This window comes from Metopolophium dirhodum, chromosome 1, assembly GCF_019925205.1.
Source record: "Metopolophium dirhodum isolate CAU chromosome 1, ASM1992520v1, whole genome shotgun sequence".
Lineage (NCBI taxonomy): Eukaryota > Metazoa > Arthropoda > Insecta > Hemiptera > Aphididae > Metopolophium > Metopolophium dirhodum.
This window is the reverse complement of record NC_083560.1, coordinates 88,305,539-88,377,627: the sequence shown is the minus strand read 5'-3', so window position 1 is coordinate 88,377,627 and position 72,089 is coordinate 88,305,539. Positions and strand designations below refer to the sequence as shown.

The window sequence follows — 72,089 nt, the reverse complement described above, 5'->3', positions numbered from 1 at the left end:
ATATTATATAATAAGATACACATTTAGATATATTACCTATTTACATGTATTTTCTTCTAATTTGTAATTTTTTAGTGAACACGTCATATCCGATGTTCGTTTTACTGAATATTAAATATGTCATTCGTATTTCACGCAAATAATTTCTGTCTCAAAAATACCACCTCCACAATTCGAGCTAGATCATGATTTTAGAACTTTATTTTGGAAACACCAACAGACTCGTATCAAATAATTCGCTAAAAAATTTATGTTAACAGAACGCATCGAAAAGTTAGGCTTGGGACCGATCAAAGAAATACTGAAAAGCATTGGCGGATGGCCGGTGCTGGAAGCCGAGAAATGGAACGAATCAAAGTTCACGTGGATGGACAGTATGTACAAGTTAATTGTGTCAAACAAGGTGGAGGGAGTGGCTTACATCTTCGAATTATCGGTCGAACCAGATTATAAACAATTTATTGAAAATAAAGAAAACATAGAAAATATTCTGTATGTGAGTTATTTATTTTACATAATACAATATCATTCTATTCAACATAAAACAAAAACAATTAAGTTTGTTAAGTGATTCAAATCAAACTGATTTCATTTGACCAAATTGTATTTTTGCATATCATGTTTGAAGGGATAAGGAAAATTTTGCTATTAATGATCATATAATTGGCATATTTTATACACTCTTAAGTATTAATATAATATAAACTATTTCCCCTTCACAATATTAACGTTAATTATTATGTGGATCTAGAATTAATTTCAAGTCAGTAAAATAGTAAAAATGGGAAACTAGGTAGTTATACCACATGGTTTACATACCAACATAGTATTATGATATAATATATTATTTACTAAAAATAGGGTAATATTCTACTGGCCACATCGAACTCCGTTTTTCAATATTTTAATCTCAAACTTTATAATATGTCTTCAAAAATAATAGAATTTTAAATGTTTTTTTATAAATAAATTATACCATTCTTTGAAATAAAATTATAAAAAGTTCGATGCGGCCTTAGGAAGTCTTCTTCTTTCAAGTAAAAAATAGTTATCAAATTCCGGCAATTCTACAAAGCCTGAGAATTAATCCCCTGAAGTCATTTTTTCGATAAAACACACGCTATAAACACCTCTTAATAGGTATCGGGTAGTAGATCAGTGAAAAAAGTATTACAAATAATGTAACAACTAGAATATACAATTTAATTTTGAAATTTTATAGAACTGCCAAAAATATGAAAAACTGGCACTAGGCCTTGTAATGAAATAAATTGGATAGTTTTGAAACTGGGCAGAATTGTGTGTTATTGTCTCCCGATGACAAAAAAATTGTAATTCTCAATAATTATCATTAAAAATGGTTGTATCTATACAAAAATACAGGTGATCAAATTTGTTATGATATTTTTCTTATTTTGTATTACTTGAATATTTAACTAAGTTAATTCAACCACGCTTCTAAATATTGAGCTAGACTATGGATTTTTAATATTTTTCAAATATCGTTGTAACAATATATTAGGAGCTTTGTATTAAATGTTCAAGCTTTTTAATCCAACAAATAAAATTTTATTGACATTCACGGAAAAAAAACTAAAAAAATTTGAAACTGAAAATGTCTGTAAACAGTTAAAAACAAATCAACATTTTTTGAAAATGTTATCGAGTATAGTAAATGCTAATATAAAACAACCAGAAAAAATGTCATGTTTCTATGGTCATTTGTTTTAGAGTCACTCCAAAAACCAAATTCGATTTTGTCGAAACCATTTGGAATTTTAATTCTGTTTTTTCCCTGCGTTTTTAAAAACCATTTGGAATTTTATCCTCTCCAAGCACCAACTAGATTCGCATTTCCATCTAACAAGATACTGTTGAAAAAAAGTCGAAGTAGTTTTACCGTCCCAATCGGTGATGACAGCCACAAACATTTAAATTAAAAAAAATTTAGATAAGTACATCATTGTAAAATTAATACATTCATCGCTCTGCTCAGAATCTAAAAATAGGATATCAAAATACCTACATAATTATTATAATAGTTACTAAATTCATTTAAAATAGTATAATATTTTGAAAATATAGTTTATTGCGTTGTAATGAATATGTTTAGAAATCGGGCTAAGGCTTATCTAACTTTTAGGTTCCGAGTGGAGTGAGGAAGCTAGTGGTTTTACAATGGTGTTTATTTATTTATTATTTTTATTTTTATTCTGCATACAAAATTTATACCAGAAGGAGTGCTTCAATTTCAACATATAGTACGTATCATTTAGCAAATTGGATCTTTTTTTTATAATTATATTATTTTATCCTACACAAAACTACATGTTTAAATAATATATTATTTGTACTATCTGTAATCAAAAGGATGTTTGTTAGCATGTCTGTCTATGTGTTAATTTAGACTCAAAAATGACTGTACCTACATCAATAATAGTTTTACCAATAGACTCCTTGAGACTAAGAGGGTGCTTACAGACAATTTATTTAAGCACTATATTACGTAGCTGAAGGGTAGCTTAAAGAAGGAACATATATATACTATATTATTTATAAGGTTTACATTGGTTCATATTATATTATTATTATAATTAGTAGAAATATTACATTTTCAATTTTTTTGATTGCCACTAGTTATAAATTACCAATAGTTATACATATACCTAAAAAATATTTATCGTTATAATTTTTTTTCATTCGCTAAATGATATCTGAATGTCCGTTCTTTCTGAATTTTGTTTTTGCTTTCCCCATGGGTTTGAAACTATTATGTAATAAATTGGAGCATTTTTATCATCCCAAAAGTTCATAAAGGAGAGAAAAATACACATCATTGCAAAATCACTACGCTCTTTCGCTAAGCTTAGAATCTTAAAAGTGAAGGGCTCTATTATTTGATCCATATAATATATAATTTTTTAATGTATGAATTTTTAACTAAAACCAAATTATAGTAAATAGATATAATATTTATAGTTATAATTAGGGAACGGATTTAAATGCTCTAAAAAACAAGAAAAATGCCTTAAAAAAATCCGATTTAATGCCTTAAAAAAATGCCCTTAAAAACTTAAAAAAAATTATAAAATATATATATATAAATTATGAAAAATCAGATAAAAAATATTTAAATACAATAAAACTAAAAATCAAATCTAATTAAAATCAATTATCTTCTTGTCCATCTTCTTCTTCATTCTTCTTCCCTAAAAAATTAAAAAATTAATAGGTATACAATTTAGATAGGTATATTCGTTATACTTTTACTTTTTGTTTCATAGCACTGTATAATTAGGTGCTGCTTAATATTCTCGAACAGAAATCTTCGACGGTTATCGGCCAGTGTTGTTTTGTATCTCGAGAAACTTCGTTCCACGTCAACTGACGTCATAGGTGCAAACTTCAAATGAGCCATGTCATCAGCAGTTAGTTCTTCAGGTATTGTATTATTTCGAGATGTTGCTTTTCCTTCCAAAATATTTGAAATATGTTTCATTGTTTTGAATCCCGAATTTTTTTCAATTACAACTTCTAGATTTTTTTTAATGGATTTTCCCGATACTACTGTTGTCTGTTCCGATTTCATTTTGTACTTGAGCAATAATATTAATTGCGTCAGCCAACGATAATCCAGATGTTTCCAATGTAGTAATGTATTTTGCTAAATTTCCATAATTTGCTTTGATAAATGTCAAGTTTAGTTCCAAATTATTATCATTTAACAGTTTTTGTGCATTCTCAATTGCTACAGCATCTTCTTTATCAAACCCCATCACAACAGATTTAATAAATTTATAATTTTCACAGTAGTATATGGCTGCCGATAACCATGTACCCCACCTAGTTAGTATTGGTTGAGGGGGCATTGGTATCCCTGGCGCCATTTCTTTGAATTTTAATACTCGAGATGGGCATTTCAAAAAAATCTTTTTTACGTTCGAAATAAAAGCATCAATTTCGGGAAATTGTTTACGTATTTCTTCAGCTACTCTGTGTAGGGAATGTGCCAAATATGTAACGTGTTCAATTTTTGAGTAAAACGCTTTAATATTTTTTCCTGCCTTCACCATATAAGGTGCTGCATCACTGAGAAATAGTAGTACATTATCGTGTTTAATACCCTCTGGCCACAACAAGCTCATAGATTTATCAAATAATTTAGCTATTGTACTATTATTTGCTTTTTCTAAAACTTCGCAATTAAATAAAAAAAGTTTTACCGGGACATCCAATTTCTAAAGTGCCGATTATGACATTGGCGACATATCGGCCATCTACGTCTGTAGTCTCATCTATACTCACCCACAATTTTTTATTCTCCAAGTAAGTTCTAATAGAATTAATTGTATGATTGTAAGTATTGCCTACATAGTTCTTTCGAATTGTGGATTCGTCTGGAATATGTTGGCCAGTATACTTTGAAAGGAAATTGCGGAAATTTTCATTTTTCAGTTTAAAAAGAGGAATGTTAGCAGATACCATTGCAGTACGAAGATCTGTAGTAAATGCATTATTTTTTGGAATGGTATTAAATAATGTCTGAACAACTGCACTTTTTCTATTTATTTGAATTTCTAGTGCACGTAAATGTTTATCTCTACTCACATGTTGTGTCACAGTAAATTTTTTTTTGGCTGCCACTCTGACCTCACAAATCTTACAAAATAGAACGCTTCCATCGGTAGAAAAAATTTCTTCCCCATATTGTTGAACGTAGGACCGCAAACGAGAAACATCTGAAGGTTTGGCTTTAGGCATTTTCAAAAACTTCGTGGAATAAACAAAACTAAACTAAATACATCTGCGAAAATCACTCGAAAACCTTTTACGACGAGGCTATACGCGATACTAAACGATAAAGTAACGACTCAACTCAACTACAGTGCAATACAAAATTACAATTTAGATAAATAGCTTATCTTATTTTTACCTTAATGCGGGTAATAATCTGTTGTAACTTGTGTGATGTATGTATTTTGTGTCTACACGTGTCAACAATAATTTCGTAATTTCGTAACATAATAAATATTTAGGTATTTTTATTATTTTAGAATGAATGCTGAAAAAATGACTTAAAAACCATAAAAATGCACTAAAAATGTCAAAAAATGCAAAATAAAAGTTACATTTTTTAATTCCTTGATGTATGAAATGAACTTTGTGCTTGGAAAGCAATGTTTTCGGACATTCAGAAAAAAATGCAATTTGCATTTAAATCCGTTCCCTAGTTATAATCAATATCTCAATGTTTTCAATTCACAATGTAGCAATACAATTTTAGCAAAACAACTCGGTTGAGCGTACATACCTATTATTTGCCTTGAGTTAAACATAAATTATGTTTGACATGTAGAGTTAACCATATGGAGATTCTATTATCAGAATTAGTTACCAAATAATCAGTAAAGTTTACTATTGCCCAAATCAACCGACATTTCAGCTGGACCATGCGTCATTGGGACATCCACGGGAGTACCTGATTCAGGGCAGAGACCATGATTCCGTGGACAAATACTACAGGTACATGGTGGACATCGCGGTGTTATTTGGAGCTGACCGGCAGAGGGCCACCGATGAGCTGAGGGAGTCATTGGACTTAGAGATAAAATTGGCCAAGATATCGATGTCGGCGGAAGAGCAAAAGGACCCCAATGAGTTGAACAATCCGATGAAAATGGCCAATCTACAACAAAAGTTCCCGAGCATACAATGGCAAGAGTTCCTTAACAAAATGTTGAATCAATTCATACGACAGAACGACACTATACATGTGCATTCACCAAAATACTTTTCGGGCTTGGAAGCACTACTCATCAAAACGCCTAAAATGTATAAATTATTAAACAAATACAAAACTTTAATAAATTAAAAAACGAATTGTATAATTTTCTACAAAATGTTAATCTTTTTTATTTTATAATAAAATCAGTAATAGCCAATCTATTTAAACATGATATAAATTAATTTTCAATTATATAATTTTTGTAATTACGTATGTTAAATCATTTGTTAAATTCGTATAAAATGTTTATTGAAATTATTTATATTCTTCAAAACGCTGTAGAACTTAATATGATTTTGCCGGCAGCGTACAAGCGAATTACGTGATTTGGAGATATGTTGCTGATTCCTTAAGTTATCTAACAGAAGAACTGAGAATGAGAAAGTATAAGTTCAAGAAAGAGCTAAAACCAAATTCTATAGTAAATCCCCGACGGAAGGAATGCTTTGATGTCAGTGCTATATTTTTTGATTTAGCCATATTGTCGACATACGTTAGACGGTTTTCCAACGAAAACGTTAAACAGAAAGCTTTAGAAGTGGTAAATGGTATCAAGGAGGTACTGTATAAAACATTATCGTCAAATGAGTGGATGGACGATAGATCAATAAAAAACATTATGACATTATTATTTTTTTATTTCATTTAGGGAAAAAGTGATGGACAAAGCAAAGGCAATGACACATAAAATTGCATACCCTGACGATATATTGGACGACAGCAAGTTGATTGCGTATTATGAAAATGTAATTAATTCCATAAGTCCAAACTATAGGGCATAGGAGATTAGAATATGATACATAATAAAAACATTTAACAATTTTTTTTGTTACCATTTATGAGTATTTAGTTACTATTTACTAACTATAAGTTTTTTTCTTAGTTGGAAGTCAACGACCAAGACTATTTTACATCAGTAATGAATTGGACTAAATTTAGAACTGACTATGAGTTTTCGAAATTAAGGAAACCTATTGATGTAACGGATTGGTTTTATGAAAATGGTTGGGAAGTAGATGAAAATGCGCACTATATACAAATAATAAACCAAATCGGTGAGTAGTATTGGAATAATATATAGTAATACTATAACAAGTAATTAATTATTCAGTGACAAATGTGTTGTGTTATTGGTGAAAATTAAAATTAGTCTTTTAAATAAAAATCAGGCAACCAAATAATGATTTATAATTTGAAATAAGGTAACAAAATATAGAAGTTATCGAACAATTATTTTCTTGGCCCAACCACAATATTTTGGGTGCATCTAACCTCAATACAATGTATTGAAATTAAAAGCAAATTGCTTATATAATTAGATGCGATTTTTTTTTATCACATTGAGTTATAGATACTTTATGAATTATGGAATATATTTGAAAAGAGTTTTTCGAACACTGTGTTTTGAACACTAAACCTAATATAATATTAGTACTTAAATATAGGCACAATAGACATATTTATTATACTATAAATTATTTTAATTTTCCAGTACTGCCTACTGCTATCTTGCAAGGTCCATTCTTCTCTAACGATCGTCCTCAATACATGATTTACGGTGGAATTAGATCTGTAATTGGTCACGAGATCATTCATGGTTTTGATAACGATGGCAGACACTATGATATGAATGGCATCAAGGTAGACTGGTGGGCGGAGGAGACACATAAACGCTTTTTGGAAAAGGAAAAGTATTTCATCAATCAATATGGAAATTACACTGTACATGAAGTCGGTCTGAAGGTGTGTTTGATAAAATAAATTTCTTGATACTACGTTCTTACGCTGTTTAATTTCGAAGTTAAATTATCCTTAGTTAAAAATGTAATTTTCCCGAGTTTCGTATATCTAGATCCCTAAAATTTTAATGATGGTTCTTCCGTTTCACTGAACAATGGAATAGTAATTGCACATAAACTATGAATTATTATTATTATTATTATCTATGAATTTTAATTATGTGTTCTAAAAGGTAAAAAACCCATTAAATTATGTTTTTATCCTGTGTTCGAATGGAATTGTTAAAAATTTCCCTTGTGTATGTATATATCAGCCACATCCACACCCTGAAATAAACAGTCATCAATATGCTTGAAATTAACATATCCTATGCAAAGTATGAAAATTATATATTTTAATAAATTCAAAATTAAAAGACACAAATTACAATAAATGGATGAATGATAATACAAGCAACATTTTATTTAAAAAAAAAACAGTTATTATGATTTTGTTTTAGTACGTACCCACATGATATTATATCATACCGTACGGCATTCATGGTTCATACAAGTAGGTATATTATACAATATGTATGTACCTACTAGCTATGTTACGGCATGTCGTTCTAATAACAGAAGCACTAAATATCTTATTGATAGAATACATTTGCAGTTATACATTTATATTCAAAGTGATATCACTCAATAATCCCATTCAATAATATGTTTATAATATATAAGTTAAAAACGTCCCACACACGACCATCCGTATCTTGTCAACGTGTCACCTCGCATATGACACATTTATATTCCATCGTCGTTGAGGTGTAATTGATATTTCAAAAAGCACCGATCAATTTAATTTAAAAAAGAATGTATAGTCATTTTTCAATAATCAAAAATGTTTGGACAATTCTCATATCCCATCCCCTCCACATAATGATATTCCCTTATTTAAAAAGTCCCACCCAACAACAACGACCTAACCTAACGACTTATTTTTCGAAGGTTTAGCGAAAATATCTCAGATAATGGAGGCTTGAATATAGCATACAAAGCGTACAGAGAGTGGGTCAAAGGACATGGCGTCGAACCGTGACTACCCGGGCTCCAAGAGTACACGCCTCAACAGATATTCTGGTTGAGCAACGCCAATGTGTGGTGCGAAAAAAATCATGTGAAATATGATGAGTATCTGACCAAATACGGTGAACATACGCCCAACCGTTTCCGGATCAACGGCATGTTCTCCAACATGAAAGATTTCAGTGACGATTTCTGGTGTCCTCTAGGCTCCAACACGAACCCGGCCAAGAAGTGCCAGTTGTGGTGGGACCACTATTTGGCCATGCATATAAAATTATTATTATAATAATTTTTACCATTGACTAACCAACAACGCTTTATCTTAATAAAACGTGCACATTTTTTTCTATATATGTGTATATATTTTTTTAACCTCAGTCCAAAGATTAATTTTATAAATAACGAATAAGACAAAAAAAAATATCTTATTATTTTTAGTTATTACCTTTATCAAATTATACTTATACATTTTTATTTAATAAACGTAATAAAACTTTTCTACAGTATTCAAACTTCTTTGGAACTTACAGTTTTATCACCTATGTATGATATAATAATTATTTAAAACACCTTTCAGTCAATTTCTACAACATATTATGTAGTGGGGAATACTCTGAATGCGCCTTTGATTTCATTTCCTACTCCCCAGACTTTGGACTTTTTGCTGTTAATGTGAATAATGTCACCTAATACAATTACTAATACATCAGTACCATACAGTTACAGAATACAAGATAGGCGGTATTTGTGATTCACGATATGGCAGTGGCCCTCCCCCCATTCAACGTTCCAGGCGTTGCTAGAGGGGAAGCCACGTCCATCATCGACGTCACCTTCTCCAAAGGAGTCGAGTTAGATGGGTGGGCCGTCCTGGACGACTTCAATCTAAGCGACCATGCCTACGTAGTCTACTCGATTGACCCCACGCCCGCTGACCCACATCCAGGATGGACCAGCGTGGGCACGTCAAACGACTCTCATCCGGGCTGGGCCCTCAAAAAGCTTGACCTCGACACCTTCTATCAAACCATCGCCTCGACTCCCCTCACCCTGAGGAGGAACATTGTCGGGGCAAACGCCGTGGTCTCGGCTGCTGTGACGCTTGACAGTTATATAACGAGTGCCTGCAATGCCTCCATGCCACTCAGGACCCGCTTCCCTAGAGGCAGGAGGCTCATGTATTGGTGGTCGGACCGCATTGCAGACCTAAGATCAACTGCTCTGTCTCTACGCAGGGTCTACCAGTCCTGCCTCAGAAGGCATGGACGGGAGGGATCTGTGGAGGCCAAGACAAACTTTGCTGTGGCAAGGAAGGACCTTAGAAGGGAGATAAGAAATTCCAAAGAGCAAGGGTGGAGGGACCTCTGCTCACAGATAGATACAAATCCCTGGGGGACAGCTTACAAGCTTATCATGAAGAAATTCGGAGACGGGACCACCAGGCTCACCTCCAAGGGGCGAGAGCAGGTGATCGCTGATCACTTGTTTCCTGCAACTCCAGTCATCAACTGGGGCACAGTACCCTTGCCAGCGGCTAGAAACATCCCTAATTTCGATCCTGACGTCAACGAGCCAGTTTCTGACCCGGCAGCCCCCGAATTCACAGTAGATGAACTGACTAAAGTCACCTTGAAGATGTCTTCAGGAAAGGCGGGAGGTCCTTCAGGTATTCCAAATGAGATACTAAAGAGGATAGCACTTGCACAACTTAGAGCCACTCTGAGCATATACAACAAGTGTCTCACTGAGCTCACTTTCCCCCCCAGCTGGAAGAAGGCCAAACTGGTTCTCTTGCACAAGGGTCCAGGCAAACCGGTCGAAGCCCCCTCTAGCTTTCGCCCTATTTGCCTTCTTGACACTCCGGGCAAGCTACTGGAGAGACTCATCCTCTAGAGGCTGGACTCCCACCTTGACTTCAGCCGGTCAGGACGGGCTCCAAACCACTTCGGCTTTCGGAAAGGCATTTAAACGGAGACTGCGGTGGAGGTAGTCACTGAATTAACAGCACACGCATCTCAGGGAAATTGGAGACAGAAGAAACTTTGCGTCTTGGTCACTCTCGACGTCAAGAATGCGTTCAACTCCTTGCGGTGGCCTGTTATAGATGAAGCACTTAGGGAAAAAGACACTCCAGGGTACCTAGTGCTCATGATCCGGTCATGGCTGTCAGATAGGGAGTTGATCTTAGGCGAGTAAACGACCTCTAAGAACGTGACCTGTGGGGTCCCTCATTGTTCAGTTCTTGGACCGACCCTGTGGAATGTGGCTTATGACTACCTGCTTGACATGGAAGTTCCCGAGGGTGTTCAGCTGGTCGGCTTCGCGGATGATCTTGCTGTCGTTGGAGTCGCCAAAACAAGTGAACTTCTAGAAAACCTGGTAAATCCTGTCATCGAGAAAATCGATCCAGCGATGATTGCTTAGCTGGACAGGAACGCGATCCCTAACCTAACCCGGGGACTCCAGTTAGCTCATCACAATACTGAGGCAGTCATGCTGACAAAGAAGTGGGCTTACAACCCTCCCCAGCTTAGCATAGGCGGCGTTCCTATCCAGCTAAGCAAGCACTTAAGTTACTTAGGGGTAATACTTGACTCACGCCTTTCCTATGTGAAACACGCAGAGACGGTAGCAAGGAAGGCGTCCATGTCAGCGGTAGCCCTATCAATGCTAATGCCGAATATCAGGGGACCCTTCCAGTGTAAGAGGCGACTTCTAGCATCAGTAGTGAAGAGCCAACTGCTTTACGCCACCCCAGTCTGGTCGGAAGCTGCAAGCTCAACGGCCAAGAAGCAAGATCAAAGAAGAGGAAAGGAAGATCACAATTGAGAAATGGCAAAGTAGATGGGAAGTACCCTTAAAGGCCTCATGGACCTGCCGAATCATACCGAGCATCACCAAATGGGTGAATAGGACGACGCCTAGGGTACCCTGGACCTACCACATGACACAGGCTTTATCTGGACACGGGTGTTTTCAGTGGTACCTTCATCGCATGGGAAGGGCCCCAAGCCCTCACTGGATTCACTGCCCATGTGGCTCTGACAACGTGGAGCACACCATCTTCCACTGTGCCAATTGGAAAGGCTGTAGAGCTGAGCTTCATGAACGCTTGGGCCGATCTCCAGTCGCGACAGATATGCCGGGCATCCTGTGTGGTCCGGTCTTTGAAGACCTCCCGATAGACCAACAGGAGAAGGCTACCGCTTTGAACGAAGCGGAAGAGGCTTTTAGACTCTTCTATAAAATGGCGGAAGACATCCTAACGCTAAAGGAGACAGAGGAGAGAGTTCGACAAGCTGCAGAAAATGTAGCTAATGGGTGAAGCTCAGTACGGGAAACGAGAGCGACGGGCTCCGGCCGGCTCGCGAAATGGAGCGTATCAGCACAAGCACTCCAGGATGGCGGGCTACCGCCGGTCCGAGAAGAGGACCCATCCTTGCGTTAGCGATTCATGTTAATAAGGTGGGAGCATAGCATGGGCTCGACCTGGCTATGTTCCTGTGACCGTTTGTTAAAAATAAATAAAAAAAAAACATTGTGAGGCATCATGGGTCGGGGGTACTATAAAAGCTGCGTACATTTTTTATTAAATAAACGATGCTGCATGGGAGTTAAGCAATGTGTAAACAGTTCGGTTCCCATGTAGTGATTATATTCGGAAAAAAAAAGTGGCCCTCCCCCCATAAAATATCGAGAGGACAGTCTTATCATTTTTAATACATTTTTGTCCTCAAACCATATTTAGAATTTCCTAATTACACTCAAATCTCCTACAATTAATTATTATGTATACATCGCTAAATATTTATTCAATTCTCTGGAAATGCTAAAATTAAATATGGAAAAACAAAAATTCAAGATACAAGTTTTAGGACGGATTTTATTTTGATTAAAATGGTATTCAATTTCTCATATAATGTTAAACGATTATTATAAGTTATTTAATGGTTAATGCCCATTGGCTATTGCGTTGTTTCCGTTTTTATAATATCGTAACAAATAGGGATACACGCTAACAACACCTTACCAGATTACGGATACGGGATACGGTACACCTTTTACAGTCCAATACTTCATACCTTAGGGATACGGAAGCCCGGTCAGATGATTGAGTGTCACTTTTTCACTGTTCTGTGGCATAACCCACCAAAATTAAGTGATCGTGAAGGATTATAATGTCAATTAATACCCATTTTTGCTATTGTATTATACATTAAATTACTCAATTCTAAAAGCACAATATTATAGAATAAGATTTATAATTAAATATAAAAAAAATTGAGACATAAATAATTAAAATTATTATTCGCACTTGTATTGTGTTGTATAGGTACTTATAGGCTGTTGTCAAGGTGTAATCTATTGTAGTTTGAAACATAGCAGTTCAAAGCTTCTATTAATGTACACAGTAAATTTGGCTAAACTTAATATTTGGTAAATTAATAAGTTGGCCGGTACTTTTGTATTCTCCTGGCCCAAAACATTCCCCCCTTTTCCACCGCTAAGTTAAACTTTTAATTTGTGTTGAAAGCTATGATAAAAAAATAAAAATATTTTATAATAATACTAAATATTATGATAAATTATTTGACTATAAAGATTAACGACTAATGTTGGGAAGTATACTTTGTGATATTACCTTTTGCTATTAATGTGATTTATTTTCTATTATTAATACAGCGAATCTAAGTTAAATTAATTCTACGAGCTAATTTTCTAATTTTATAATAATTGAGGTAATTTTGTCAGAAAATGAAATGTTATCTTATAACTCACTTAGCTAATTTAAAAAAAAATTACATTTAAAGCTATATTTTATTTCATATTCTTTGAGTACAATACAATTTTTAAATATTTTTGAGCGTCTGTGAACTAGATTTCTCTTCAGTGGCAATGACATTTTTTTTGGAATATCCAAAATACGCGATAATTGCGTTTCAAAGAAACACTCAACAGACGAAGATTACCGATTATCTTGTATAGTATATAATGTGTGTGTTTGATGTCCGTACAACTGTAGTTGACAACAGTCTGTAGTACACCTTATTCGGTATTTAAATAAATATGCTTGCTTCGCAAGTTATTTTCCGGTACAAGGCTTAGAAAGTACCACGAGTTGTAAATTGTAATTTTTCATTTAAAACCTACCCTGTTTATTTCAAGGCTTAAAATATCTTATATCTACATAATATGGTTCATCGCTTTTATAATATACGAAGTATAGATTATAAGTATATAGATTAATTAATAGATTTTAAAAATATTATACATATCTCGTTTCACTCAGAATCTAATATATTTTATTAAATTCAATGCATTTTTTTAATAATTAGATTAAAACCATTGTTAAATAATTAGGTACCTACCTACATTTTATGCAAATACAATTATTCAGATTATTTTATATTTGTATAGGTTATGATAGAAGAGAACGATTCTTATAATGTAGATAATGATTTGGCAACAATAATAATAAGTGATGAATTATAATAATAACCTATTTCATATTATGTTTGTTGATGTTATTTCCAGGGCTTGAAATCGATTTCAAAATCGATTTTAAATATCGATAAAAATCGTTAAAAATTTTTTAAAAAATCAAAAGTAATATCGAAATCATTAATGCTGGTTAATGATTTCCAAAATTTATATTAAAATTGAAAAAAGTTGAAATCGATAATTTATATCAATATCGAAATCATATCATAATAATATCGATTTTAAAGAAATTACAAAAAACATTTAATTTAAAATTAAAAAGTATACAGGCATACAGCCATCAGGTCTATTTATATTTTATATTGTTAATAGGCACACGCATTGATATATTGGGTTATAAGTTATAGCATTGACTATTATATACTTACATAATGACCATATTGCGTATTATGCACAATAGTAATAACTAATTACTAGTAATAATTAATAACTTGTGTCTAATATTTTGTTTTCTTGAAAGTTAAAATAGAATCTTTACAATATAGTGTACCTACATAATATTATAGGATAAAATGAATCAGCGTTCGACAGGCGATAGTTGTTGTTATTGCAAGTTTTATTTCCATACACACATTTAACTTATTATTAAGTAAAATGCTTGGAAAAATAATTTTTCCATTATCGTACATTATTTATTCCGTATATAGATATTTTGTATTATGGAGGTAAGATAATAATATCTTAGTGCGTGGCGCGTATGTTGTTAAGTTTAAACCAATAACCTAAAATACTAAAATAGTTTTAATAATTTAATTTGCTACGCGTCGTCAATCTCAATCATTACATTTTGTCGATTTGACTGTTCAGTTTGCTGAAGCTTGCCGTGTATGCCGCTCATGCCCGGTTATTAGTTATCACGTTGTAAAATTGTCATATTATATAATTTTAAATGGGTAGACCTCAAACTAATCCCGTGAAAAAATTATTTTTTTCTTACAATATTGACAAAAATGAGTCCGTATGTAAGATTGAAGGTAAAATTGAAAAAGCATAACAATCTATTGGGTAATATCTTTAATTTTGGTGGCTCTTAAGTGTTTTGTTATTAAAAAAGTCTAAACACTAGGTAAACGTTAGATCTTGGGCATTATTATTTAAATTTTAAATGGTTGCGACCAGGCCCGTATTAACAAATATTGCCGCCAGGGGCTAACCTTCATTTTACATTTTTGACCATTTCAATATTTTGCCGCCCCTAAACCTAATTTTTATACTGCCGCCAGGGGCAATTGCTCCTCCGAGCCCTCCCTTAAATACGGGCCTGGTTGCGACAGAAATTTAATTGATAAAGTTAATCAATATCAGAATCTAAAATCTAATCTAAATTTCACATTGATTGAAATGTAAAAGTAATAAAGAATAATCAAAAATGTATAGTTAAAGTTCATAAATTGAAAATATTTCAGTGACATTGAAATAATAATAGTATAAATTTGATATTTAAATTTTAAAATGTAATCTAAAATTGAAAAAAAGAAAATTATATTTAAAATCAAAATCATAATATAATGAAATCGATATATTATTTTTAAATCAAAATCAAAAAATACTAAAATTGATATATTATTTTTAAATTGAAATCGAAAAAAACTAAAATCGATAAATTATTTTTAAATTTAAATCAAAAAGAACTAAAATCGATAAGCAAAATTGAAATTAAAATCGAAAAATTTTATTTCGATTTCAAGCCCTGGTTATTTCATTCTGATATAAATTAAAAATGATAAGTAAGGTATTTCAAAGTTTCAACTTTAAATTTAATTTAAACATACATTTAAAAATAAGGTAATAAAGAAATTATAAATGTATAGCATATTGTAACTAAAAAAATCATAATAGTTAACAACAATTTTGAATTTCAAATTCTAGTCGGCAATTTTGAAGAATACATCCCTCTATGATTTTTTTTTTGAGATCGTCCCTTGGCAGGGCACCGTATTGAAGGTGTCTGAACATCCGGTTCATAATTAGCGCACAGCGCTACTACACGGTACATAAGTTGTAGCTGCAAGGCACCAAAACCAGAATAACCACGTCCTTTATCGAATTTAAATATAGAATCGTATTGTGGGCCTATTGGCACATGAAATATTTTTTTGTCGTTATGTGGACGTATACAAAGTTTGCACAACTTTAATGCATTTAAAAATGAAAATAAAAATGAAGGAAAGTTATAGATGGTTATAATGGAGGATGGTAAACAAGTTGCTTGAAACATTGTGTTACATATACATTGATACATTATTTAATATAAAATATAATAAAGAAGTTGAATAATTATACGTACACCCTTTAGACTAATGAAATAAAATGACTAATCAACATTAAATAATACCAGGACACGTAAACACATATGTACATCCATAGTCCATACTAATTAGTATATTATTATATATCTTATTACATAAAAAACTACTAATTTATTACACCATATTTAACACATGTACTGTAATTGCAGGGGTCGTCGTAGCGTCTCACTCTTAAAGGACCATAGTCGAATTATGGGTTATCGACGTTCCCATTCTACCATATTTTTACGTATTATTTTACTATACCCCTAATAGACCATTTTTAATTAATACTTTTCATTTACTGTTTGTCATTTCATATTTGTACTCTTCTACAAGCCTATATGGAATGCCCTAGATAATTATCTCACTTTAAATTAAAAAATTTAGAAATAACATGGTAAAATTTATTATTGACAATTTTGCCACTATTTCGCGGATGGGTGACCAACTACCCGGGTTTTTAGTGACAAATCATTGCCACACTTACACATGCATATCCAAAACCAACCGTTCGCTCCTGTAACACAGTAACAGGCTAATAACCTCAGTTGTCGAAACTTTAAATAAATAAAAATAAATATATAAAGGGTGTCCCGTGAGGAAATGATCTAAGAAGGACCAAGTACTCTGTATTGTCAAAAAGATAATAAGACAAAAATTCGGTTATTAATTTGTAATACTTTTAAAAAAAACCCGCTTTTTTATAATAATAACATCGCATGTATTTCTATGCATGACACAATAAAGGACCTGAACATTTATGGCCTAAAAATGAATATTGTTGGATTTAAACTAAATTTACTGAAGTGAACAAGTGTTAAAATATTACCTATTATTACAATTTATACAGAATTAAAATAATATAATTAAACCCATGCAATTACCTGTTTTTATTAGATATTATTATTGTTGCATAATATATAACTATATATATGATATATAGTTTATTTTTTATTGCAAAACTTGAAGTATACCGTTCATACCACTATACCAGCTAGTATTATATGTACAATACTGCTAAGTGCTATACGAGTTTGATGTGACTTAATCGATATTTCCAATTGAATATCAATAAAATATTCCTCAGAACTGCATTAATTTTAGATTCTGAGCGAAGCGATGAATGTATTGATTTTACAATGATGTGTGTTTTTTTTATTTTTTTTTTGACATTAAATGGAAATTACACAGTACATGAAGATGAAGTTGGTCTCAAAGTGTGTTTGATAAAATAAATTTCTTGAGACTACGTTCTTACGCGGTTTAATTTCGAAGTTAAATTATCATTTGTTAAAAATTTAATTTTCCCGAATTCCTATATCTATAGATTCCAAAAATTCTAATGATGGTGCTTCCCTTTACCGAACAATCAAATAGTAATTGCACATATTTTACCTATGAATTTTAATTATGTGTTAGATTCTGAGCGAAGCGATGTATGTATTGATTTTACAATGATGTATGTTTTTTTTTATTTTTGTGTCTGTCATCACCTTTTTGGACAGTAAAAGTGCTTGGATTTTCTTCAACAGTAACTTTTATGATAGGAAAGGGAATCTAGTTGATATTTGGGGGGTCAAAAGTAAATTCCCAGAAGTTTTCAAAAGCGACGTGAAAAACAAAAGAAAAATTAAGGAAAAACGGGAGTTTTTACACAAAATTTGATTCAAGAAAATCGATTTTGGTTTTTGGTGTAACTCTAAAACAAATGACCGTAGGGACATGAAATTTTGACTGAATGTTTATATTAGCATTTTCTATACACCATACAATTTTGAAAATATTTTGACTCTTTTTGAGCTGTTGACGGACATTGTCAATTTCCTTTTTTTTTAGTTTTTTTTTCTATAAATATCAATAAAATTTTACCTGTTGAGAAAAAAAGCTTGAAAATTTAATAGAAGACTCCTAGGTTATTGTTTCAAAGGCAGATGAAAAAAATTAAAAATCCTTAGTCACAGTTTTTATTTATAAGCATTTAAAGTTCAAATTTTGACAAAATACGGAAAAATCACGAAAATTAGCAAATTATTTTGAGTTGAGAATTCATACAAATTATTTTTTTCTAAATCTAAGGTTTTAAAATGTAATATAAGATTACTCATAAGTTTGTCTACCTTTATCAAAAAAAAAAAAATGTCTACAAGAAACTTAAATTAAATTTTTATGAGCGTCTGAAATTTATATTTTTACAACATTTGATATTCACTTGATTTCTCATGTAACAATTTTCTTATTTTATTGTAATTGAAAAACGAATGACTGTAGATATTTGAAAATTTCACTGAATGTTTATATAAGCATTTTCTATATACCATAACATTTTGAAAATAATTTGACTCTTTTTGAGCTCTTTACGGACATTGTCAGTTTTCAATTTTTTCAGTTTTTTTTTCTATAAATATCAATAAAATTTTATTTGTTGTGTAAAAAAGCGTAAAAATTTAATGCAAGGCGCCTGATATATTATTAAAATAGCAGTTAAAAAATATTAAAAATACATAGGCACAATTTTTTTTTATAAGCATTTAAAGTTCAAATGTTGACAACATTTATCAAATTTATAATTTATTAATTATTTTGTAGTTAAAAATGTATAAAATGTTTAACTTTTATGGCTAAGGATTGAACATTTAAAACAAGGCTCCACGTAAATAGGTTGTATATAAATTACTTTATTCACAATAATATCATCGAATATACTTGGTAATATCATAGGCTGACTGACTGTTTTCGCTCAGAATCGTTTTTCTTATACAATTATATTATATCATTGAATTCAAATTTAACACCATATATTACAGCAAAGCTGGGCAAGTTTACCAATTTTTTTTAACTATTTTAAGTTATCCTAAAATGAAAAATAACTAAGCTAAGTTTAAGTTAGTTTTAAAAAGTTACTGAATTTGAGTAACTAAGTTAAGTTATAAATTTACATGAAAATAATAACTAAGTTAAGCTAAAAGTTAAGTTACTTTTTTTTTTAAATACCTTTGTCTTACTCATAAACGTTTTTTTTTATCTCATCGTAGGAAAATAACTAGTTTTGGTATAAAGTAAAACAAATTAATAACAAATGCACAGACTATATTATTTTATAAATTATACAACTGTTTTAGATTATTGTTATAGCTGTACCTTACATACTGATCAAAATTATATATTTGCAGTATAATTTTAATAATAGTATTTATTTATCAAAAACAATTAAATAGTAGTTGAATCTTGAAGTATGATTTTTTTCCATTTGTTTCCACTAAAATACAATAGAAATATAGAATAGAATATAGTATAATATAGCATAAATTGGACAAGTCTTTTTAAAATTTTGGAAGAAACAGTGATAGATTTTAAAGACAGACGTATTCTCTATAAGATTTATGAAGAACAAGAAACCACTATCAACATTAATACAACAACAGTGACTGCTAGAATCCAAAAAGGGGTGAGACAAGGGTGCCCACTTTCACCTGCATTGTTCAATGTATTTATTGAAAAAGCAATAAATGTCATAAAGCATTGGTTAGAACAAAAAGGAATCGGAGTGAAAATAGGAGGGGTACTAATAACCATGCTTCGCTTTGCTGATGATATAGTCGTTCTCGCATCATCTGAGGAAGACCTACAAGCAGCATTAAATGTAATGAATTTTACGTTTAAAGAATATAGTCTGAAAATAAATTCAGCTAAGACAAAAACCTTAGTATGCTACAAGAAAAACGTACCATCTATAAATATAACATTAGAAAACAAAGAAATTATCCAAGTAGACCGTTTCAAATACTTGGGCAGCATTATAACAGACGACGGGAAATCAATTAAAGAAATCAGAAGCAGGATAGGTCAAGCAAAGAACACATTCCTTAAAAAGAGAAAAATACTAACATCATAAAATATGAACATAACAACGAAGAAACGGCTCATAAAAACATATGTCTGGAGTGTGGCATTATATGGAAGTGAGACCTGGACAATTAATAAGAAAGAAAAAGATATGTTAGAAGTTCTCGAGATGTGGTGTTGGAGGAAAATGCAGAGAATAAGCTGGACTGATAGAAGATCAAATGAAGACATCCTGAGAACAATAGATTAAAAACGAACACTGTTAGACACCATAAAGAGAAGGAGATGGCAGATGATAGGACACACGTTGAGGCATGGAGACGAACTGCATAGTATAATAATCGAAGGTATGATAGAGGGTACAAGATCAAGAGGAAGACCTAGGACGAGATACATTAGTCAAATAATGCAGGATGCAGGAGTCACTTCCTACAGGGAGCTTAAAAATATGGCGAATGATAGAGAAAAATGGAGAAGTCATTTATTGTGAAACATTTGTTAAAAACCAATCTCCGGATTGAAAAACAAAAAAAAAAAAAAAATAGTATAATATAGTACCTATTTAATCATATTCTAAACAAAAAATATAAATTAATCTACTGCTGCTAGTTCTGCTATAAGGCACACTTGTGAAATTAATAGTTATTTTCAGTTTTAAATGTTGTCTAAGTTAAATGTTTCTTTTTTGAATTTGAAGGAAAATGTTTAAAACATCGATATAAAAAAGAAAATATTTACAGTTCACATTATAATATAAAATATAAAAATGTTACTTCAAAAATATTTTTACAGTCCTAATCTCATCAGTTTATTAAAAGTAGCAATCAAACTATTAGAACTAATAGAAGTGTTCAAAGTGACAAAATTACTTAATTAATCCTGGCGGTTCTCAGAAATATCAATGTAAATAATATACAGTTCATAAATCATAATAAGAAGAAATTGTAAATAACTTTTTACAAATAACTTTAATTTTAACAAAATAACTAAGTTAAGTTACAATTATTAATAAAAAGAAATAACTTAGTTACTAACTATTTACTAAGTTATTTTCTACATTCTATTTTTTTTAACTAGTTAAGTTAAAAGTTATCAAAAAAAAGTAACTATTAACTTAAGTTTTAACTTTTTAACTAGTTACTACCCAGCTTTGCATTGCAGCGAACCACTTGTAACCTACTGTACAGCAGAGCGAGACCCACTTGCCTACCTTTTTCATATTAATGCTCATAATGCATTTATAATAATATAATTTAAAGGCTATTCATATTTTTTATTTATTTATATTAGATTCTGAGTGGAGCGAGGAAGCTAGTGGTTTTACAATGGTGTTTATTTATTTATTTTTTATATCTTGTATACAACATTTCTACCTGAAGGAGTGCTTCGATTTCAGCATAATATAGTTCCTTATCTTTTAGCAAATTGGATCAAGATGCTACTTTAAAAACGTCATTTTTCGATTTTCTCAATAGTTATTTAATGTTACGAGAAAAACTACTAATAAATTAAGAAAAACCGCTTAAAATGGGGTTTTAATTTCTAACGCTTTTTTTATCAACGTAGCAACGAATAAAAAATTATAACATTATAATATTAATTTAACTTAAAGGCTATAATAAATAATAAAAATTTAAAAGATCCAGACTGATAAACCATCTCCACTCAGAATCATTTTTTTTATACAATGATATTCTATCATTGAATTTAAGTTTAATACAATCCATTAAACATTGACCCACTTGTAACCTACTGTACAGTAAAGCAACATCCACTTACCCGCTTTTTTTAATTTTATTTTTAAATTACCTTATTAACTTTATGTTATATTAACTTTATCAATAATAGGTTAAATTGTTACACGCCTGAATTCAAATAACGATATCGTCTACAACTGTTAAGTGATTTGTGGAAATTTGTTTCTGGTAACTACATCTTCTATAGTATATATAACTATGTAAGCTATATTATTCTACAGTGTCATTTAACAGTTTTTAACCTACGTGTTTGACGTGACTTTATTAATATTACCAATCGAATATCAATAAAATATTTCATGGAAATGCATTAATTTTGCATATTAATGCTCGCTTTTATGGTATAATGTAAGCCTAATCATATTTTTTATTAATAATTATTCGATTACCTAATCAGTAATTGGTTATATTTTTACACGTCTGAAATTCAATAACGATATCGGTTACTGAAAAGTGATTTGTAGAAATTCGTTTCTGGTAACTACAACTTCTGTAGTATATATTGAGCTATATTTTTCTATTGAGTGTCATTTACTTTCAACATTTTAGGTGTGAACCAGAGGCCGTGCAGTCTCTCGGGCCGTCATTCACGCCACGCCATTCGTCGAACAACGTATATACTATATCAAGGCTTGGCAAGTAAATTCATTTTTTTAGCTTCTTAAAATAAGTTAATATAGACAAATATAAGATAAATTAAAACTAAAACTTAATATTTTTTATTAGAAAAATATGATGATAATTTTACCTAATAGTATTATCTAATATAATTATATTTATTAGTCTATAAAAACGTGTTTAATTTCTCATTAATGGTTAAATTCATAGATATATTATTATATTCTGGGAATATGCAATTGGACTATTATTTTATTTTACTATTTATTACTTATAACTAATTAGTTATATAAACAGTATAGGTAGGTACTGTGTACATAATAATTTATAGGTAACTAAACCTCAATTTTTCGTTTCACATTTTATTATATTTATAAATAAAGTTATTTCTTATTTTGATCACTGTCATAGAGATTCTCCAGGAATAGTGTAAAACTTTTCGACGGTATCAACTCATAAGATACGCTTTATGAACTCTTATAATATGCATTGAAACTTATTGATAGAATGTAAGAATGGTAACTTAGGGCTGAAGATAAAAGTATACCCTGGTTTTTATGCAGTTGACCGATGGTATAGTGATATTATTTATCAAGTAAGTGCAACAAATTAAGGAACGCATTGAGTGAATGACGTGGATTTAAAATTTAAATTCAACCTGACTCTAGATTTTGTGTAGTACTACTACTGCATAGTACAAGAGGGTCAATAAAGGAATAATAGTAATAAAACATATGGTACGAAAATCCAAATATATTATTACGGTCATTGAATATAAAAATTCAATAATTTATGGTAATACGAGGAAAAGCCTCAAACTTTGTAGACAGAGAAATTAAACAGTACATAGTATAATATAATTTACATTATACATAATTGAAAACGACATTAGGCCAATACTATACAATATAATATTATAGTTTCAAAAATCCTCAACAATCACGATATAGGATTATCGGAATAGTTATTATAAAAAATAAAATTTATAGTAATTACTATACTTTAAAGTATAAACGGGTATATTGGAACATACGATAGGCGTCTGACAACGGTCTAAGAACAAAGTATATTATAATTTATAATACACAACCCAGAATATTCATATGACCGTCTTTTGCGGCTGGGGCACGCCTGACTAATGTATGTAGCTATACAGATATATGAAAATTAAAGGGCTACATTTGTCCGTTTCGCTGATATTTTCACGCGTCTTGTCCCACGAGAAGTTTTCACTTAAAAATAATTATACATTATTATGTACTCATTATGCTATTACTATTTTAAATGTTTAACGTCGTTAAGCTAAGTTAAATTGGATAATGTAAATTTATTATATTTAATATGAAATAAAAATAATAAATTCTCAAAATTATTCTCAGGAGTGTATAGATATTTTTCTATTTTGTTATATTAAATAACGTCATTTGAAGTAGGTAGGTAAACGAAAAATTTCATATTATTCTGAAGGCAATTCGTATAAAAATTATCGACATTTTTAACTTTGAGAGGCAACTAGTAACTATGCACCTATTTAAACATGACGTGTTGCATAATTATAACTTATAAATACTTACTACTAGTGATTAGTATTGTATTCGTATACATACACTTCTAATAATTTACTACACGTATACACACACGACACACAAAGACCAGCAGTGGTCGCAAGAAACGAAAGAATTGCATAAACAGAACTCCTTAAAAATGACACCTTTGCAGAGGCTTTTACTCAATTACACCAATAATACCTGATCCTAAATTCAAAAATGTATTGATCAGTCATCACTCAAATTTAAGAAATAAAAATATAAAATTTACAATAAAATTGTAAAAATTGTTTGAATACAATTTAAAAATGCTAAATTTGCTTGTTTACCTTTTTTTTGTAAATAGTTTTATTTTTTCTCAATAAATTGTATAACACTTACGCAAACTTTTTATTCCCTTCAGAACAAATTAATTTCTGAATTTCAAATCATGAATAAAAATATTTAAATACTAAATTGTTTTATTTATTTAACTGTGTAACTAAAAATAATAAAAAATTTGATCAGGCCAAATCGTGTGCAAAAAATAGGTGTTATAATTAATTTCAAAAATACATATGATTTGTGCCAGAAGGATTACATTTTGAAAATTTCACAAAATGTTTATTTCAGTACCTACCTTCTAGATTCTCCCGAAAAACTTTTTTGAATCCAGTCGATGTATTTACCGGATATCGTAATCACGCACTATTGAATAGATTGAACCTATACTTGAATACGACTATAGTCAGACAATAGTCATACTAGTATGCATTTCACACAACACGCATCCCTACGTACTTTTTCGTATTTTATTACCTCAGAATAATAATATTAGTGTTTGCTCCATTTCAGAAGCCCGACAAACCTGGAACGGAGTCAGGCAATCGTCACCGGCAGAATGCTATCTTCGTTCGTGGCCCTAGCTCTGTCAATGATCTACTTGAACCACAGCTGCAACGCGAGTAAGACGAAAAATTTGTAATGCCATAATATCAATCGCCTTCGGTAACGACAAACAAATAAGTAAAGGACAGATAGGTAATAGCAGTTAGGTAATGATTTTACCTACCAATCGATTAATGTCGTGATAACTGGAACACGGTATATTTGCAATATTGTTATGTGTAACAGTGCATAATATGCTTTTTAAATATGTCTGGAAACATACCCCATGTCCCATGGGGTACACCTATGTAGTATTATAGTTCATTATACATTGTATATTAAGTACATATTTAGTAAATAGTAATACGGTTGTTGGTACAAAAATATCGTTACTTTGATCCAATACAATTATAATCAACTTATTCGCTAAATTATATTTATACCTACGTTAATACTATATATATATATATGAATATATATATACAGAGTATAACAGAAAGAACTGACTTTTGGAATAACTTTTGTTCTAATCAATATTTTTAAATTTTTTTGTGTATATATAATTTATAGCCACTTGTGCTACATGTGTAATAACAATTTTAAATTTGATTTGAATTTTAGATTCTGAGCGAAGCGATGAATGTATTGATTTTACAATGATGTGTGTTTTTTTTTATTTTTTTTTTTTTTTTGTGTCTGAGGACACCTTTTAGATGCTTCGATTTTCTTCAACAGTACCTTTTCTGATAGGAAAGTGAATCTAGTTGGTACTTTGGGGGGTCAAAAGTAAAAATTTCCCAATAGTTTTCACAAGCGACAAGATAAAAAAAAGAAAAATTAAGGAAAAACGGGAATTTTTACACAAAATTGAATTTGGTTTTTGGTGTAACTTTAAAATAAATTACCTATACTTGAAATTTTCACTGGTTGTTTATATTTGCATTTTCTATACACTATAACATTTTCAAAATATTTTTATTTATTTTGAACTGTTTAGGAACATTTTCATTTTCCATTTTTTTTTAGTATTTTTTCAAAAGATATCAATAAAATTGTATTTGTTGGCTTAAAAAGCTTGAAAATTTAATAGAAGGCTCCTAATATATTGTTTCAAAGGCAGATGAGAAATAATAAAAATCCTTAGACATAGTTTTTTTTCTAAGCATTCAAAGTTCATAAATTGACAAAATATTGAAAAATCATGAAAATTTGCAAATTATTTTGAGTTGAGAATTCATAAAAATTTTTGTTTTTAAATCTAAGATTTGAAAATGTAATACAAGATTATCCATAAGTTTGTTTACTTTTATCAAAAAAAAAATTTCTACAATAAAGTCAAATTAAATTTTTATGAGCGTTTAAAATTCATATTTTTACAACATTTGATATTCACTCGATTTCTCGTGTAACGATTTTCTTATTTTGTTGTCATTAAAAACGAATGGTTATAAATACTTGACAATTTCACTTAATGTTTATATTAGCATTTTCTATACACGATAACATTTTGAAAATAATTTGACCCTTTTTGAGCTGTTTACGGACATTGTCGGTTTTCAATTTTTTTAGTTTTTTTTTCTATAAATATCAATAAAATTTTATCTGTTGGGCCAAAAATGTAATACAAGGCTCCTGATATATTAATACAATACCAGTTGAAAAATATTAAAAATACATAGGCAAAATTTTTTTTTATAAGCATTTGAAGAACGAATTTTGACAACATTTATCAAATTTATAATTTAATAATTATTTTGTAGTTAAAAATTTATAAAATGTTCAACTTTTATAGCTAAAGATTGTAAATTGAACACAAGGCTCCACGTAAATAGGCTATATATAAATTACTTTATTCACAATAATATCATGAAATATACTTGGTAATATCATAGACTGACTGAACGGTTTTCGCTCAGAATCATTTTTCTCATACAATGATATTATATCATTGAATTCAAATTTAAGACCATCCATTACAGTGATCTACTTGTAACCTACTGTACAGCAGAGCGACATCCACTTACCCTCCTTTTTTTATTTTATTTTTATGTCTGTCATCACCTTTTTGGACAGTAAAAGTGCTTGGATTTTCTTCAACAGTAACTTTTCTGATAGGAAAGGGAATCTAGTTGATATTTGGGGGGTCAAAAGTAAATTCCCAGAAGTTTTCAAAAGCGACGTGAAAAACAAAAGAAAAATTAAGGAAAAACGGGAGTTTTTACACAAAATTTGATTCAAGAAAATCGATTTTGGTTTTTGGTGTAACTCTAAAACAAATGACCGTAGGGACATGAAATTTTGACTGAATGTTTATATTAGCATTTTCTATACACCATAACGTGTTCCAAATATTTTGACTTATTTTGAGCTGTTGACGGACATTGTCAATTTCCTTTTTTTTTAGTTTTTTTTTCTATAAATATCAATAAAATTTTACCTGTTGAGTAAAAAAGCTTGAAAATTTAATAGAAGGCTCCTAGGTTATTGTTTCAAAGGCAGATGAAAAAAATTAAAAATCCTTAGTCACAGTTTTTATTTATAAGCATTTAAAGTTCAAATTTTGACAAAATACGGAAAAATCACGAAAATTAGCAAATTATTTTGAGTTGAGAATTCATAAAAAAAAGATTTGAATATGTAATATAAGATTACTCATAAGTTTGTCTAAAGTTAATCAAAAAAAAATGTCTACAAGAAACTTAAATTAAATTTTTATGAGCGTCTGAAATTTATATTTTTACAACATTTGATATTCACTTGATTTCACATGTAACAGTTTTCTTATTTTATTGTAATTAAAAAACAAATCACTGTAGATACTTGAAAATTTCACTGAATGTTTATATTAGCATTTTCTATACACCATGAAATTTTGAATATATTTTGACTCTTTTTGAGCTGTTTACGGACATTTAATTGTTGGGTAAAAAAGCGTGGAAATTTAATATAAGGGTCCTGATATTCAGTCGTTCTAATAGCAGTTGATAAATATTAAAAATACATAAGCACAATTTTTTTTTATAAACATTTAAAGTTCAAATTTTGACAACATTTATCAAATTTATAATTTATAAATTATTTTGTAGTTAAAAATGTATAAAATGTTTAACTTTTATGGCTAAGGATTGAAAATTTAAAACAAGGCTCCACGTAAATAGGTTATATATAAATTACTTTATTCATAATAATATCATCAAATATACTTATTTCATAGGCTCCTATCATAGGCTGACTGACCGTTTTCGCTCAGAATCGTTTTTCTTATACAATGATATTATATCATTGAATTCAAATTTAACACCATCCATTACAGTGGCCCACTTGTAACCTACTGTACAGCAGAGCGACATCCACTTATCCACCTTTTTTGAATAAATTCAAAATAGCCGATTTGTGTATCCGACTATAAGAACGATTTGGATGGTAAAAACATTTATCTAAGTTTATTTATAAGAATTTTTTTAAATAGCATAATTAATATTATAATTAATTTGGAACGCAATAACTTTTTTAAAAATATTATTTTTGGAAATTTGGTAACATGTGTATATTACTTAAACTATTTACTAATCATATAATTATATCAATTTTCGTAATACGTTCAAGTAGCATAAATTTTTTCTTTTTTGGTCAGTTGTTTTTGTTACATCCTGTATATTATAATTTACAATTGTATGATTGTCTAAGCTAGAATACAACACCTTAAATCCATACAAATATGCTCTACAAAATAGCCATAAATGCCCTTAAAAATGCCTTATATTTTTTTTTATACAATTTAGTATTTTAATTTTGAATTTATAAAATATAAGATATTCTTATTATTTTATTTAAAAAAACTGAAATTTGAAAAATTGACTTGATGATGTTGACACGTGAATTTTTTTTGGCCTTTTGGTGCAATATTATTCATTCTAAATACATACTAAATTTTGACCATTGCGTTGAACAATAATATATTTATAGTATGTTCATACACCAAAGATCTTCTATTATCCGAAAGAATATTTTTATGCGTAGAAAAGCTCCTTTCGACGTCCACGGATGTAATAGGAGCAAATTTCATGCGGCAAATATCATTTAGAGTTAATTCTTCTTATATTTGTTCGAGAAGTATCCTTGCCTTCTATAAATGTTTGTAATAAATTGTTTCCATTGAAGTATAACCACAATTTTTTTCTAAAACGGTTTCTAATTTTTATTTATTGCTTTACCTTGTATACTTGTATTTGTATTATTTAAAATATACATTTTTGCATTGTTTTATATTTAGAATACAAATTGCCTCAGTTAAGGATATCTCTCATGCTTCAAGGCATGTTAGTAAACATTAAACATTAGTATAAAACTTCTAAAATTAGTATCAAACATAGTATACATTAAACTTATAATTGGAAAAAATGCATTTCGATTAAATAAAATCAATTTTATTATTAAGTAATTATTATTATTCTTATTTTTAAATATTTATATCGGCTTCAAAAATTAAGTCATTAGCCAAAACAGTGTACATTTTATTTCACTAAAATAATATGTACATTTTTCATAATAACCGTACATTAGACATGCAATTTGGTAATAAGAATTTAGAATAGTATTAGTTATAATAGTAGATACCTCATACCTATGTAAAATATTTAAATTCGGTTTTACAGATTAGTTTTTTTAAAGTATTTACATTAATAAATTAAAGATTTTTATTGATAAAATATTTCCAAGATTCGTCGGCTGTTGAAAGATTTTTCTCTCTTCGGCTAAGTATGGGCATTCAAGGAGGAGGTGTTTTATAAATATTAAAGATGAGTTATAGAATTCAAACAAACGTCTTCGTTCTTTTTTCATTAATTTATCGTGGGTGATGTTGCGTGACCGATTTTTCTACTTGACCATATTGTTTGTTCTCGTCTTGTACATACTGCAGGAAGAGGGATACGAGTTTGAAACTAAAAATGTCTTGATTTGGTGGAGTATTTATTGTAAACATGAAATGTAGGATCACCATCCAACTACACATTTCAGTTCTCCTTAATGTATAATATAATATAAATTATAATACAGAAATGTTTTCATTGGTTATGTGAAAATATGTAGTCGTATTGTGTTTATACTTTTTAAACTTATTTATTAATATTAATAATATCGAAATAAGAGCCGGTTGGACGTTATAATAATATACCTTTCTTAATAGTGAGCATGTTTATCGCAATTAGTAATTATAGTTTATATTTTAAAAAAACAACAATTTATTTAATGGTACCAAACTTTAATCGCTGCAATTTTATCATGTTATTATTTTATAATATTCTATAAATATGATCAGACTTCGATTATTTGTTAACTGATTTACAACGCGTCGAGTTGACTATCCAGTAAAAATGTATAATTAAATACTTCACGTTGCATTCACATATATGATATATCTAAGATTATAATATTATTTATTTATTTATTTTTAATTATTTTTATTAATCCAACAAATGGACTTTATAAAAATTACAACTTCGATTAACCTCCAGCATAGTATTATGCTACATATAAATTAGGTAGAATGACAATTAAACTACCTAGGTTATACAATTATAATGTACGACCCATTCCGTAATTTTCACAGAGAATCTTCCGTCGATATCACATGAAAATAATGGTTTGGTTGCCAATTCATGGAGGCTGCTCCAGAATAGTGAATACAAAAAAGATGACCTTTTTTGCTTGTCAACCGGTTGTGTGAAAACTGGTAAGGGTCATTCATTTGATATACGACTAGATTAATTTCTGATTTATAATAAATTTAATAAAACGTTTACATTGTACGATTGATAAATATATATGTCTGTATGCTTTATATGATATTAAAACTGAATAATATTCCAGCGGCTTCCTTAATCAACAACCTGGATCAATCAGTAGATCCATGTGATGATTTCTATCAGTTTGCGTGTGGTAATTTTATAAAAAACACAGTTCTCAATGATGGCGAAATGTCACGAAGCATAATGTCAGTGATTAATGATGTAACTATAAATCAGAGGCGAATGATCGTCAACGAACCCATTCAACCAGATGAACTAAGACCGTTCAAGATGATGAAATTACTGTTTAAATCGTGCATGGACCTAGGTATAATGGTCTTACAAATTTATTAGATTAGCAAAATTATACAATCATATTATAATATATTTTATATTTTCGTGACATGTTCGAGTTGCGTGAATTAAAGTTTGAACAAATAATAATAATAATAATAATAATAATGAACTTTATTTCAGCAACAACATAAATAGTACAAAAAAAAAATTACATAAAATACCATTGGTTACATATTGCAGCACCCCTAAAAGCAAAGCTTGAGTTGAAGGAGCGAGTTCTCATCACCTTAAGAATACGAAAAAAATGTAAAAAACAATCTGTTACTTAAGTACAATTTTACATTTCAGCCTTATTATAATTCTATTATCTTTTAAAAATCCATATACTTAGGATGAGTTTTGAATGACTTTAAATTATCAAACTGATTAATATTAATATTTAACCAACGACATAAATCAAGACCAGTATACAAGACACTTTTTTGTCTAAAAATGTTTGGCACTGAAGTAAGCGTATATTAATATTTCTCTTATATCTAGTGTTATGTTCATGATCTGATACAGGTATTAAATGTTTATGTAATGTTTCTTTAATTAGAATAGTATTAGTTTGTATAGGAAGATTTAGTAAATTTAGTAAAATTGTCCTACTGCGAGCTCAAAAACGAAACTGATATGATGAGTTCTTCGATATTTTTCTCTACAGTATTAGTATGTTGCAACACGAGTTCATTATTAGGTTTTAATTTTGGAGATTTTTGGTGAGTTTTTGAGCAACTTGAACAAGTAAATCTTGTTTTAGTGGTATTCGACATTTTATTAAAATTTACTTCTTTATAGCCTATAAAATAGTAATGTGCCATATTTTTACAGACCGAACATTCCAGAGAGTCCCTTATCATTAATGCTGCACACCATTTTATACACTTGAACGACATTATAGATACCTAAGCTTAATTACTATCGGCAACTATAAAAATTAGATAATATATCAATCAATGGGCGATAAAATAAGATAAAATAGTAGTTCGCGTATTAAGACGGAGACTTTCGTAACAACTTAGATATCTTATATAATAATATAAAAATCCCGTGTCACGTCTTTGTCCGGAATAAACTCCGAAACTACTGGACCGATCTTGATGACAGTTTTACAATGTGTGTAATTTGGCCGAACTTAAAATCATACACTTAAGTACAAACAGCACGGTGTCCGCGGTCTACCGCAGGTAGATTGCCTACCTAATAATGTACTGCTGCGAACCAGAATTTTTATTTCAGGCAACGGAAAAATTAAGATATATTTTAAACACCATACACCGAATATTAAATAACGAATTGAACAAAGTTTGAGTCATATAGAGTTGATACATTTAACGGACAACAAAGTGCACGGGATCAGCTAGTATTATTATATATTTAAACAAAAGATATTATACCGGTACTGATAAACTATGATTTAGGTACGGAGGAAGAACACACGTCTTACCTCTGCCGTAGTCGGAATAGAACAAATGACCAACACATATTGTTATGTTTAATAGAATATTATATAATATATTGCTCGAAAATTCAATAATAAACTATAATTTGGATTATGAATGTGAGTTGATTAGAGGTAGACGATTAAATTTTGTTTTGATTTTTACAACTTTTGAACTGTTTTATTTATCAAACACATTATAACACAAGATATATGTAAAATGTAGATATATTACCTATTTTTTTTAATTTAAATTTTAAGTATTAACACATTCGATGATCATTTTTACTGAATATTAAATATGTTATTCGTATTTCACGCAAATTAGTTCTGTCTCAAAAATACCACTCACAAAATTCGATCTAGATCATGATTTTATCACGTGATTTGGAAACACAGATGTATCAAATAATTTGCTATAAATTGTATGTTAATAGAGAAAATTGAAAAGATAGGCTTGAGACCAATGAAGGAAATGTTGAAGAGCCTCGGTGGATGGCCATTGCTGGAAGCTGAGAATTGGAACGAATCGAATTTCAATTGGATGGACAGCCTGAACGGTTTTAAAGAAATAGGCCGGAACATGGATTTCTTAATAAAATTAAAAATCACACCAGATTTAAAAAACCATACGAAAGCAGCTATTAACGTAAGCTATTCTTTAATTATACAATATCATTATATTCAACATCAGACGAAAACAATTATCTGTTGTCGTTATGTGCAGAGTCCTCAATTATAAACATTTTTGTATTCACACTGTGTGTAATTTGTATGCACGAGTCCCATGGGCATGACTGTGAAAGTTTAAAATATGAGCGATTCAAATCAATCTGATTTTATAGACCTAATTATACATTAAATATCGATCCATGTTCAAGGGTTAAGGTATATTTTGTTATTAGAGAGCATATAATTTGCATATTTTACTAACTCTTTCCTCTTCACAATATACGCATTAATACGTGGATAAACAATTAATTTGAAATTAGTAAAATAGTAAGAACAGGTAGGTAAATATATTGCATATATTATTATGGTACTTATTGTCCATATACCTTCATATTATACCCATTATAATTAAATTTAAATTAGCTTGAAGTAAAGATAAATTATATTAAAAACGTATACATTTCTATGACATTAAACATAATTTAAAATATAATAATATATTCATAATATGTCTATATTTTAGTATAAATACATACATAAAATGTATGGTAAATAATATTAAAAATAGGTGGAATAGTTAACTGCTCTGATGTTATGTAGTAAGATTCGAGTGAGTCACCCTAATGCATGTGCTAAATTTGAATTAAATGATAAATCATTGTATATGGAAAACAACTTTGGGCGAAGACGATCAACAATGTGCTTATATAACTACGTATAATTTGTAAAATATTTATATTTCAAGTACCTAAAGTAATTTATTTCACAATGAGTAGTATAGTTGCACTATAGTACTCAATGAAATGAATTGAAAAGTTTTGAAACTTGGCAGAATTGTTGGTTATGGTTTCCTGATGACCAAATAAATTGTTATTCTCAATTATCATTAATAATAGTTTCTATACAAAAATACAGGCGATACAATTTTCAACAAATGTTGTTAACTATGATATTTTTCTCTTTTTGTATGAATTGAATAATTAGAAAATTTAATTCATGAATGCTGCAGAATGTATAATTAATTATTATTTATTTATGTATATTCACTTGTAATATTGCATACCAATATGTTTTTGTAACTTACTAGTTACTACACTTGATAATTTAAAAGGTTCAGCATAGTTTTAGTTTTCCAAACATAAATTAAGATCAACTTACTTATGTAGTTATATACTATTATATCTCCATTGTATCCATCCATCCGAGTACCTAAACCTAAATAGTTATGATTGTTCATATTTAGGTGATAATTTATTCCAGTACTAAAAATTGTTTTTATAACGTTTCAATTCAAAGTATATGCATACTAGCAAGTATTAAACAATTTCAAAACATGAGTAACTTATTCATTACGGATTATTCCTATATCCAATACTAAATAGGTGGACAAGTGGGTACCATTATGCTGTAAAGTATTTATCGAGTATGTCATTCTAATGGATGTGTTAGATTTGAATTCAATGATAAATCATTGCATACGAATAAGATTTTGAATGAAGACGATGTGTCACAAATATTAGTTTTTAAACTAGAACCACATATTATAAATTGATCAATTGGAATTCGTTAATTTAACGCTAAAAAAGATGAACTTAGTGGGAAATCTTCAATTCAAATTTCTAATATTAGCTAGTTATAAATAGCTCAATAAAAAGTCGCAATATTTCGAAAACTCTATGGTGAAAGAGTAATTGGTGATATTAAAATTCAGTGGAAATTTCATGTGTCTATAGTTACAATAAAACAAAATTGATTTTTTTAAAAACTGCGTAAAAAACCTAGTTATTCCTTAATTGTTTGTTTTCCCTGACGCTTTTGAAAACTATTGGGAAAATTTTACTTTTGACCGGCCAAAGTAACAACTATATTCATTTTCATATCATAAAATATACTGTTGAAGAAAATCGAAGGATGTTTACTGTCCCAAAAGGTGATGACACAGACAAAATTAAAAACACATCGTAAAACCAATACATTCATCATTTCGCAGTCCGCACAGAATCTAAAAATGTCGAAATATGATTAAATATTCATTATTGATTAATACTACATCCAGTACTAAAAAAATTGGCATCAAAATACCTATATAATTATTATAAAGGTTACCAAATTTGTTTAAAATAGTATAATATGGAATTATAGTTTATTGCGTTGTACTAGAATATTTTTAGAAACCAGGCATTTAGCAAGCACGACGACTGAGCTTACCTAACTTGTGTATAATTATATTATTTAAACCTACAAATGATTCATATCTAAATAAGGTTCTATCTGTAATCAAATTAATGTTTATCTGTATTTCCGTCTACTTATGTGTTAATTAGCTAGGGACTCAACAATTACTGGACCGGATTCAATAAAAAGAGTCCTTGAGACATGGAGGGAGTTTTTCAACCACTATAATATGTACCTGAAGGGAAACTCACTTTTTCACTTATTAATAAATATATTGGTACACAAAAAAGAAACGCATATATTATTTATTATTTATAGGGTTGCCATTGGTTACGTAATTATATTTTACTATAATAATTTGTAGAATTATTGTACACCTATTAATTAATTTTGGTTGCAACTGGTTACAGATTTTAGACGTATTGGTTTTACAATGATGTGTGCTTTTTTTTCTGTCTGTCAGCAACATTTTGGATAGAAAGCATGCTTCGATTTTTGAGATCTGCATATTTTCTGATAGAAAAGTAACCTTAGTGGCACTTTTGAGGTAAAAATTGAAAATTCCAAGTGGTTTTAGAAAGCGTCGAGAAAAACAAAACAAAAGTGAAAGAAAAGTGATATAATATATAAATCAATTTTATGTTTTTGGTGTATCTCAAAAATGAATAACCATAGAACATAGACATTTTTACCAAATATTTATTCTAGTATTTCACATAAATTGTAATATTTTTATAATATTTTTACTCTTTTTGGGCTAGTTATTATAACCCTTGAGAAATTTTCAGAATTTTTTTATTATTTTTAAACTATTCTCGATAAAAACTTTTTCACTTAGTAAAAGATCTTGAAAATGTAATACAAGATTCCTTATAAGTTTCATATATGTGAGTTCAAAAAAATAAGAAATATATAAGCACGACTTTTTTTTATATGCAATTGAAGTTAAAATGTTGACAACATTTTAACAAAATATCGACAATTTTTCAGTTAGAAATTCATAAATGATTTACTTTTCAAAGCTAACATTATAAATGTTTATGAAGATTTCCCCCAAATTTACATACCTTCAACAAAAAAATAAACTTTACCGAAATACAACATTAATTTTTTATGAGTGTTTAAATTTAAATTTTTACGATTATGTATTTTCATAGGTAAATAAATCAATTTTCATCAATCAATTTTTGATAATTTATTGTAACTTAAAAACGAATGAACCTAGATACTTGAAATTTTTAATAAATGTTAAAACGACCATTATCCATACATGGTAATATTTTCAAACAATTTTGAAACATTTTCAGTTATTTATCGCAATGAGAAATTATTTAAATGTAGTAAATAATTATTTAGTTAGAAATTCATATAAGTCTTTCTTTTCATACCTAACATTAAAAATTGCAATAGAAGATTTCGCATACATTTTCTACTCATAAAAAAACAATTCAGTTTAGCGTTAAGTAACAATAATTTTGTACGAGCGTTTGAATATATAATTTTTACAATATTGTATATTTAGTAGTAATTTATTGAATTCAACAAGACCTTTAAGCTTTAAGCAATCACCCACCTACTCACCCACCACCTACAAAAGTTATGGGAAATTTACCCAGTTAAACATATACGTTGACCTGATAGAGTTTACCATAATATGGAGATTTCACCATCATAATGGTGACCATATAATCAGGAAAGTTTACTATTTACTATAAATAATGCGTTTAGCGGGTGTTGTTGCACCCGACAAACATTTCAGCTGGAACAAGCGTCCTTTGAACTCTCTCACCAGTACCTGGTCAAGGGCACAAACTATTTAGTTGTGGACGAGTACTACAAGTACATGGTGGACATCGCAGTGCTGTTTGGAGCTGACCGGCAGAGGGCCACCGAGGAGCTGAAGGAGTCATTAGAATTTGAGGTAGAATTGGCCAAGATATCGATGCCACTGGAAGAAACAAATGACTTATTCAAAATGTACAATCCGATGAATATCACCGATCTACAACAAAAGTTTCCGAGCATACCATGGCAAGAGTTTCTTAACAAACTGTTGAAACAATTCATACGTCAAGATGACATTATAATTGTGTCTTCGCCGAAATACTTTTCGGGTCTTGGAGCACTACTCAGCAAAACGCCCAAAAGGTAAATATTAAATGCAAATGTTATAAAACAAATACAAAACTGTAATAGATTAAAAAGCAAATTTGTATCATTTAATTCAAAATATTACCCTCATTTGATTTTATAATAAAAGCAGTAATAGCCAATTATCTACGTCAACATAATACAAATGTATTTTCCAATATATAATTTTTCGTAATTACGTATTATAAAATTTGTCAAAATTCAACTAAAATTTTTATTGAAATGGTTTATGTAGAATTCACTAAAAACGCAGTAGAACTTAATTTGATTTTGCCTTCAGGGTCCAAGCAAATTACATGATGTGGAGATCTGTTAATGATGCCGTAAAATACCTGACTAAAGAACTGAGACAAACAAAGAGTACGTATAAAAAACGCATCTTCTCAATTAAAGAAGTCCCTCGATGGAAAGAATGCGCGGATATCAGTTTTGAATTATTTAAGATTGCCATTGGATCGATGTACGTTCGACGGTTTTCCAATGAAAACACTAAAAATAATGCTTTAGAAATGGTGAAGGTTATAAAAAAGGAATTATACAAAATGCTATTATCAAATGAGTGGATGGACGATGAAACAAGGTAAAGTTTAAACTTCGGTTGATCTAGTACTAAATATAAATAGATACAGAGAGTAGACATAAAAAAATGTTGACATTATTATTTTTTTTTTCGTTTAGGAAAAACGCGATGGACAAAGCAAAGTTGATATTAGAGAATGATATTGCATACCCCAATGAATTATTGGACGACGGAAAGCTAAATTCGTATTATGAAAATGTAATTAATTGCAGAAGTCAAAACTATAGCGCATAATAGGAGATTAGAATACAATACGTGATAAAAACATATTAAAATGGTTTTTATTATGATTTATGAGTATTTGGTTAGGTACTACTTACTAATTATGTATTTTTTTTCTTAGTTGGAAGTCAACGACCAAGACTTTTATACATCAGTATTGAATTTGACTAAATTTAGCACTGACTATGAGTTTTCGAAATTAAGGAAACCTGTTAATAAATCGGATTGGGTTCGGAACAGTGGTCTGGTAGCAGAGCCAAATGCGTTCTATATTCCTGAGGAAAACAGCATCCGTGAGTAATATTGGAATAACATATAGTATTTTATACTAAACGTATCCTAGTTATTAATTATTGAGTGGCCAATCGTGTTGTGTAATTGTTGAAAATTAGAATCCATATTTTAAACAAAAATCAGGCATACAAATTAGCAATTTATATTTTTTTTAAAAAATCAACAAAATATAGAAATCATCGAACAGTAAGTTATTTTCGTGGTCTATCAACAATATTTTGGGTGAAGTAAATTTTGGAGCAGAGTAAATCAAAAATATAAAAGGGAACGCTAAAAAGTTCAATTACTTTTTTCTCCACTAAACTCAATACTTAATGTATATTATTAAACTTTTTAAAAAGTTAAGTTATATATACTTTAAAGAAAAAATTTTAAAAGAGTTTTTCGTAAATTTATAATTTATAAATTTGAACACTATACCTATATAAAATAATATAATATAATATAAGTACATAAACATAGGCATGATTACAACCGTATTTGCTATACTATAAAATAAAAATGATTTTAATTTTCTAGTGTTTACCGCTGCTTTATTGAAAGGGTTGTCCTTCTCCAACGATCTTCCTCGATACATGATTTACAGTTCCATTGGTTCTATAATTGGTCACGAGATCACTCATGGTTTTGATAACTCAGGCAGAAAGTTTGATCTGCATGGCAACTTGGCAAATTGGTGGGCGGAGGAGACGAATAAACGCTTTTTGGAAAAGGAACAGTGTTTCATCAGACAGTATGGAAATTATACCATTAATGAAGGTCTTAAGGTGTGTGTAATAAAATACATTTCTTAAGTCTACGTTTTATCATGGTTTAAATTTAAGGTTAAATTATATCATATTATGTTATTGAAAATGTAATTTTCCCCCAATTTCTTATATCTAGATATAGTTCTAAAGGTGGTTCACTCATTTCACTACTAAAAAATCTAATTGCACATATTATACCTATGGATTTTTATTATGAGTTGTAAAAAGTAATTCAAATATGTATTTATATTATGTTCGAATGGAACTGTTAAAAATTCCCCTCAAGTAAAAAAATATACCAGCCACATCTGCAATCTGCATCCTGCACCAAACAGTAGTAAATTTATATATTCCATATTACAAGTATTATACAAGTGTATAATAATACAAAAAAAAAACAATCCTGATAATGTTTTAGTAGATACATAATATTTTATCATACAATACAAGTATAGGTATACTATTATAAAATATGTATGTATCATACGAAATTTTGATCTAATATCAGAATCACAAATTGTCTTATTGATAGAATACATTTGCAGTTAAACGTTTATACTCAATCTATATAAATGAACATTTCAACATTTGTTTTATTGTGTTTGATATCTCTCAATAATCCCTTTCAATAATATATGAGTTAAAAACGTCCCCGTACAAACACGTGGATCTTATCGAATAGTCACCGCTCAAAATACACTTCTTTATCAGATCGTCGTTGACGTGTAACTGTTGTTTCAAAAAAAACATTGATAAAATTTATTTTTAAAAAAATGTATTAATACGTTTCGTTTATCTACACTTTTTGCGCAATACCACTTCTCCCCATCACGTTCTTTCCTCATTTAAACAATCCCAGCCTAAGACAACGACCTAACCTAACGACTTATTTTCCGTAGGTGAACGGCACTCTGACGCTGGGCGAAAATATAGCAGACAGGGGAGGTTTGAAGTTGGCGTATAACGCGTACAGAGAGTGGGTCAAAGAACATGGCGTCGAACCACGACTGCCCGGGCTCCAAGAGTACACGCCTCTGCAGATGTTTTGGTTGAGCAACGCCCATTTGTCGTGCTCCAAGGATAGTATGACATATATAAATGTTATTAGAAAATACGACGGGCATTCGCCCTCCCGTTTCCGGGTAATCGGCTCATTTTCCAACATTAAAGACTTCAGCGACGACTTCAAGTGTCCTCTAGGCTCCAAAATGAACCCGGCCAATAAGTGCCAGTTGTGGTGAGACCACTATCTGTTCAGGAATATAATAATATTATTATAATCTTTATTATTATTATTTTTTTCTTTTTTTTAATTACAATGTATGAGTGTACAACAACTATTAACAACTAACAAATCATGATCATAATATAACGTGTACCTAAATTATTTTATATATAAATATATGTTTATAGCAGTGTAAAGATTTTTTATTATCTGACAAAACAATTTAAGATTAAGAAATGTTTTGTTTTTTTACTATTTATTTTTATCAAATTATACTTACTACTTTATTGACTTAACAATGCTATGTAAAGGTATGGAGGCAAACTTCTTTGGAACTTAAATTTTGTTACCTATGCATTATAATATAATAAATATTTTAATCACCTTTCAGTTAATTTCTACAGTTTACATGTAGCTGTCAATACTCCAAATACTCTTTTCAGCTCCCTTCTATCCACCAGTTTTCTGACTTTTTGCTGTTTTGTTTATAATGTCGAATAAAACTATTATTAATATCATTCAACGGCAGAATACTCTTATCCCCAAACATGCCCACTGTTTCAAACTAATTTTCATGATATTCTTATTCCCGAATAAGACGGCAGAAAACAAACATTTACGTTATATTGCTATCCCAACAAAAACACTCCGCCCAACTCTGTGAAAAAAAGCTAATTATAAAATAAACAAACATCTCTAAAAATTGTGATATAATTTTATATAGATATAAGTATATTTTGGACTGTGGATATCATGCATGTTAAAATAGTCTGCTAAATAATTGAACTTAGCTTGGCGACTTTGAAACACTATATTAGCAAATTCGCAATTTGGGGGGAGGTTCTTGGGGGTGCTTAGCACTCCAAAAAATCATATTAGCACCCCCAAATTTTTAATATCATCATCAAATTTTTATTGACTATAATATTATGCTATAGGTATTTGGATACATTTATTTCTAAGACCTTACCGTTTTCATAATAATAATAATGCATAGGTACCTATTAGAATAATGATATAGATAATAATGTATAATGTTATAGGTAATTGTTTATACTAAGATTAATGTGAAGGTGTATAAATGGTGAGTGTGCAGGGTAAATCCCCCCACTGATCATTTTAGTCGACATAAATCTTGTACCCCCATAAATTTAATCCAAATTGCGCCTATGTTAATATTAGAGTATACACTATAGGTACCTATTTTAATGATAGTAGACTATATTATAGTGTTTTAAAATTTTTAATTTAAGTCGCCAAGCTAAGTTAAATAATTTAGAATTGCAGACTGTTTAAACATAAATTATATCCATAGTTCCAAGACTTAGCTATAAAATTATATCAAAACTTTTAGAGCAGTTTTTTTTTTTTATACTTAGCGTTTTTACACAGAGTTTGGCGGAGTGTTTTTTGTTGGGTAACACTCAATTTTTGTTGATAGCTTAATATTTGTAAGTCATTGTTACGTGACAAGCGTTTTATTAAGTAATAACTTTTTTAAAACACTTAGATATGGTAATATTTAGATATTCTTATATTTCCCATCGAACAATATATTTTTGAAAAAAATAGAATTAGTTTTACTTTTCCGATTGGTGATGACAGACAATTTTAACACATCATTGTGAAATCAATACATTCATCGCTCTGCTCAGAATCTAAAAAATATTTATCAATATACCTACATAATTATTATAATGATTACTAAATTAATTTTAAATAGTATAATCCCATACAGCATAAAAATATTTCCCAACTATGGTAAAAATATTTTCAGGATAACAATATAGTTGACAAAATATTTTAAAAAGTTGCGTAAATAATTAGGTAATATTTTAGTTATAATCTTCGGCCCAAAAGTTCATATATTTGAAAAGTATATTTGATGATATTATTGTGAATAAAGTAATTTATAAAAACCTATTTACGTGGAGCCTTGTTTTAAATTTTCAATCCTTAACTATAAAAGTTGAACATTTTATAAATGTTTAACTACAAAATAATTATTAAATTTTACATGTGATAAATTTTGTCAGAATTTGAACTTTAAATGCTTATAAAAAAAACTGTGCCTATATATTTTTAATATTTTTTAACTGCTATTAGAACGATATATCAGGAGGCTTATATTACATTTTCACGCTTTTTTACCCAACAAATAAAATTTTATTGATATTTATAGAAAAAAAAACTAAAAAAATTGAAAACTGACAATGTCCGTAAACAGTTCAAAAAGAGTCAAAATATTTTCAAAATTTTATCGTGTATAGAAAATTCTAATATAAACATTCAGTTAAATGTTCAAGTATCTACTGTCATACGTTTTTTAATTACAAGAAAATAAGAAAATCGTTACATGAGAAATCGAGTGAATATCAAATGTTGAAAAAATATGAATTTCAAACGCTCATAAAAATTTAATTTGACTTTCTTGTAGAAATTTTTTTTTTTGATAAAAGTAGATAAACTTATGGATAATCTTGTATTACATTTTCAAATCTTAGGTTTAAAAAGAAAAGTTTTTATGAATTCTCAACTCAAAATAATTTGCTAATTTTCGTGATTTTTTCGTATTTTGTCAATATTTGAACTTTAAATGTTTATAAATAAAAACTGTGACAAAGGATTTTTAATTTTTTTCATCTGCCTTTGAAACAATAATCTAGGAGTCTTCTTTTAAATTTTCAAGCTTTTTTACTCGACAGATAAAATTTTATTGATATTTATACAAAAAAAAAACTAATACAATTTGAAACTGAAAATTTTCTTTAACAGTTCAAAACATTTTATCGTGTATAGAAAATGCTAATATAAACATTCAGTCAAAATTTAATGTACCTACGATCATTTGTTTTAGTGTTGCACCAAAAACCAAAATTTTCTCCAAGATTTTCTCAAAAACAGATTTTGCGTAAAAATTCCCGTTTTCCTTAATTTTTCTTTTGTTTTTCACGCTGCTTTTGAAAACTACTGTGAAATTTTTACTTTTGACCCACCAAAGTACCAACTAGATTCACTTTCCTATCAGAAAATTTACTGTTGAAGAAAATCCAAGCATTTTTACTGTCCTCAAAAGTGATGTCAGACACAAAAATAAAAAATTAAAAAAAAAACACACATCATTATAAAATCAATACATTCATCGCTTCGCTCAGAATCTAAAATTTAGTAAAATGTTTTTATAAATAAAATGTTAAAATGTAAAATAATACAATATTACATTTTTAAGAAAAATTGGCTCATATATTTTCTAATAAAATTAGCTCAAGTATTAATTTCAAATATTGCATGCATAGATAAAATTTTTTAGAAAATAAAAATAATTACAAAGATTTTATGAGGTGATCTTCTTGTAGTACATAAATTGAACTAGAAGCTTTTACCTCATGAAAATAGTCAAGGATCTGCTACACGAATCTTAACAGGGCACGGTCTGCTTCACGCCCGGATGAGCATCTATGGCCATAATTAGCGCACAGCGCTACTACACGGTACATAAGTTGGGTTGCGTCCAAAAACCGCATACTTTTGATTTCAACCCCAAAAAGTTTGATAGACAAAAACCTCACACTTTATCAGTCATTGTATATAACAAAATACCGCAAACTTATAGTGATTAAAACCACACACTATTTTTAGTGTAAAATAATATATAAGATAAGATAGTAAGATGCAAAACAATAATCATGCGAACTCGTTTCAAGTCTTTAGTCACCACTCGTTATTAGTCGGTTAAATATATAAGTTTTTTATTAATTATATAGTGGATAAAACATTTTTTCATTTTTTTCATTTTTAGTCAAATATTTTTAATTTGGTATAATATGCATTTTCTAATTATCGATAGTAATAAAGGGGCAAGTGTTTATTAATTCACAATTTTAAGTACTGAACATTTAGAGTGTATAATAGTGGAAATGTGGTTTGGGGGAGTTTTATTAAAAATTGTACGTCCACGGTTACAACACGTTGTTAAATGGGACGCATGTAAAATCACGGAAAATAATCGAACGGACCGTAGAATTACAGAATATAAATGTATGGAGCGTAACATCATGGACCGTCACATTACGGAAAGTGACAAACCGTATTTTTACGGACCATCAAATTACGGAAAGTCTAAATGCATGGACCATCATATCACGGACCGTCAAAATACGGAAAATAAATCTAAAGCCCAGGACCGTTGAAGTACGGAAAGTAGAACCGTAATGTTCCGGACCGTCAAATTACGGAATATAGAATATTGATACTTGTGCTCTCAAGCGGTAAAAATAATAACTATATGATTTATTTATTTTCCAATTCTACAGTGGCGCCAAAGTTTAAAATTCAAAATTAATTTATGTTCTGTAAAAATATATTATTTATAATAGTAAATTAAGTCGTAGTTCCTCCTCTTCGATTGTAAATAATCTTTTTCTATAATCCGTAATTTCTGTCGTTTTTACTGTCATAATATATGTTACTTATTGTAGTGGCATAGCCAGGGGAGGGGGCTGCACCCCCCCCCCCCCGAAATGTTAAGAAAATTTAAAGATTATTTTAATGGTCTATGATAGTCGCTCAAAAAGTCTTAAATTGTATTTAAAATATTTAAAAATGTACTAAAAGTATTAACACTTTTCAGTGTTAGTACGTATTTAATGTGTAAAAGTGTAAAAGTTGATTAGCCCCCCCCCCCCCCAAAAAAAAAAAAATCCTGGCTACGTCACTGACTTATTGTTCTGATGTGTAACAGGTTGTATGAATAAAAATTTATAAAAAAAAATAATAAATTATTTTGACATGATGAATATTATAAGAGTTATTGAAAATATTTGTTGTTATAATAATATATTATGCCAATTAAATAAATTGTATGGATAAACACCCGGCTTCAGAAATGAACGAGGTCATTAGTTAAGCGTACTCACTGGGATGATCAAATGACGAATTTGTTGAAATTATATTCTATTTTCAAAATTTGGATTTTATCATTTTTTTAGAATAATGTGTTCAATCTTTCAATTCTCAAAGTAAATACTTAGATTATATTTCTTGCTATATCCTCATACAAATCGAGGTGTGACAACAGTTTTTACGGTCTTTACTTGTTTTAAGTTATTCCTTGCCATTTAACATACTTATACATAACTGATTAAATGATTCAGTTTTAACATTTTAAAATAATCACAATCTACAAATATTGTTCAAAGTGACTTCAATGTACTTTCCCATAAAACGATGTTATATTAATTCAGAGTTCTTTTCAACAAAGTATTTGGTATTTTATGAATGATGTCGTCAGACGTCAGCTATATAATATATTATATTATCAAATTATCATCTTTATTGTTTATACTTCGTTGGTATAAATAATAATGTATTCTTTTAAGAGAATCCACAAGAAAAAGTCACGTGGGTTAGAGTCAGGACTGTGGGAAGGCCATACCATTGATTATAAATACTAGTAGGTATGGACCATATAATCTTATTTCTAGGCGACATTGAGCATTGTTACTAGCGTTATTCATAATCTAACCGCGAGTTTTCTATTTGGTATTTTCATCAGCTGATAATATTTAATCAACTTAGTCACTTAGTCAATAGTTAATTTCTTATTACTTATTGTGCATTGTACGTATGTCATTTAAGTAACTTAATAGTTATGTATGTTTCATAATAAAACAGTACCTACAGTTATTATAATGCAAACAATTAGCGACATTAGTTAAATAAATTAATCAAACTCATAAGTCTAACCCACAATGAAAACCACATCTGCAAATTTAACGTTAGTGTAATATATTATTAATAACTAACCTTTATAACTTAAAAATAAATTGAAAATGTTGATCAGTGCCAATAGTAATGGACTGAGTTATAATCAAAATACTTAATGTTTTTTAATGTATCAAGTAGGTCACTTCATTATTAACGATAAAAGTACAATATTACATTAATAATAAGTACAAAATAAAATGTTTATCTATATCGAGAGACGAGAGTCTCTGAGTGTTACTGCTGAGTGACTTCTCTCTTCACGTTTCCATGTCTTGTGTATAAATATTTTTTCGGACATATGCTTATTGTAAATACCATTACAGATTGTATATAAACCAATAAATGTTAAAAAAAAATTTATATCGATAGTCAAAATAATTAGGTACCTAGGAATATAATGTTATGTTATTGTACCAAAAACTGGAATATAACTATTTTAGTATAAACATACAAATGGTTAGTTTCTATTATGTCTTATGAGTTATGACTTAATAAATATAAAAGTTACCATAATTTTATTTAACACAACTTAAATTTCATCATAATTATTTAGTTGACAATATAAAAACTGCAGTGTTAATTGTTAATCAGATTAAATGACATAAGGTAAAATAAAATACCTAGGTTAAATTACAAGACATAAATATCACCACTGTTTATCTTACAGAGTGCTAATATACAAATCGATGTGTCACACCACTTTTTTGTATTCTGCCGATTTGGACGTGAAAAATAAACAACAAGAAAACGTAACACCTCGTTTGTATGAGAATTTTGCCACAAATATCATTCAATTGTTTATTATTACATTTAAGATAATATTCTTAAACTAATTAGATAAAATACAAATTTTGAAGATCTAAAAATTTTTTTAAAAAAATCATAATTTTACCCCGGTGAGTACGTTTATAATGTTTATATACTAATGAGTAATGACCTCATTAATTTTAGAAACACTGATACGATGTTACGATATCATTAAAAAAAAACACATAAAAATACGTTTTATAATATTTAACAACTTACTGTAATATTATTGCTACTATGAGCATATAAATATTAAAATATATAATTTTGTTTAAACATATTTTGTAATTTGTATTTATTTATTCAGAATAAATACCTACATAAAATACACAATCTTTTATTTTTTTCATTTGAAATTTTTGTATTTTGTATTTAAGTACAATATTTTAAAAGTATTTTATCCATCCCTAAGTACTGCATTTATAAGATAAATATTTTGAAAACTGTTGAAAGTTAGGATTCATCGTATTCTCTTCTTTAGATCAGACGAACGAATTTTAACAAATTTGTACTTAAACTTACCAAAATGGCATAATGTAAACAATTAGTAATTACAAGTATTGAACAGTGAATTACGTTTCATCGAGCAATAAATTAATTTTCATATTGCCCATTATAATAGAGCTCCTTACCTTAAATTCAACAATATACTTATATTAAAATCATATAAAATTGTTTTCGGGGAGGTGTACAAAATTGTACAGAATAAAGTAGGTAGGTACCTACCTACATAGTACCGAATTATTGAAAATTGTATTTGTTCAACATTCGGCACAGCCTTGTGCCGGAGTAACGTTACCACAGCCCGGATATGGGGAAATCGTGTTTTTTCGTGTTTGGCGAGGTGTGCAAAATTGTGTTTTGGTTGTATAAAATAAAGTACATTAAGGCCATACTGAATACATTTTAAATTCATTTTTAAACATGGCGTGCTGGGGTAACGGACCTTATACGTGTACCTAATTTGTGGTAGGCACCTATACGATTTTATAAAACTTAGAATAATTACAATCTACAAGAAAAATAATTAATAAATGTATAAATTTGTAATTTTTTGCTTTTAAAGTTTGCTTTAAAGTTGGCTTTGCGTTAATACGTTTGATATTTACAAGATATAATTTTATTTCATTATTATTAATTATTTTAATAGGTAACTAAAATTATTTTTTTTCATACGATGTCGATCATTCATTGATTTATAACTTTTAAGTTATAAACCATCACTAACTTCAGAATTTAAATAATTTATACACATTAAGAAGCTGCAATATGGTGATTTCATCGATTATACTTATAAAGGAAGGCGTATTTACACTTAACGTAAATGGGTATACGAGTAATGGCCAACAATAACGGATGTTTGATTACGAGATATATTTATTATGATACATATTTGTTTAGATGGTGTGGATGGATTTAAATAAAATACACAACAATATCTATCATATAAACTTCATAATTATGTTAATTTTAAAACCGTTTACACTTAAAGTCGCAATCGTTTAAATTTCGTTCAAATTACACGACGTATTCCGCAGCGTTTTCCGTCGAATTAAAAACGCTGCGGAACACGCGGCGTTTAAAACGCAGCGGAATACGCCGTGTATAGCCCCGACCTTACTTCATGATGTCGAGTTCCGTGAAACCTAAATATACAATTTACGGGTATCCAGGTAATTACTAATAATTATATCAAATTAATTTTATAGTCTATTATATAATATATATAGAGTATAGACCTAAGTCTAGACGTATAAATTATTATTTGAAAACAATAGAGATATTTTCGTCAAAATGTGGGGGTCTTGCCATTCTCAACAAATTATATCCTGCTAATCGTTATTGACTTTTGAAACTTCCTCGTTCCACGACAGATGCACCTACAATTTTTCGATCCTCAACGTTGTTAATATTTTATTGTACTGTGGTTACTTTGGATATTTTCTATATAAATCTGACTTGTGTTTTAATTCATTAAAATATAAAGTGTATTTCCAAGGATTCACATACAGAAACAATAGCGTCAAGAACGGAATCACGTAAGTAATCTGTTATTTAATTTAATATTAATAAATACCTAACTATATAGGTACTCGTGCCGGATTTAACAACTTAATATGCTGCTGTAAACACTAAAAAAATACTAATATAAAAATATCCTTTTTTTACACAAGTGAAACGATGAATTTATTGATTTTACAATGATGTGTTGTTTTATTATTATTTTTTTTGTGTCTGTTATGTCATCACCTTTTAGGTCAGTAAAAGTGCTTGGATTTTCTTCAACAGTATCTTTACCAGACTTTATTATGTCACTAATCAGAGAGTACATTAATCTATGATGGACTAAGGCGCGTACACTCCCGCTGACAGTTACGGACGGGTATTTCCTATATCCACGGCACTGCGTACCTATATTTTCATATTTATTTTGTCCTTTTTAATTATTAATTCAATGTTATTAGTTTTTACTTTTATTATTTTGTACCTAGTTTTAACTTTTGTTTTAATGTCCATCTTTAATTTTCAATTTACAAATTTAAGACTTTAAAAATACGCCCACGAAAATTATACGCCCGGGGATAAATCCCCGACTTCCCCCCCCCCCCCCCCCCCCCATAGATCCGGCCCTTGTGAGTAGTATACATTTGTATGTTCACAGTACGTTTTTTTTCACATGTCCCGCTTGAACACAATGATTTTACCGTAACAAAAGTCATGGAGAGATTTCAAACTCGTTGTCTACCTATTTGCCCCTCACACAAAAATATTTACTGTACAGCATTTTATAGGGAGATTTCACATTTTTTGTCCATGAATTCTCCTCTTATTTTCCGTCTATTAACCTTTACGATAATTTGTTTTAGAATAACACCAAAAGCCAAAATCGATTTTGTCAAAAACCGTTATGCGTAAAATTCCCGTTTTCCCTTAAATTGTATTATGTTTTTCCGGGCGCTTTTGAAAACTATTGTGATTTTTAAATTTTGACCTCCCAAAAGTACCAACTAGATTCACATCCCCATCGAACAAGATACTGAAAATGAAAATAAAAAGCATTATTTTGACTACTAATCGTTTACATAGAAAAAAATTTAAAAAAAAAAAAAAATAAAAAACACATCATTGTAAAACCAATAGTCTAAAATCTACTCAGAATCTAAATGAAATAATATTGGACTAGTATTAAACTGTTTTAAAGCGGGTTAGTGACCTATTGATACAAAAATAGGTAAGTGAGCAAATAAGTTCAGAATTAAAAAAGCTCTAAGGTGAGTAAAAGTAACATACAATTATACAAAAGTACAAAACCGAGGAATTCTCTGCTGTATTCCTGTATAGTAGGTACCAAGTACCAGATCTTTTGAATGTGAGTCCATTGATAAATCATAGTCTATATTATAGGTTATATACACTGAAAAAAAATTATGAACTAAGTCTTTCCATCAGTTATGTTTTTACAGCGATTTAAAAAAACACTATGTTATTCACTCGTTTTGCCATGATGAAAAACGCAACTTTATGTAGCAAAACGTGATATTGTTTTAAACTTAAGAATTAAACATTTCATTCAGTAAACTACAACAAAGTGATTTTGTCAAATAACAATATACATACTTATATACTCGAATACAATGGTAATATAATGTAATTACCTAGCTACTACCATTCATGTGTAAGGAGGAACATTTAGGTAAACCTAAAAACAACGATTTTTAAAAACACCAAGCACTGCGCATCCAATAGTCTTTATTGTGCCAGTATGACCGTTTTACAGCACACTGACAGGGGATTTGATTTTGCGTAAAAGGGAGAGGGGTACAAATTTTTTTATGGAGGGTTCAAATGGGTACAAATCGGGTACAAAAAAATGAGATAGGTCCGAAATCGATCGGTTGACTTCTGGTGGTTCCGGGTGCCAGGACGACGTCGTTACAGCACCCGGACGGGATATTTGATTTTGCGTAAAAGGGAGAGGGGTACAAATTTTTTTATGGAGGGTTCAAATGGGTACAAATCGGGTACAAAAAAATGAGATATGTTAGGGAGGGTTTTGACGATTTACGGGTTTAAGGACGACGCACCTCTTTAAATTGCTCAAACAGCGTCAATATAGTTTGAAAATTTTACCTATGTTTGGGAAATACTGATATAAATCTTTGGTGAACATTTCATAAGTCTGCGGTTAATTGTTTTGGAAATACTACAAAATATCAAAAATCGATCAATAATTTACCGCTGAGTATCAAATATTGAAAAATTATAAGTACAGAACCTCTGTCAAAAAGTAATGTCCAGTTTAAGTACACTTTTTTTTGTTTGGTACAGGAAGGAAAACTTATGTAAAATCTTATATTAAAATGTTTAATCTTAGGTATGAAAAGAAAAACTTTAATGAATTTCTAACTAAATAATAGTTCAACATTTAAAAAATTTAAAAAATTTCTTATGGCTATTAATGGCTGAAAAAAATTCAAAATTGTTTGAAAATAATATTATGCATGGAAAATAGTCATTTTAACATTTGGTAAAAATTTCAAGTATCTAGGATTATTGGTTTTTGAATTGCAATAAAATATCAAATATTTATTGGTGAAAAACTACTTGGAATTTTCCACTTTGACCTCTCAAAGTACCAACTAGATTCACCTTTTTATCAAAAAAGATGCTGGTCTCAAAAATCGAAGCATGCATACTATCAAAAATGTTGCTGAAAGACAGAAAAAAAACTCACATCATTGTAAAATCAATACATTATTTCACTCCGCTCAGAATCTAAGAAATAAATGTAGGAAGTTAGAATTTTACAAATAACGAAAATTAGCAAATAATTCAGAAACAATTTCTTTTAATATCTATAAGCACACATAATGGACTTAATACAATTACATATAATATATATTTATTATTTGAAAATAACACCATTTTTTAAAAAAGTTTACTAGGATTACAAATAGATATACAAGTAAAGTTAGCTTATTTTTTTCAGTTATTATAAATGCAGTAAAGCTAGTACTTATTTTTGTCCGGGATCAATCAAGAAGCTGAAAAACGGAACTGTAGTGATAATAAAATCACATGAGGGCCATGTTAGTGAGGAAAATAACTCTCAAAAACTGATTCATAATTTTTGTGAAATTTTGAAATCAAGGGCCTCTACTGAGAATATTTCGTTAAGAAATTTATATGATGAGGAATCTAGAAGGTAAGGAGTTTTATAACCTAAAGAATATCTTTTAGAGCCCTATCAACAATTGATATCAGAATTTAATATTTTATTAGACATGTGGTAGCAGCAGGGTTGTACCCATGGTCAACAGCCGAATCTCTTATGCGACATGCCCGAAGAAGATCATTGCCTAGATTGCCTAACTCACTGTTAGATTTGGCAACTCTATTTGATAATGGCCAGCTAAATCGGTTTTCTTGTTGCGACTCTCCTTTTTTAGAGGATGTGTTAGAGATGTGTATGGAAGAAGTAGCATCATTTTTGGATGTATGAATTTAATTGTTAATGTTCTGCAAAACGGTGTGACAGAGTTACATGCGGATGCCACGTTCAAGGTTGTACCTAGAAACATGGGATACCAATTACTAACCATACATTGTATGATCGAAAACCATGTAAGATATTAATAATATTTTATATTATTTTATTTAATATACAAATTCGAATATTAAATACTTGCGGAAATAGGCACCAGTTTAAATAGTTGTAACATACAATAAGATTTATTTTTTTTAAATTATCATTTAAATATTTGCAGTCCATACCTATTGTCTATATTCTTATGGAAAGTAAGTCGCGGAATTCATACAAGATACAACTGTGTTATGCGTTTTGTAAAAGATAATATTTATTATAACTGACTATGAGGTGGCTCTGAGGGATGTTTTGATTTCATCATTTCCAGAAGCTCGTTACGCTGGTTGCTGGTTTCATCATAACCAAGTAAAAATAAATAATCAAACAAATACAATTAATGATATTATACAGCATTCTTATTAATTATTCTTATTAATGCTTTATTAATGGTTTTGTATAATTTTGTAGGCTGTATGGAGAAAAATGAACAGTTTAGGATACTTACATCATCTAAATAACGATAATGCCCATAAGGTATTGAAACTCCTTATGTCCCTTCCATTTTTACCAGCTAGAGATATGGAAAACGGGTTTTATTAATTGGAGCATTTGCACGAAATCATGATGTCCACTTGGAGAGATTGCTAAGTTATTATGAAAGGTATTTTACAAATTAACTTAAAACCTAGAACCATTTAAAGAACTGTTAATAAATACTGTTAGTTATTAATAGTACTAAAATAAAAATTATTTGTGGTCCACAAGTTGTGTCGGTTCATGGACTGCCTCGTCGGACAAATAATAACATTGAGAGCTTCCATAACACGTTAAGATTAAAGTTCTCTGTTGCGCATCCAAGCTTATGGGTATTTCTAGGTAAGAAATGTATGCGTAAGTATAATACAGAAAAATTACATCAAGTTGTGTTAGTACTTAGAGGTATAAATAGATAGTAGACTCAAGGTTTTGGAACTATGGATCGAATTACTATTAAAATTAAAATTAAAACTACTACAATAAAATTAATATATTTTTATGAGAGGTTGTGTTTATTTATAAACTCAAATTTAATGTTCTTAAATGAAAAAAAAAATGTTTTCATAGTTATTTAAGTAAAATTAAAATTACTACAATAAAATGAATATATTTTTATGAGAGGTTGTGTTTATTTATAAACTCAAATTTAATCTTCTTAAATGAAAAAAAAAATGTTTTTATAGTTATTTAAGTAAACTCACTGTAAAACCTAATATAATGAGTTTCAAATTATAGTCATAAAGGTACCTAGTAAGTTAATAATTAATACCAAAAAGGTAATACCTATTTTATTTTGTAATTTTTAAATAGGCACTTTATCTAATTTGAGTACCAGTTACCATTTTGTTAATCAACAAATTTTGAACCACTTGCGTCCCACTAGGCATGCGAGGACCAAGTTTTTGGCTAACTCTCACAGGATAATATATGCTACAGAGCAATACCAATTAGAACAAATATCCATATGGCAATTTCTTCTGCATTGTTCGTATACCAGCGCAGCATATGAATTAAGGCTGCGAACCTGTGCTTTGAGAATGAACGATGCTCATGTTGATGCTGAATCAGACCACAATGTTCCAGCAGATGCAGTTCCAATGTTATTGATCCATAGCCAGTGGAAAATAATAACTTACAATTGTATCCGAATCAACCGTTTAATGATGCACCAGGTTCACCACCAATTATGAACCCTCCAGATTCGACAAATGTACCTCAGCTGCTTGACAACGGAAACTTGTGTATGACATGCTTGGTAGTGTCTCTAGCTGAAAGTGAACAGCAATATATAGTATTACCATGTGGAATATATTTCATAAAAATACTTACGCATCAAGTGTCGTTCATAGTATTTTACTTGTTTGGTATTGTAACGATTATCATCATCGACATCGTACATTACTCCCTACGTTGAGTTCGGCTAATATGCTGAGTGTTAGTAATGGCAAACGTGTATATATGTATGAAAAATATATATTATGCTGACGCGATGTTTAGCTCACATCGTGTAAATATAACCGACCGGGGCGCTTGGCGGTAGATAGTTATGATAAAGTCTACAGTGAGGTAGTCGATAGAGTCTATAATTGGCGGTTGATAGTTGGATGGTCAAGAATGAAGAGTCATAGTCGGCGGTCGATAGTGGAACTCGAGGGCTGACAACGACCTGAAGAGGACCTGCGAACGACCAACTCAACCCGCATTTGGACATCGACACCCACGACACACCATGGCCTGATCGGTAACCCGGAGTTATAATTTATAAGTATACTTTCGATGTTGTAACTTGTAGTAGATAATAATAATACATTGATATTCAATAACAGATATACATATATATATATATATATATATATATATATATATATTACGTTGAGTACTTTGCTTCACATAAGGTAACCCTGGTCCCTAGTAATAATATCACACACCGAGGTCGAGTCTTCGAGACCTCGTTAATATAAACAGTACGACACCTGAACGGGTAAGAGCCCAGGTGAAGAGGAGACGTTACAGTATGATTGGTATGCAACCCTACTATAAAATAACAAAATAATACGGAACAGCGTCTACATTTGAACTAGCTTCAAAATTCGTAAGATTGTCAATGTATATTTTTTAAGTAAAAACGTTTATATAAAACCCATAATAAATAAGGGTTTATCGTTGCAGTATAGTAGACTTGAATACAAATATTTACAGTGATCTACGTTTATAAATTATGTCTGTTATTTCTATAAACAAATTAGGTACCTTATACAATGTTTGTAATAATGATATCTATTATGCAACTCTATACTTAAAAGCGAATATTTTGGAAATAATATAAGGCAAGTTTAGGTAATTATAATATATAGACTAGTGGATATGGTTAAAATGAAAAGTAAGGATGTATAAGCATATTTGTGTTTAATTCAAATATAATAAAATAAATGTATTATTTCTAACATGAAATGTACTGTATCAACGGTCAAGTCGAAATATGTTAGTTTTATTTTTGCATTGAGTGGTCAAACTATACTCGAAGACGACGTCTAAGACACTCGGAGTCGATATCCTTTATTCTCCTTAGTCAGTATACCTACTAGTTACATACATTTATAATATCGTGTGACATAAATATATAGTTCTGTGTATGTTGTCGGGTAATCCTCTGAGCTGAATAAAATATATGTAGACCTACCTATTATAATTGAGATATTTTTCTATATGCGTGTTTAAGCGTAGGTACTATGCCAGTGACGAGTGTGCCGCGGTTAAATATGGGTTGGGATTAAGGTGCCGCGAGGAAAAAAGGTTGGGAAACGCTGTAGTATGGTCTCTTCTAAATAAATTTAACTATCGAGATGATTATTAGACATAACAATTTTGTAGTAGTAGGTATAACCAATTGATGAGCGATGTTGTACTTTTGAAAATACTTATTAGAGTGGATGTAGTAGAGTGTTTAAATGCATCTATGTAAATTTGACTTAGTATTTTGTAAGTATGTCTTTTATGTGTGAGTGTGTCTATATGTAATAATGTATATTCTTTAACTAAGTGTCTTATATTGATATGTAAGCTGTATAACAAGATTAGATGTGTGTGGTGGTGTATATAATATGAAAGTACCTTATTTATGTATGAATACTGCATATATGTACCATGTATAGGAATAAATGATTATATACAGTGGCGCACAGAGGTATCTTGAAAGCACATGCAACTAACTAAAGTTACCCACCCATTTTTTTTTATTTAACTTGATACAGGCTCGAGAATTTGAAGCAGAACTTTAAAACTATAAGCTGTATAGACAAATCTTGTTGACTGAAAATAATTTAAAAAACCTCCAGCTTCTGAACCAGCTTGTTTGTCACCCGATTCACTGCGAATAACATTTAAACATTCAACTGTTGCCACATAAGTATTTAGTACAACATCTAATGCAAATTTATGAGACATCCATCTAGTACAGGACACTCTTTTTAATCGACGGATTTGCTGTCCATGGTAATGTTTTTTTTGTTGCTCTTCATATACGTCTGCACGAAATTTACTGCTAGATATAAAATCGTATAGTCGTTCTAAATTTCCGAAAAGATCCATGGCATTTGAACATACACTAACTGCATCAGCGACAATTAAATTTAAGCGATGACTGAAACACCAAATAAATATTGCTTGAGGATTTTCATTACGTATTAATTGTTGTAATCCATTATATCGTCCCCTCATATTTGAGGCGCCGTCGTAAGATTGACCAACCAAATTATTGGTCCAATCTAAACTGTTTAATGTACACACTTCTTTGAACATTTCACACAAGGCGTTGCCAGTTGTTTTTGGAGTATCCTTCAATGCTAAGAGTCTCTCTTTAATTTCACATTTTTCCTCATCTACATATCTGAACACAAAAGAAATTTGTTCTCGGTGAGAGACATCAAATGTCGAATCTATGGCAATACTGAAAAACTTTGAATTTTTTATAATGAGAGATATACTTGATTTTATATGATTTGACACTATATCAATCAACGCATTCTGTCGGTGCCATGAAGTAAATGAGTATTGAGAACGTTGATTAATTTTATATTTTTGCTTTTGAGAACTGAAATAAGTTGCCATTGCAGGGGAAAATTTTGATATTAAAGAACATAAATCTTTGAAATTGCCACACATATTATTTTGCCAGTTTTCCCTATGCCCTCTAAAAGCCATATTGTGTCTTCCTAAAAATAGTGTTATGTCAATCAGCTCTTTGATAATTTCTCTATTCATGAAAACTTCTTCATTTTTTTTAGTAGCTATAGATGGTACCAATGGTAAGGATGATTGTCGAATTTTAAGTGTGAGTGAAGAGTAAATATGTGCTGAAGTTTTTTCATGGTTTTCTATTTTGTTAGTACAAGTACTCCAATTTTTATAACCATCAATAACCCAAGCTTTATTAGGAGCATTTTTACCCTTTCCAGGAAAAAGTATACATTCAATACAATACAAACGTTCAGTTGACTTAGAATATGATAACCAATTCCGTCTTGTTACAGTCCCATCAGGTAATATTCTATGATACAATTTTGGTGAAAATCGATGACCATTTATAACTGGATATTTACCGCCAGGAAGTTCTGTTGGAAGTGGTTGACATGGTCCCATTTCTAATATTTTGGAAATAATTTCATAAGCAATATTTGCATTTGACTGAAAATTTTTTGACGAAAATTGTGCTGGATCGTTTTCAAATACATTTTCGATCATATTATCTATAATGAAAAAAAATAAAAATAAATAAATAAAAAAAATATTTTACCTATTAACTATAATATAGTCATATAATTATATAATGTGTATTGTGTTATAAAAATAAATTAAGTGAAAATCTAATTGCATTGACCCCCTACCTACCCTGATAATTATAATCATACTTATTAGTAAAAATATATTATATAAATTACTTGGTTCAACCATTAGTGTAGTAGATAAAGCTACTTCAGCTTCATTTGACTCTAAATCAACCTCAGATGTTGGAACTAAAATAATTAATACATAAATTATTAATTAAATGGCTTAATAAAATATAAGTATTATACTTATTAGTAAAAATATAATATATAAATTACTTGGTTCAGCCATTAGTGTAGTAGATATAGCTACTTCAGATTCATTTTCATTTGACTCCTCGTTCGACTTTAAATCAACCTCCAATGTTGGAACTAAAATAATTAATGCATAAATTATTAGGTAATTAAATAGTTTAATAAAAATACAAAAATAAATAAAATGTAGGTATCTACCTATAATCTTAAACTTCTCAGGCAATAATATAGTATTATTTGTATTTGAACCTTGAACATCCATTTCTATTGATGATTTTGATATGCTACTGACAGTATTCAAATTAGAACTGTCAACTGAAAAAATAAATATTAATAAAAACAAAATTATAGGTACCTACAGTTTCAATAATGTAAGATTTAATATAAGAGCGAGTTGTAGAAATAGCTAGTTAAAAGTAGTTTATTTTATAATACTTGTTTATAACTAAATTATAATAAACAAAAAGTACTCATACCTTTGTCAGAAACATCATTTGATAGTCTAGAAGATTTAAAAAATGTATTCAGTTTTGCAGTACAAAGTACTGATTTTCGTTTTTTGCACGATTTAGTATGTCTTAGCCAATTTGTACTATTCATTAAACCTTTTATTTTACCACAAGCACAAATGTTAGTTTCATTAACTAACGACATATTGCTAATCTGTAAAAATAAATTTTAAATAAAATATGCTTCTTTTTTAGCATGATATAAATCAAACTGATTTAAAGTGAACAGTTTTATTATTTAGTTTTTATTTTAATTTAGAAATTAAGCATTGAACCTAATTATGTTATACCTACATAATAATAATAATAATAATAATATGCATAATGCATGAATACATTTTATTAACTTAAAATGTAAAATCTATATAGCTATAATTAGTATAACTTATAAATATTAATATATTATATAGTTAGCTATAACTACAAGTATTTAAAATCAATGAAACTTACTTCTAGAGTAGACGTTGTTTTCTGCACGTTGATTAAACACTTATTTAATGAACAATAGGTAATTTTTTTATTATAATTCAACTAAAATATAACATATTAATAAATTTAATATGACGTAATGAAATATTTTAATAAATTAAAAATAAAAACGTAACTGTGAAAATTGAATAATAATAAGTCATAGTTAATTTCACCAATACAAAATTGCCATAGACGCATACAAAATAATTTGAAGTTCGTAGATCAAACAGTCAACTGACGAATAACACAAATGAAAAATAACAAATTCACTAAAATATCTAGTATTCTAGTGGAAAGTGTGGAATACTGGAATTCACTAACCGATTATCGGTTATTTCATAATAATTAATAATTATCGTGAAGCCAATGGATAGGCCGGGTAGGGTGGTTGCTGGCCAGTTTTATCGAGGGAACAGGGAAACACATTTCTAAAAATAAATACCTAATATACGCTGTTATTACTTATTGGTATCTTATCACCATGTAGCAATACGCGTACGTATTGTCATTTTGTTTACGTATACAAAAATATAATAATTCGTAATATTAAATATTAAATATACGAGCGTATCAGCTAAACGCCTAAACAGCGTACAGCGTTAATATTCGAATATTGTATTATTCTTGATTCAGATGATACAACAATTATTAATGTTTCTATTACTTTATCATTTAATATGTTGTAACTAAGTAACTTGTGACATCATATGAGTTGTCGTGTAGCATTGTCATACTTTACTCCTATACTTTATCTAGGTAGGTACCTATAACCATAGGGACTATACCTACCCACCCCCAACGAAAGCACATGCAGTTGCACCCCTTGCTAACCTGTCTGGGCGCCACTGATTATATATATAATACAATATGTAAGTTTTATAGTATGTTTAGGTGTTTGTTATAATGAATGTAATAATACTTTTTAAAATGTTTTGTTACACGGTAGAGCATATAGAAATGCCCCCTTAAACTGAAGAAATTTCCCTGTATTATACAAATATAGACTACTTGTGTATGTATATAATATGTATGCCCGGAATACACGAGGCTAGTTTTTCAAGCTAGGATAGCAAGGTAGTACTAGTAAGCTAGAAAGCTAGTAATAATAGCTTTGTGTAAACAGAACTAGCTTTGTTTTTAAGCTAGCAAGCTAGGGAATATTCTAATAAGCTAGTGTGTCAAGCCAGGCTAGTTTAATAGGATTGTGTTCTATTTTTTTTGAGCTAGCACACCTCCCACCACTGAATTTACTATCCTAGCTAGTGTTCTATCTCCATGTGGACGGCAAAGCTAGTACATGATCGGCTAGTGCAGTGTTCACGCCAATTTTTAATACGCCACGTGGTTTGTTAAATGTAATTTATACGTCAAAATGCCAAAACTAAGTGGTGATGTTAATTTAAAGTTTGTTGAATTATATCACGAAGAAGAATGTCTATGGAATGCCAGTATTCCATCTTATAAAAATAAATCTATGCGTGATTCATCACTACAAAAAATATGTGCAGAGTTGAATACAATCGGCATACAAATGACTGTTAATGAAGTAAAAAATAAAATTAAAAATTTAAGAGCAACATACTGTCAAATGTTGTCAAAAATTGAAAAATCAACCAGGTCCGGTGCAGGTGCTAATGAGGAGTATAAACCTAAATTGAGTTGGTTCGAGGTAATGCATAGTTTTATAAAAAATGTTCCAATGAAAAGAAAAACAACCGTAAGTTATATTTATTTTGTAAATAATTAATAAAATAAATTAAACTACCTATTTAATTATTAATTAATTTATTATTATTGAATATTATTATTCTTAATATTAAATATTATTTACAATATTATTAATGAATCATATTCCCTTGCCATGGCACCGCACCCTCGTTGTTAAAATAGTCTTTAATGGTTTCTCTTTTTTGGACTGCTGAAATCGAAGGATGGTTACTTCCTTGTCGACATAAATTTTCCAAACCTGTAGTTTCTGTTCTCCATGTACCATGAATAATATTTCTTGCCTCAATATCTTCACGGTCGACATCACAATGTGTTATATAATTATTTCGTTTTTCTTTTCGTAACCAATTATGCAAAGCACATGCTGCTAATACGATTTTATCCACTGTATTCACATCAGTAGCAATAGGTTTTTGAAAAATACGAAATCGGCTTACTAATATTCCAAAAGCATTTTCAACTATTCTCCTAGCTCTGGATAGTCGATAGTTGAAAACTTTCTGTGCCAATGTTAAATTGTCACCTGGGTAAGGTTTCATCATATATGGTTTTAACGGAAATGCACCATCGGCAACAATCACTCCACCATTTGGTAAAAGATTATTCTCTAGTTTATTATAAATAGAGCAATAATTTCTAAATACACTTCCATCTGATGCCATTCCGCATGCACCGACATCAATATATCGGAAACAATAATCGTCATCTACTATTGCCATAAGAACAATACTGAATACTTTTTTGTAATTAAAATATATACTGCCACTGTTGTCGGGTGCTACAATTTGTATATGTTTTCCGTCAATGGCGCCATAACATAGCGGAAAGTTCCATCTGTTTTTAAATCCATTTTCTACTTCCGCCCATTCTTCGTTATTGATCGGGAGCTGTAAATATTACAATCAATGAAATCCAAAGTAAAATAATGTATATTATCGAATATATATATATATATTAATATTTATTTTTTATATTGTGTGTGTATGTTTATACTTCAATGAAGACAATTTTTTTAAAAAATTTTAGGACAGTCAAGAGTTAGAAATAATTGATGAAATTTTAGATAACAGTGAAGCCAATATTAATAGTGAAGATAATATTGAAAATAATAAGGGCAATGGCAATATTGAAGACAATATTGATAAAAGCGAAAGTATTTCAAATTTAAAAAATTTGAATGCACAACCATCTACATTTTCATCTTCTTATAAGAGGCCCTCTATACCTACATCTGTACCAACTCCAAAAAGAAAAAAAAATTGCACAAGTGACGTCACTAGTAAATGAAATAAGGTCAATTAAGGACGATTTAAAAAATACACCAGAATACGAAAATAATATGCCAGACGAAAATGAACATGACATTTTTGGAAAATTCGTAGCAAGTCAACTCAAACACTTATCTCCTACACAGTGTATTATGGCTCGTGATCAAATCAATGTTGTATTATCTCGTTGTCGATTGCAAGATTTAAACTATGGGAACACAACTTTTTCATTTCAGACACCTTTTTACAACTCTTCAGACTCCAACATGACATCAAACAGTGTACCAACATCACAAACAGAGTGTTCAATTTTGTCAACAACTGAATATCAAAATAATTCTAACCAAGAAAATCAAATAAATGATATAAACTACGATGACTCCTATAATGATAATCCTATAATGAGAGCATTTAAAGATGCATAATTATTTTAATAATATTATGTATATTATGTATAATTAGTAATAATTAATTAATAATTTAATGAATAATATTTAAAAATAAATTGAATAATGTAAACAGTAAATGATAATAAAGACTTAATAAAAATATAAAGTAAATACAAACCTTAATGTTTTCTTTTAATGCCTTGTAAATTTCGACACATACTTCAGGTATAAATTTACATATTGAAGATCTTGAAACTCGGTAAAAGTGACTGAGTTTCCTGTAATTGATGCCAGACGAAAGAAAATCTAAAGTGATCTCCAACTTTACTTTTGCTGGTATGGCCTCTCTCATTATAGTATTCATACGTTGAATTTTTGGAGCCACACAACTTAATAGGATATCGAATATATCTGGCGACATTCTCAGAATACTCTTAAACTCGCCTATATCTTCACAGCGAAGTTCTTCTAAAAGTAATGCAGATGATCCACGTTCTTTCCTTCTTAAAATCCACGGTCTTGTCCAAATACGTTTTTCTAGCAACACTTCTAAATCGTCTAATGCAATGTCACATAGTTGCCGAAGCAACTGTTTTATTCTTATTACATTATTATTTTTTCGAATGCGGTTCATTTTTATTAATTTTCACTAAATTTAACTTTACAAATTTTAAATAGTGCCCGGAATTCGCCCGAAGTTAAGGTCTCGAGTATACTAAACTGTTTATAATACCATTTTTCCTAGCATCGTATAAACTATTCTAGCTTCTTCCAAGCCAAGATAGTAAGCCAGGATAGGCGTTGGGAATAGCTAGCTTGCTATCCTAGCTTGAAAAACTAGCCTCGTGTATTCCGGGCATAAGTATATAAATATGTATGAACTAGCCTATGGGTAACTAGCCTATGAGTGAGGAATGTGTGAATGCAAATAAATATCTCTATATTTTTACGTGTATATTTTGAAAAATAAAATTTATAACAAGTTTATGTATGTGTGTGTTTGAGATACACTCTGGTGTACAACGTTTGATTTAGCGATTAGTTTTTGACTAATCAAAGGTAAATATGCCATTGTATTACCTAAAAAATATTATTGAACTTGGTGAATAACAAGAAAATTCAGAACAACGGACCACACGGTTACAATTATTACGGTGACAAAGTAATAAATTGGTATCACCTTTATGGATTAATTGAATATTATAATAGCAGAGATAAAATTTAGTTATTTAGTTATAACGTTATATTATATTAAGTTTAGAAATTGCAATCATGGACAATGAATATTCTTCGAAAACCAACATGCGATGCTTTTGAGCGTAATATCATAGCGTAAGTCACGGAGGGTGAAGTTATTGTAAATTGAAGTGACATTAAAAATTGTTAAAAGGATCAAGTATTCTGTATTGTCAATAAGATAATAGAGAAAATTAGGTACTTACATCTTAATTTTTTTTTAAGGACACAAGTTCGGTTATTAATTTTTAATACTTTAAAAAAAACCCGCCTTTTTTATAATAATACATTACATCGCATGAATTTCTATATGCATAATACAATAAAGACACTGAATATTTATGGCCTTTAAAATGAATATTGTTGGATTTAGACTAAATTTACTGAAGTGAATAAGTGTTAAAATATTACCTATTATTACAATTTATACAGAACTAATAAAATATAATTGAACCCATACATTTAATACAATTACTAGTTTTTATTAGGTATTATTGTTACATAAAATATAATTATATATACCTATATAATATACTAGCTGATCCCGCTGGCACTTCGTTGCCCGTTAAATGTACCAATTCTATATTACTCAAACTTTGTTCAATTCGTTATTTAATATTCGGCGTATGGTGTATGGTGTTCAAAATTTATCTTAACTTTTCTGTTGCCCGGGATAAAAGTTCTGATTCGCGGCCGTACATTATCAGGTAGGCAATCTACCTGCGGTAGATCGCGGACCCCGGCGTGCTGTTTGTACGTAAGTGTACGATTTAACTCTAAAGTATCAAAATTGTAGTACTAAGTTTGTCGTTTTTACTTAATTCCACATACGGAGGATTTATATAATCAATTAATGCAAAAGCCTAACGCAACCGTACTGAAATCCGATGAATAAAAAAAAAAACAAATTTAACACTTTTTATAATTAGCCTATCTTTTCCCCAGAGGTCTAATCTACACACAAACATTCATTTTTATCTATACTAATATATAAAATGATAGCCATAACTCCGGAACCACTTATCCCACAGCGTAAAAACTTCACAGAAACCATCTACATATCAATCTTAATATATCCTGAAATTTTCATCGAAATCGGTTCGGAAATTGAAGCGAACAAAAATAGCGATACAAATTATATTATTATCTCGATTATCACATATTATTAGTATTGTACGCATTCCGCGTACGACGTCGATAAATAACAGATTATTAATAGATAATAATAATAACCTATTCGCGTTATCGCATGGAAACACACGCACGCACGTCGTAAGCTGAAACCGTGCGCGCGAAACATCGTACTAACTTAAGAGGCCATAACTCCGGAACCACATATCGCACAGCGTACAAACTTCACAGAAACCATCTACATATCAATCTTAATATGCCCTGAAATTTTTATCGAAATCGGTTCGGTGGATCTTGAGCTATAAGATTTATTCAAAATGTACACTTATTTTTATATATATAGAAGATATTTTTATTGTTTATTGCAAAATTTTAAGTATACTGTTCATACCAGTATAATATGTACAATAGTCAATACTGTAATATCTACGAGTTTAATGTGACTTAATCAATATTTCCAAATGAATATCAATAAAATATTTCACAGAACTGCATTCATTTTTCATATTAATGCTCGCTTTTATAATAATATAATTCTAAGCCTATTCATATTTTATATTCATAGTTATTCAATTACCTACTTAGTCAATAATAGGTTAGATTGTTACACGCCACAATTGAAATAACGATATCGTCTACTGTTAAGTGATATGTGAAAATTTGTTTCTGGTAAATATAACTCCTATTATAGTATAATATATAGCTATGTAAACTATATTATTCTACAGCATGTCATTTAACCGTGTTTTTAACCTACTCGTTTGACGTGACTTTATTAATATTTCCAATCGAATATCAATGAAATATTTCACGGAAATGCATTAATTTTACATATTAATGCTCGCTTTTATGGTATAATGTAAAGCCTAATCATATTTTTTATTAATAATTATTCGATTACCTAATCAGTAATCGGTTATATTTTTACACGTCTGAGATTCAATAACAATATCGGTTACTGTAAAGCGATTTGTGGAAATTCGTTTCTGGTAACTACAACTTCTGTTGTATATATTAAGCTATATTTTTCTATTGAGTGTCATTTACTTTCAACATTTTAGGTGTGAACGCGAGGCCGTGCAGTCTCTCGGGCCGTCATTCACGCCACACCATCCGTCGATCAACGTATTTACTATATCAAGGCTTGGCAAGTTAACTATTTTTTTTAACTCGTTAAGATAGGTTAATATTGAAAAACGACTTCGTCTTTATATATCTTTGAATTTCCGCAGTTGTATTTTCTTATAATTTACATGTATATCGAAAAACACTGCAAAACAAAAACAAAACAGATGTATAGATGATTGTGATCTAATTAAAGTTGATTAGAATAAAATGTTTAGACCTCGAAAATGTTACTGTTTTAGTTAACGCAATTTTTTCCGCACGCATCTATTTGTAACATTTTCTTTTCTCTCATAATACTGCACAACAGAGAACAGAAGTACAACTTTTATAATTAAAATAGCGGTTCGTATTTTTTAGTCTGAGCGGACCGATGAATTTATTGATTTTACAATAATGCATGTTATTAAATCTTTAATTGTCTCTGTCATTACTTTTTGGACAGTAAAAATGATTTGATTTTCTTGTGTAGTATCTTTTTTGATTTAAAAGTGAATCTAGTTAGTACTCTGACGGGAGATACAATTTGCAGTAGTTTTCAAAAGCGCCGGGAAAAACAAAAAAAAATTAAGGAAAATCGGAAATTTTTACGCAAATTCTGTTTGAAAAAATTGATTTTAGTTTTTGGCGTTTCTCTAAAACAAATATACATGCAATTTTAACTGGTTGTTTATATTAGCATTTTCTATACAAGATAACATTTTCAAAAAATTCAACTGTTTACTTTCCAATTTGTTATTTATTTTTTCTATGAATGTCAATAAAATTTCATTTGTTGAGTAAAAAAGCTTGAAAATGTAATACAAGGCTCCAAATATATTGTCTTATGATATTTGATAAATATTTAAAAATCCATGGTCACAGTTTTTTTTTACAAGCATTTAAAGCTATTAATTATTTTGAGTTAGAAATTCCTAAATATTTTTCTTTTTTACATCAAACATTTAATACAAAGTTCGTTATAAGGATATGTACCTTCATAAAAAAAATGTCTATAATAAAGTCAAATTAAATTTTTATGAGCGTTTGAAGTTCAAATTTTTACAATATTGGATATTCACTCGATTTCTCAAGTAACGATTTTCTTATTTTGTTGTAATTCAATAACAAACAACCGTAGACACATGATCACAATAATATGTTTATATTATCAATTGATAATATTTATAATTGAATTTCACTTATTATAGTATTATTAAAATAAATAAAGAAATAACTAATATGCAAGTAGGTACTAGTAAATTATAATTTAACATTTCCCAGGATATTAACAATTAATTGTGATTAGGGACAAGTAATTAACTAGTGTGATTAAATATTTCAATACTTATTACTTATTACTACTATATAGTTTATTGGCGGATGTCCACCAGTCGTCGTTACTCGTATCAATTGGGAAAAAATCATAGATTTTTATATAAATTAAATATAGCTTGTATACCTACATTTAATTAAAAGTTAATTTAATTATAAACAAAACATACAAAATATTTATCTTAAGTCCTAAAATAGAAATAGCGTTAAGAATATTTTTCACTATTCCAGTAACAGCTGCTGTAGTTGTGAAAGAAGTTTCAGTAAACATAGCTTGGCAATTTTATTCATAGAACATGAATTTGGTAGAAAAATTTCATGTAACGAAATTATTGATGAACTATCCAGCGTTAAAGCAAGAAAATTCATAATTTCTTTTTTGTTTGTTTTACCCAACATTTATGAAAATTACTGGAAATATTTTACTTTAAGGTGATGACCGACACAAAAAATATAATAAAGAAAGAAAAAAGATACACAATTAACATTTTAAAATCAATAGGTACATCGCTCAAAATCTAAAACTATGTTTTTAGTAACATATTATAATATAGATTTAGTATATTATTCAACATTAGGCGCATAAAAAAATTAATTCTAAACATAAGTCTTATGCGTGTATAAATATTTTACTATTTTGCTATTTGGGGACTGAGAATGAAAAGGTTCTATGTCCACTTTTTTCAAAAATCGTTTTTTTGCATACATTAATTTTGTTTAATATTCAACTGTGGATTTTTTTGTCCAAAACGGTGTTTCTACATACAATACTTAGTGAGATACAGAAAATGAAAAGGTTCTATGTCATGAAAAATAACTGCATCGTGATTATAGTTGTAGTTCGATAGAACTTTTTTATTCTGATAAGTTTACATAAGTATGAAAAGGTTCTATCGTCATATTATTCAATGTTGGTTAGTATTAAAAGGTATTATCAATAATACATGTCAATGATACAATAAAAACAAAAATTACAATAATATCATTCAATATTTTTGTAAAAGTAGGTATAATATAATAATATAGACTAAATAATATTATCTTATTATTAAAAATTATTTAGTATGTTATCAATTTCAATTGCCACCAATATATATTTATAATTTTGTTTTAATGTTTTTGAAGACGTGTCAACGTTGATGTGATAATGTGATATTACTTATTATAGTTATAGTATTAGCGGGGATATACATTATAATGTAGTCTCAATCTGCAATATAATTAAAATAATAAAATTAGGCAGGTAGGTACATTAGGCAATTTAATTATTTATTCGCTCAAATTTTTAATAATTGTTTTCGATTAAACATTAAAATAATGTAAAAACAAATGTTATTATAAATATTGATGTTGCATGTTTCGATAACTCTGATAAGAAATTGTAATAACTAATGAGTAATTATCTGATGGAATTAAAAAAAAAAAAAGTTTCATGTATATCCCTCGGTATATCCATTTAGTTGGAAGAATGAAAAGGTTCTATACACAGAACTTTTTTATTCTTATACACTTTTTTCCAGTTTTTTGGGTTTTATAAAATGTGTGGATGTCTAATACTTAATATTAATAATGTATCTGACAATAATTGTATTTATTAATTCATTAAAACTATGGTTATATTCGTAAGATAATCTTAAAAAAAGGTGGATAAGTGGATGTCGCTCTGCTGTACAGTAGGTTACAAGTGGGCCACTGTAATGGATGGTGTTAAATTTGAATTCAATGATATAATATCATTGTATAAGAAAAACGATTCTGAGCGAAAACGGTCAGCAGCCTATGATTTTACCAAGTATATTTGATGATATTATTGTGAATAAAGTAATTTATATATAACCTATTTACGTGGAGCCTTGTTTTAAATTTTCAATCCTTAGCCATAAAAGTTAAAAATTTGATTAATGTTGTCAAAATTTGAACTTTAAATGCTTATAAAAAAAAATTGTGCCTATGTATTTTTGATATTTTTCAACTGCTATTAAAACGATATATCAGGAGCCTTATATTAAATTTTCACGCTTTTTTACCCAACAAATAAAATTTTATTGATATTTATAGAAAAAAAACTAAAAAAATTGAAAACTGACAATCTCCGTAAACAGCTTAAAAAGAGTCAAAATATTTTCAACATTTTATGGTGTATAGAAAATGCTAATATAAACATTCAGTGAAATTTTCAAGTATCTACAGTCATTCGTATTTTAATTACAATAAAATAAGAAAAAATGTCATGAGAAATTAAGTAAATATCAAATGTTGTAAAAATATAAATTTCAGACGCTCAGAAAAATTTAATTTAAGTTTCTTCTAGACATTTTTTTTTTTGATAAAGGTAGACAAACTTATGAGTAATCTTATATTACATATTCAAATCTTTTTTTTTATGAATTCTCAACTCAAAATAATTTGCTAATTTTCGTGATTTTTCCGTATTTTGTCAAAATTTGAACTTTAAATGCTTATAAATAAAAACTGTGACTAAGGATTTTTAATTTTTTTCATCTGCCTTTGAAACAATAACCTAGAAGCCTTCTATTAAATTTTCAAGCTTTTTTACTCAACAGATAAAATTTTATTGATATTTATAGAAAAAAAAACAAAAAAAATTGAAAACTGACAATGGCCGTAAACTGCTCAAAAAGAGTCAAAATATTTTGTAAATTTTATTGTGTATAGAAAATGCTAATATAAACTTTCCGTCAAAATTTCATGTCCCTACGGTCATTTGTTTTAGAGTTACACCAAAAACCAAAATCGATTTTCTCAAAAACAGATTTTGCGTAAAAATTCCCGTTTTTCCTTAATTTTTCTTTTGTTTTTCACGTCTCTTGTGAAAACTACTGGGAAATTTTTACTTTTGACCCCCCAAAGTACCAACTAGATTCACTTTCCTATCAGAAAAGTTACTATTGAAGAAAATCCAAGCACTTTTACTGTCCTAAAAGGTGATGACAGACACAAAAATAAAAAAAAAAATAAAGAACACACATCATTGTAAAATCAATACATTCATCGCTTCGCTCAGAATCTTAAAGATATTGGGTATTAAAGTTAAGAATCGCTCTGCTGAACAATTGGATATTGTGACATAGAACCTTTTCATTCTCAGCCCGCGATATTAAACATCGTTGTATTATGTAAAGGAAGAACTTCATACTATTAGATAATTTACTACACACATACAAATACGAAATATGCATTTCAGTACTTTCTAGATTCCTTGATCTAATTTGTATAATAGGACGAATCATGCACTGTTGTTTACTCACTTGTCATACATTTCACACACACACGCATACTTACGTACGTTTTTTCATATAGTAATAGCTTAGAATAATAATATTGGTGATTGTTCCATTTCAGAAGCCTGACAAACTTGGAACTGAATCTGACCATCGTCACCAGCAGAATGCTATCCTGGTTCCTGGCCCTAGCTCTGTCCATGTTGTACTTGAACCACAGCTGCAATGCGAGTAAGGCGAAAAACTTATTGTAATGACATAATACCGAGCACAATCAGTATTCAGTAACAACGATAAAATAAATAAAGGCTAGATACGTAGTAGTAGGTAGGACAGGTAGGTATGCAAAGCTGGGCAAGTTAGTCATTTTTTTCAACTAGTTGAAGTTAAGTTATTTTAATAAAAAAACTAAGTAAGTTAGAATATAAGTTAGTTTCTGAAACTGTCCAAATTTCTAACCTAGTTAGTTAGAAGTTAGTTTGGTGAAAATAGTAACTTAAGTTAGAGTAGAAGTACTAGAAGTTAGAAGATAGTTTTTTGTTGAAATGTAAATAATAAGTTATCCAACTTAAATTATTATTGATCAAAACTGAGAAATTGAATTAAACACCTTGGAAATTAATTGGTATAATATCACTTATCAGTTATTAGAACATAAAGGGTGAAACAAAATAAAAGGGATATTAGGCATATAGCTATAATGCCATGATTGAAGAACAGCTTTTGGAATGAAAACAAAAATAATAATAATAACTAGTTAGTTTTATTTCTAACGAGTTAGATTAGACTATTTTACACATTAAATTCAACTAGTTAAGTTACAAAGTTTATATGAATTAAAACAAACTAGTTAAGTTAGAAAGTTACTTAAAAAGTAACTTTAACTTTCTAACTAGTTAGTGCCCAGATTTTAGGTATGTACCTAAATATAGTATAACACTCGATACGAATGTGAACCTTTATAAAGTTGTTGCAGCTAATTATGGCCTTAGACGCAGAGGCTTTAATAAATAAATAAATACTATATACGGAGTCGTTCACCATTCAACTAAACATTTTAGTTATTCTTAGTATATAATATTATAATATAATGTGTCATACAGAAATGTTTTCATTGGTTACGAGAAATAGAGTCATGTTAATTTTTTAACTAATTTATTACAAATAATATCAAAATGAGAGCCAGTTAGACGTTATACCTAGTAATATTACACGGCCGTTATTGATGGTGTGCATGTTTATAACAA

The 72,089-nt window shown here is 29.4% G+C and overlaps 2 protein-coding genes and 3 pseudogenes across 2 annotated transcripts; 4 read left to right on the top strand and 1 right to left on the bottom strand.

Moving 5' to 3' along the window:
* Nucleotides 1-8,878, top strand: part of LOC132944020 (neprilysin-2-like) — a 12,765-nt pseudogene extending 3,887 nt beyond the window's left edge.
* Nucleotides 8,879-24,997: 16,119 nt separating this feature from the next.
* Nucleotides 24,998-40,670, top strand: LOC132937391 (neprilysin-2-like). Its single transcript, XM_061004210.1, has 10 exons — nucleotides 24,998-25,094; nucleotides 30,629-30,751; nucleotides 30,889-31,134; nucleotides 33,024-33,235; nucleotides 37,193-37,581; nucleotides 37,865-38,164; nucleotides 38,263-38,362; nucleotides 38,508-38,679; nucleotides 39,200-39,447; nucleotides 40,329-40,670. Exons 1-10 carry the CDS (start codon nucleotides 25,031-25,033, stop codon nucleotides 40,668-40,670), a joined length of 2,196 nt encoding a protein of 731 aa, XP_060860193.1. The 5' UTR covers nucleotides 24,998-25,030.
* An 8,184-nt stretch (nucleotides 40,671-48,854) lies between these two features.
* On the top strand, nucleotides 48,855-54,541 carry LOC132943995 (uncharacterized; annotated as a pseudogene).
* A 2,047-nt stretch (nucleotides 54,542-56,588) lies between these two features.
* LOC132943987 (zinc finger MYM-type protein 1-like) lies at nucleotides 56,589-59,083 on the bottom strand. Its single transcript, XM_061013189.1, has 5 exons — nucleotides 58,906-59,083; nucleotides 58,628-58,744; nucleotides 58,454-58,546; nucleotides 58,289-58,363; nucleotides 56,589-57,991 (listed from the first exon to the last, which is right to left on the bottom strand). The coding sequence occupies exons 1-5, from the start codon at nucleotides 59,081-59,083 to the stop codon at nucleotides 56,589-56,591; spliced, it is 1,866 nt and encodes a 621-aa protein (XP_060869172.1).
* An 11,926-nt stretch (nucleotides 59,084-71,009) lies between these two features.
* The window catches only part of LOC132937295 (neprilysin-2-like), a 15,030-nt pseudogene continuing 13,950 nt past the window's right edge, over nucleotides 71,010-72,089 (top strand).

Excerpts from the sequence above, each read along its gene's own strand:
- LOC132937391 (XM_061004210.1), top strand. The coding sequence starts at position 25,031 with ATGCTATCTTCGTTCGTGGCCCTAGCTCTGTCAATGATCTACTTGAAC. Across the intron at positions 25,095-30,628 it reads GAACCACAGCTGCAACGCGA|AGAATCTTCCGTCGATATCA; the intron begins GTAAGACGAAAA and ends TAATTTTCACAG. Across the intron at positions 38,165-38,262 it reads TGGATGGACGATGAAACAAG|GAAAAACGCGATGGACAAAG; the intron begins GTAAAGTTTAAA and ends TTTTTCGTTTAG.
- LOC132943987 (XM_061013189.1), bottom strand. The coding sequence starts at position 59,083 with ATGTCGTTAGTTAATGAAACTAACATTTGTGCTTGTGGTAAAATAAAA. Across the intron at positions 58,745-58,905 it reads AAATGATGTTTCTGACAAAG|TTGACAGTTCTAATTTGAAT; the intron begins GTATGAGTACTT and ends TTATTTTTTCAG. Across the intron at positions 58,364-58,453 it reads TACACTAATGGCTGAACCAA|TTCCAACATCTGAGGTTGAT; the intron begins GTAATTTATATA and ends TAATTATTTTAG.